The sequence below is a fragment of the Myotis yumanensis genome, unplaced genomic scaffold (assembly GCF_028538775.1).
Source record: "Myotis yumanensis isolate MYYU_CA2020_CCGP unplaced genomic scaffold, mMyoYum1.0.hap1 SCAF_11, whole genome shotgun sequence".
Taxonomy (NCBI): Eukaryota; Metazoa; Chordata; class Mammalia; order Chiroptera; family Vespertilionidae; genus Myotis; species Myotis yumanensis.
In genome coordinates, this window is record NW_027223762.1 from 55488476 (window position 1) to 55560564 (window position 72089).

Here is a 72089-nt window from a genome sequence, read left to right on the forward strand (position 1 = left end):
GATGGCTGTTTGCAGGCCAGCCAAGCCCCCAGTGGGAACCCTCACCCCATGAGAGTGTGGCCAGCCTGGGTGAGGGACTGATGACTGTTTACAGGCTGTCCACAGCCCCTTCAGAATGGGGGTCAGGCCTGGGGTGCCTGGCCAGCCTGGGTGAGGGGCTAATGGCTGTTTGAAGGCTGGCCACACCCCCTTCAGTATGGGGGTCCCCACTGGGGTACCTGGCCGGCCTGGGTGAAGGGCTGTTTTTAGGCTGGCCACAGCCCCTTCAGGGTAGGGGTCCCCCCTAGGGTGCCTGGACAGCCTGGGTGAGGAGCTGATGGCTGTTTGCAGGCTGGCCATGGCCCCCAGCCACCCAAGCTCCCAGTGGAGGCTGGCTGGAAGCAGGTATCTGGGGTTTGTTTATCTTCTATAATTGAAACTTTGTTGCCTTGAGTGGAGCTCAGAGCCGGCCAGGACAGGTGGGAAGCTTGGCTTCCTCCATCTCCAGGGCAACCAAGCCTCCTGCTTGCTCTGGATCCATGGCTGGTGGCCGCCATCTTGGTTGGGTTAATTTGCATATAGTCACTCTGATTGGCTGGTGGGCGTGTCTTGGGTATAGCAAAGGTACAGTCAATTTGCATGTTTCTCTTTTATTAGATTAGATTATAATACAAAGTAATATTTGTATCTTACTTAGAACAGGGACTCATACATAGTAAGCATTAGGTAAGTGTTTATTAAGTGAACTCATGCATCAAACCTGGAGTTCCAGGTGCCATTACTGCCCAATAACCCATCACAAACCAAGTGGCATAAACAACCACCCTTTTAGTATGCTCACATGTTGTGTGGTCAAGATCCAATGGGCATGGCTTGCCTTTGCTCCATAGTGTTGGGGGCCTTGCGAGGAAGACTTGGAATGCTGGGAGGACTCAGGTGGCTGGGGCCAGTCCTTCACTCATGTATCTGAGGCCAGCTGGGACCACGGGCAGAGCACCTGCTCATGCTTTGGTCATGGCCTGGCTTTGCACATCCTGGGAGCTGGGTTTCAAGAGTGTGTTTCAAGAGCATGTGAAAGAGTCAGAAGGAAGCCATGTTGCCCTTTGTTTCTGAGCCCCAGATGTCACAGGGAGTCACCCCCACTACCCTGTACTGGCTGAGGCTGTCACCCAGGCTGATATTCAAGGGGAGGCGATATAGACCTCTCCTCTCCATGGTATTTTATGGGACAGGAGAGCCTCCACAGCCCTGTTTTGGGAGTCCCATGTCCACTGAGAGAGTGGGCAGAGCTGCCACCCAGGGTGCTCCCAGAGGAGCAGAGCCCTGCATTGACTCTGGTCACCCCTGCTAGGTGGGCCTGCCCGAGAGGACTCTAAGACTCATGCCACTTTGCATAGGGACTGTGGTGCAGGACTTTGAAGTGACTGGCAAGGCCACAATGCCAGGATCTGAACCTTGCTCTGCATCTCCTGCCTTTCAGCACCAGGGCTGATATATCCTGGTACCTGAACTAGTGCTGCATTGCTATCTTTAGCCCACTGAGGTTGCCTGTGCTACATGGTTTTAGTTATAGGTTGCTAATTCATTTTTAAAATCAGCCATGGGATTAAGGATACTGTCCTCTTAAAAGCCACACTCCTGGCCTGAAAACTCATCAGCGAATCCGAGGACAAATGTTCCCATGGTGATGGTTAAAAATAAGAGCATTGGGAAAAGTGGCAGAATGAGATGAATGTCATTGAAATATGACTACATTTACTGCAAGTGCGAGCTTGGGGAAGAGTCTGTTCTAGGCAGAGACGCTCTATAGTGCTTGCGACATGGAAAACCCAAATCCTTAGCCGATTGCTGCTTTTGTGTTTTGAATGTTTATAGTGTGTATTGTTATGGATAGTTCTCAGTGTCCTTCTTACCAGGGCTATTTAAAAGGACCCTGCCACTCCAAAGGAAAGTAAGAACCCTATAGTTCAGGCTTTTTTTTTTCTTCTTTCTTTAAACCTCACCTGAGGATATGTTTTTATTGATTTTTTTAGAGAGAGGGGGAGAGAAAAATTGGTCAGGTGCCTTCTGTACACACCCAGACCGGGAATCAAACCTGCAAACTTTTTTAAAAATATATATATATTTTATTGATTTTTTTACAGAGAGGAAGGAAGAGGGATAGAGAGTTAGAAACATCGATGAGAGAGAAATATCGACACTCCCTACTGGGGATGTGCCCGCAACCAAGGTACATGCCCTTGACCAGAATCGAACCTGGAACCCTTCAGTCCGCAGGCCGATGCTCTATCCACTGAGCAAACTGGTTACGGCCAAACCTGCAAACTTTTGGTGCACTGGATAATACTCCAATCAACTGAGCCATCTGGCTGGGCTAGTTTATCTTCAATCTCAGAATGTAGCTTTCCCCTTGTTCTCACTGAGCAACATTTCTATATTTCTATATATGCTGTATATCTTTTAATCTACATATCTATTGTTTCTACATTTCTATATATCTCCTGCCTTAGCAGTCAAGTGCTGAAGTGGACATATTTGAAAGGCAGGGCTTAATGTTTTCTTGTGTGAAAAAAAGTTTGTGTTTTTCTGATTTTAAATCAAAACATTCTTGCCATATAAAAGTTTTAAAAATATACAAAGGAAGTAAACTATCTTAAATCCAGCCACACACAAATAAAGCACTGTTAACTTTTTGATGAATATACTTTCAAATCACAATATTTTTGTGGATTTAGAGATAGTTCTGTTTTATTGCTAATGTTAAATATATTCTGAGACCTATTTTTATGATAATACTTAGTTACATTATCATGTGTAATGGCAAACGCATTCCAAATGATCAGTACCCCATAACTTATTTAATAACACTAAGTGTCATAATGAGCCAAGGAAAATTTGGCCTATAGCTAAAAATTATTCTTTTACATATTGAAAGACGAATGATTTCATATATATATACTAGAGGCCCGGTGCACAAAATTCTTGCACTGGAGGGGGGTGTCCCTCAGCCCAGCCTGTGCCCTCTCACAGTCCAGGATCCCTCTCCTGCTTGCTGCTCCCTACTGCTTGGCTTGCTGCTCCTTAGTGCTGCCACAGAGACTCCTGCCATCGCCACTGCTCTCACCAGCTGTGAGCCTGGCTTCTGGCTGAGTGGTGCTCCCCCTGTGGAAGCGCACTGACCACCAGGGGGCAGCTCCTGCATTGAGTGTCTGCCCCTGGTGGTCAGTTCATAGCGACCAGTCATTCCACTGCTCAGTTGATTTGCATATTAAGGTTTTATTATATAGGATATCGAGGATGCTTTAATGAACATGTTGCGCATTCAGCCTCATGCAGTTGGCTAATTATTTTCTTAGTATATATATTCCTAGAAGTAAAAGATGTATGTGTCCTTGAGTAAAAGATGTATACATTTACTATTTTGAGATTTCGATTACTGAAGTTCCCCTTGGAAATGTACCAGTTTACCCTCCCACAAACACCTTTGTCAGCATTAATAAATAAATAAATCTTGGTATATACCAAGTTTTGTAAACAAACAAATCATATCAATCAAGCTATATAATATCAATCAGTTTTATTATTTTAAAAAAATACATTTTTTTATTAAATCTTTATTGTTCAGATTATTACATTTGTTCCTCTTTTTTCCCCCCCATAACTCCCCTCCTTCCAGCTCCCACCCCACCCTCTGCCCTCACTCCCAACCCACTGTCCTCATCCATAGGTGTATGATTTTTGTCCAGTCTCTTTCCGCATCTCCCACACCCCTTCCCCCCCCAAGAGTAGTCAGTCCATTCCCTTTCTATGTCCCTGATTCTATTATAATCAACAGTTCATTCTGTTCCTCAGATTATTTATTCACTTGATTCTTAGATTCATTTGTTGATAGATGCATATTTGTTGTTCATAATTTGTATCTTTACCTTTTTCTTCTTCCTCTTCTTAAAAGATACCTTTCACCATTTCATATAATACTGGTTTAGTGGTGATGAACTCCTTTAGCTTTTCCTTATCTGTGAAGCTCTTTATCTGACCTTCAATTCTGAATGATAGCTTTGCTGGATAAAGTAATCTTGGTTTTAGGTTCTTGGCATCCATCACTTTGAATAGTTTTTGCCACTCCCTTCTGGCCTGCAAAGTTTCTGTTGAGAAATCAGCTGACAGTCGTATGGGTACTCCCTTATAGGTAACTGAGTTTCTTTCTCTTGCTGCTTTTAAGATTCTCTCTTTGTCTTTTGCTCTTGGCATTTTAATTATGATGTGTTTTGGTGTGGTCCTCTTTGGATTCCTTTTGTTTGGGGTTCTCTGCGCTTCCTGGACCTGTAATTCTATTTCTTTCACCAGGTGTGGGAAGTTTTCTGTCATTATTTCTTCAAATAGGTTTTCTTTTTTTTTTTAATTAAATCTTTATTGTTCAGATTACATTTGTTCCTCTTTTTTCCCCCCCATAACTCCCCTCCTCCCAGTTCCCGCCCCACCCTCCGCCCTCACTCCCCACCCACTATCCTCATCCATAGGTGCACGATTTTTTAAAATATTTTTTATTTATTTTTTCAGCAAGGAAGGGAGAGGGATAGAGAGTTAGAAACATCGATGATAGAGGAACATCGATCAGCTGCCTCCTGCACACCCCCTACTGGGGATATGCCCGCAACCAAGGTACATGCCCTTGACTGGAATCGAACCAGGGACCCTTTGGTCCGCAGGCCGACGCTCTATCCACTGAGCCAAACCAGTCAGGGCTATAGGTGCACGATTTTGTCCAGTCTCTTCCCGCATCTCCCACTCCCCTTTCCCCCCCAAGAATAGACAGTCCATTCCCTTTCTATGTCCCTGATTCATTAGAATCACCAGTTCATTCTGTACATCAGATTATTTATTCACTTGATTCTTAGATTCACTTGTTGATAGATGCATGTTTGTTGTTCACAATTTGTATCTTTACCTTTTTCTTCTTCCTCTTCTTAAAGGATACCTTTCAGCATTTTGTATAATACTGGTGTAGTAGTGATGAACTCCTTTAGCTTTTCCTTATCTGTGAAGCTCTTTATCTGACCTTCAATTCTGAATGATAGCTTTGCTGGATAAAGTATTCTTGGTTGTAGGTTCTTGGTATTCATCACTTTGAATATTTCTTGCCACTCCCTTCTGGCCTGCAAAGTTTCTGTTGAGAAATCAGCTGACAGTAGTATGGGTATTCCCTTGTAGGTAATTGAGTCTCTTTCTCTTGCTGCTTTTAAGATTCTCTCTTTGTCTTTTGCTCTTGGCATTTTAATTATGATGTGTCTTGGTGTGGTCCTCTTTGGATTCCTTTTGTTTGGGGTTCTCTGCGCTTCTTGGACCTGTAAATCCATTTCTTTCACCAGGTGGGGGAAGTTTTCTGCCATTATTTCTTCAAATAGGTTTTCAATATCTTGCTGTCTCTCACCTTCTGGCACCCCTATAATTCTGATGTTTGTACGCTTGAAGCTGTCCCAGAGGCTTCTTACACTATCTTCGTATTTTCAGATTCTTTTTTCATTTTGCTTTTCCAGTTGGGTGTTTTTTGCTTCTTTGCATTTCAAATCTTTGACTTGATTCTTGTGCTCCTCTGGTCTGCTATTGGGTGTCTGTATAATATTCTTTATTTCAGTCCGTGTATGCTTAATTTCTAGTTGGTTCTTTATCACAGCATTGAGGGTCTCATTAGATTTCGTGAGGCTCTCATCAAGTTTATTGGCAGCTTCTAGCACATTATTGCAAGCCCTCAAAATTGCGTTTTTTAGCTCTATATCCTCCATTTCTGTCATGTTTTTTTGTCTCCACATTTTTTATGCTTTCTTGGTGCACCCCCTAGTGGTCTTTGTGCGCAGTCTTATTCTAGTTAAGCCTTGATTGTTGTAGTTAATACTAGAGGGATTTGACCACCAGGCCGCTGGCTGTGAGAATCACCTGTATCTGCAGTGGGAAAACTTCTGTCCTCTGGAGAGGTGCTAATCTAGCCTTTGCCTGAGGCTATCCAGCAAATGGCTCTGCGCAGGGCTTGGGTGGGGTGGGTCACAGGGGATCAACAGGGCGGGCGGAGGAGCAGTTATGGCTGCTCTCAGTCCTGTTCCCAGAGGCTCTGCTTCTCAGAATCCCAGCAACCGCTTTGTATTTTCCATACTGCGCCTCCTCTGAGCCTCGGTATGCTGTTCTCTTTCTTTCTAGTTGAAGAATCTCTCCTCAGCCACCCTTCCTGTCAAAAAATACATTTTTATTGATTTCAGAGAGATGGGGAGGAGGGGAGAGAGAGAAACATCAATGATGAGAGAGAATCATTGATTGGCTGCCTCCTGCACACCCACTACTGGGGATCAAGCCCGCAATCCTGGCATGTGCCCTGACTGGGAATTGAACCAGCGATCTCCTGATTCATAGGTTGATGCTCAACTACTGGTCAATGAGCCACACTGGTAGGGCAAGCAGTTTTATCCTAATAAAGAGGGAATATGCAAATTGACCATCATGCTGTCACAAAGATGGTGGCACCCAGACCCCTCAGCCCTACCAGAGTCCTTCAGTCCTTTCAGCCCCGCCGGAGGGGTGGCAGGTGCACAGTGTGACTGGACCCACCCTTAATCCCCCAGCACAGGCAAGCCTCTGATGGCAGCTGCCCAGCTGATGCCCCAGGTACAGGCCAAACTTAGATGGCAGCTACCCAGCCTCCCAGGGCCGCCCGAGGCTCAGGTAACAAGGGCTGGCTGAGGCTTGCACTTCTGGCAGTGGCAGCAGCAGAGGTGTGATGGGGGTGTCACCTTCCCCTGATCGCTGGGTTGCCTCCTGCCCCTGAGGACTCCCGGACTGTGAGAGGGGGCAGGCTGGGCTGAGGGACACCCCCTCCAGTGCATGAATTTTCATGCACCAGGCCTCTAGTTTTTCATATGATTGGCCATTTGTATGACTGTTTTTTACCCATTTTTATTGAGGTATTTCCTTTTTAAAATTTGTAATTGTCCTTTGCATATTAAGGGTACTAGCATTTTGTCATGTGTTTACTTGTATTTTTTTCCTCTGGTTATCTGCTTTGAAGTTGTTTATTTTTGTTTTATTTCATTTTTGCCATATACAAGTGTTACAGTGTTAAATGTTTCAGTGTTTTTCTTTAAATATCTGGTTGCACAAGTTTTTTTTAAAAAGCCATTTATGTTTTCCCCCCTGGTATTTTAGTCTTTTTATCTCCTTTTATTCTGTTATAATTTTAGTATAAGAAATCCAACTCTATTTTTGCTTCCCGAGTGGCTAGCCCATTAGGATTTATTTTTAAAGCCTTGGTTGGAAAGGTAGAGAAAAAAGAGGCTGGAGAAAACAGAGGCTAAAAAGCAGGGCTGGGTCCTCTCTGAACCTCCCTCCCAGCATCCTCTCTGCTCAGAGGATCAGAAATAAAGGAAGCCAGGATGGCTTCAGGTGTGAGCTTCCCAGGAATAAGTGTATCTTATTTACGAAGTCTTAATAAATTAAGTCTCAGGAATTTATTGTTTCTTTTCTTGCTTAGGCTTTGGATTTTATATCTAAGAATCCATTACCAAATCCAACATTATACAATTTACCCCTTTGTTTTCTTTTAAGAATTTTAACTTCCAGCTCTTAAATTTATGTTTCCTCCACTTTTAGTTTTTGTACATGGTATGACAAAAGGATTCACATTCATTCTTTTGCATGTGTATATCCAGTATTCCCAGCACCATGTGTTAAAGACACTGTTTCGCCCTAACTGGTTTGGCTCAGTGGATAGAGTGTCAGCCTGCGGACGGAAGGGTCCCAGGTTCGATCCCAGTCAAAGGCACGTACCTTGGTTGCGGCACATCCCCAGTGGGTGTGTGCAGGAGGCAGCTGATTGATGTTTTGCTCTCATCGATGTTTCTAACTTTCTATCCCTCTCCCTTCCTCTCTGTAAAAAATCAATAAAATATATTTTTTTAAAAGACACTGTTTCTTCCACATGCAGTGATCTTGACATTCTGTGAAGAAAAAAAACCATCTATTCCATTGATCTATATGTTTATCTTTATATCAAGAAATGCACTGCTTTGTCACAGTTGCTTTGTAGTAAGAAAATTACAAAGTGCTGATCTTCTAGCTTTTTTCTCCTTTTTCAACATTGTTTTGGCAATTCCACATACATTTTTAGAATTAGCTTTTTTGTTTCTGCAGCAACGATTTGTTGCAATTTTATAGTGATTGCATCGAAAGTGTAGATTACTTTAAGGCGTATTTCTGTGTGACCTTATTAAGTCTTTCAATCCATAAGCTTGGGATGTCTTCATTTATGGCCTGTTTAGTATCCTTCAGAAATATTCTGTCATTTACAGAGTGCAAGTCTAGTGTCTCCTAGTTGGATACATTTTTAAGTATTGTTTTTGATGCTTTTACAAATGGAATTGTTTTTCTCAGCTTACTCATTACTATAGAATTATAGCAATTGTTCATCTCTATAGTTGTATTGAATGACAATATTTGAGTGTTGATACAGTATACTAAAGCTTTTCTAAATCCATTAATTAGCTCTAACAATTTCTTTTGGCTTCTATTTTTAATTACTTAATAATTTCTATATATAAAATCATGCCATCTGCAAATAGAAGTAGTTTTACATTAGCTAATGTAATATTGAGGTGGTTTGCATTTATATTAATAAGGGATATTTGCCTGTAGTTTTTTTTTGCTGGTGAATTTTTAGTCTGTTCTTCCATCAGGTGTGAACAAAAACTACCTTTGCTCCACAGAAATGGCTTTGATCTTGGAGTATTTCAACTGAAGAGACCAGTTTTTTAACTAAATAAGTTCCCAACTAACTTATTTATTTCTGGGATGCATTTTTTTCTCAAAAATTTCAGAGCCATGTATCCATAAATTAAAATGTTAATTATTCACTTAGAATTCCACTACCTATTAGTGTCCTTCATTAAACCTCAAAGGTTCTGACACAATGTGCAGATATTTTAAAGCCTTAAATTCCCTTGTAAGCCCTGGTTAAATGATTGTCCTACTCATATTTGTAGCCTCTATGGCAGGGGTAGGGAACCTTTTTTCTGCCAAAGGCCATTTGGATATTTATAACATCATTCACAGGCCATACAAAATTATCAACTTAAAAATTAGCCTGCTGTATTTGCTCACTTAATTAGCTCACCCCTAATGCCTTGGCAGGGCCATATGACTCGCAGGCTGGACATTCCCCACCCCTGCTCCGTGGGAAGATAAGCTCTATATAATTCACACAGAGTGCCTCACATTCAGCCAGCTTCCACAAAGAGCAAGACCAGCCATCTCTGATGTGGGCCATCAGGGCTGGCCACTTGCCCACGTATGCTCCCTCTAGCCATTCTGAAAAACAGACCTGTCTATGTGGATAATTGGCCATTGCCCAGGAGGCAGCCGGGAGGGGCTTTTGCTGAGGCCCAGCATTTTGTGGTAGAACATGCAGTAGCTGCAGTTGTGGACCAGTGTCCTGTGAAGAGGCACAGACCGAGGGCAAACCCCTTTCTTATGAGAAGGTGGCTAAGCAGGAGAGCTCAGAAGTCCCCCAAACAAGAGGTCAAATTCCACACGTCCAGCCCCTAGCTGTAGGTGGGAGCTGGTTGTCCCCAGCTCCCAGCACTGATGTGAGGACACTCACATCTCCTAGCTGTGTGACCTAGTGCTGTAGGTGGAGATGACTGTCCCCACCTCCCAGCACTGAGGTATAAGTTGCTCCATTTCCTGCCCTAGCCAGTTTGGCTCAGTGGATAGAGCGGTGGCCTGCAGACTAAAGGGTCCCAGATTCGATTCCAGGTTGTAGGCTCAATCCCCGGTTGGGGGCCTGCAGGAGGCAGCCGATCAATGGTTCTCTCTCTCTCTCTCTCTCTCTCTCTCCCTTCCTCTCTGAAATCAATAAACATATATATATATATTTTTTTTTTAAAGTTGCTCCACTTCCCAACCAGGCTCTTCCCTAGTGGCAGTAAGAGAGCAGCTTAGCCTCAGGCTCTCTGAGCACCAAATTCAACAGAAAACAAAGCTCTTTCCTTGCAGTTTACAAATGTCCCAGGGCTCATTCTGATTTGGCTGGCCTAGGATGGACCTTGTTCCTGAGGACAATTCAGTGCCCTGAGTGGCCAGGCCTAGGGTCACTTGTCAACCTCGGTGGATGAGGAGGGAGGGAAGGTTCCAGAAAAAGGAAACTGAAGTACTTTTACTAGAGGGAGGGAGGATGGATGCTGAGTGGCTGAAATGCAAATGTTTCCCAGAAATGAAGACTCTGGGCTTGAGGCCATCCTTCATCCTAACCTGCCCCCTCCCCCATAGGGTTAGGCTCCTGTTGGTGTTCCTGACAGAAGTGTGTTTCCAGCCCCATCAGCACACGCATCACAGGGCACTGTCACATTTCCCCCATGTCGTTCTCTTCAAGTTCTTCTCTTCAGTCTTCGTTTACCCAGCTGATACCAGAGTGTCTTCTCTTAGATTTCAACTAGCGAGGGAAGGAGATAAAAGGTAGTTGTCCAAATAATTTAATGTCATAGTAGATATACACCAAAAAAATGCAGTGGGGCCCTAACCGGTTTGGCCGGTGGATAGAGTGTCGGCCTGCGGACTGAAAGGACCTGGGTTCGATTCTGGTCAAGGGCATGTACCTTGGTTGCGGGCACGTCCCCAGTAGGAGTGTGCAGGAGGCAGCTGATCCATGTTTCTCTCTCATTGATGTTTCTAACTCTCTATCCCTGTCCCTTCCTCTCTGTAAAAAAATCAATAAAATATATTTTTTAAAAATGCAGTTGGAACTCAGACAAGGGCAGGACTGAAGGGATCAGGAAAGCGATTCTAGGGTCTCTAGAAACAATGGAGTGGCAGCCAGGGTCCAAAAATGTATTATTGATAGAGAGGCTGGGCTGGAGTACACAGTGTTAGGTTTGTTTGGGCTAATACAAATCCCATGAGGCTGACCCCCCTACCTAGAGAAAGACCCCCAGCTGCTGCCCTGCCCCTGTAGTCATAGAGCCCACCTCAGCAAGAGCAGTGGGATTCTGTACCCTGCAGGCAGCTCACACTCACAAGGAGGAACTGGCCCATGCATGACCAGTTTCCCATCCCCATCACCAGAGCGGTCATCTTTTACTTTTCCTGAGCAGCGAGAGGACAGGAGTATTACCCCTATTAGAGCTCCCTCATGCAGAAGGCAACAGGTGAGGTTTCCAAAGGTTTGTAAAAGGTGGCATTTAAGATGGGTCTACCTAGGTCCTAAGCAGGAAGGATTGAGAGCGTTCAGGCCAACACTCTTAGATGCAGCTTCTTGTCACCCCACTGTGGTCCTACCGTTGTCTCAAGGCTCTAATGACCACCCTCCTATTTGCCTCCCGGCCTGGGCTGCTATATGCAGAACCTCTACACCCTGGTGTTTGGGTTCTGACTTGCTGGCACATGGTTTTGCATCTCTGAACCCTAAGATACTCTCCCAGCTCCAGCTGGCTTGGTTCCTCTGCACCTGCTACCTTGCAATGAGCCAGTCCATCTTCAGGTGTGGCAGCCCCTGCTGTTTGACTTCTTCTCATTGTGCACTGGGCCAGGCTGGAGACAGATAGTAACCAAAGCTGAGCCAGCAAAGTGCTGACTGTAAGGAAGGGAGAGAGGGAGGGGTGGATGAAGGGAGGGAGGGGTAGGAGTCTCATGTAATTCACTCCAAGCTCTAGGCCCTCCACTGTCCACTTGGTAAAATTCTTGCCTACAGGAGGCAGGGAAGCCTTGCTCCCAGAGCAGGGTTGGTGGAGCCTGCCTGAAGATTTTCACTGGGCATTTTCATCTGGTTCTGAGAAGGGTTGACCTATATGCAGCTGCATCCTTGATGACAAACCCGGATGCTTTCATGAATTGTTTTAGATTATGAATCAGGGGGAAATTGCCTGCTATGAAGAGATTCACATACTGATTAGTAACTGGATGGACACTGTAAACCCTTTCCATTCTGAATAATAGAGCTTCGGGTTATATATCACTTTGAAGGAAAGGAAAGGCAATTATTGTTGCCTTGTGGCCTGACAGTTGGAGCCTGGTACTTGGGGAGAAATTTCTACATACAACACTGCTAATTGGTGCGTCTTCACTCTCTGCCAGGTTCCCAAACTGGGAGAGATGATGTCCAGTCATCTCACCTGCAAGCCACGAGGCAGGGCAGGACAGAGGGCAAGGATATCTATTGAGGGACAGTGGAGACGGCTGGCTGCAGAAGGGAGTGTGCAGTGCCCCCAGCATTTCCTGGTCAGAGAGATGGAGAACCCATGACCTAAACCTCAATACAACTTCTCTGAACAGGCACTCTATTGAGCTCAATGACAGTCTGTTGCAGGTTGGGTTCCCTGGACGGCTGACTTTGAGATGGTATTGGGGCTGCTCTCAGGTCCATCACCTATGGAGGAAGGGAAGGAAGCAGCCTTGGGGCAGAGGGAGAAGGTGGGGTATAGTTTCGACAAAGGCCTCAGCTGACCCCATTGAGAGAGTTCTGAAGCAGAACGGCCTTTTGAGGTGTCCTGCGGGACAGTCTTTATACCCCAGCTTCAGCCAGTCTTTGAATGCTTGCTGTCCCCAGAAAGGAGGGATGGCCTTGGGTTATGTAGCTCTCTTCACTTGGGGGACATTCCCGAAGAGGGCTGTTAGCCGGCTTTACACGTCCAGCAACTACCTTTAGTCATGAAGGTGGACCTAAATGGTTTATCACGTTGTCCATTACTCCTTTGCTACTCGTTACTTCTTTGTGTAAGTTCTGGAAGCAGCTCTATTTTTCCTGGAGGAAAGTGATCGTTAATGGGACAAACCACAGTCCCAACCTCTGCAGCTGGTTTTGAAGCCCCAAATGATAATTGTCACCTCCCTCCTCTACTAGCCATTGTAGATCCATTTTTTAAAAAAATGTATTTTTATTGATTTCAGAGAGGGCGAGGGAGAGAGATAGAAACATCAATGATGAGAGAATCATTGACTGGCTGCCTCCTGCATGTTCCCTACTGGGGATCGAGCCCGAAACCCGGGCATGTGCTCTTGACAGGATCCGAACCTGGCACCCTTCAGTCCGCAGGCCAACACTTATCTACTGAGCCAAACTGGCCAGGGCCATTTTAGATTCTTCTCACCCTCAGGAAGGATCTTTGCTAAGCCTCTGGTCACCATGCCATTTTCAGGCCAGGGCTGCTGTACTTGTCTACTTACCATTAAAACTGAGCAAGGGTGTAACAGACACCCAACTGGATCATGTGGGTGCCAAACATCTTTTTTGCTCCATTGTGTAACCAAAGCCCTAGCTCTTCCTGATGAGCAGGGTCAATTGTTTCTTCCAGGACGGTGCCTCACCCTTCTTGTCTGCTAGTCCCTTGACATGAGGAGTTCAAAGTGCCTGGTGGCAAGTGTAAATTAAAGTTCAATAGGGCTTTTGCTCTTATCCTCTAATGGAAATATTTCCTTTTTGGGAACCAGGGCTTCAAACCCCTCAAAGCTCAGAGTTGTGGTGACAGAAATACCTGCAGTGGGATCACTGGGATTAATGGCAAGAGGAGCCACTCCTACTTCCACCCCTTGGTCCCTGGACCTATCCATTCTTCTTATTGGGACATAGCACCATATTGATTGTTGATAGAGTATACACCCGCGGTCACCAACCGGTGGTCCACAAGAAAATTTTGGTGGTCTGTAGAAAAATTTGGACATTATTTGCATTTTTTACATTTTATTAATCCTAATAAGTAATAAAACCAAAAATATTCTAAGAAATTCTTATATTCTGACTGAATGACAATTTTTGCCTTTACATTGTACTAAATTCACGAAATGTACTAGAGTCTAGTACAGAGGTTCTCAACCTGTGGGTCGGGACCCCTTTGGGGGTCGAATGACCCTTTCACAGGGGTTGCCTAAGACCATCGGAAAACACTTATAATTACATATTGTTTTTGTGATTAATCACTATGCTTTCATTATGTTCAATTTGTAACAATGAAAATACATCCTGCATATCAGATATTTACATTACGATTCATAACAGTAGCAAAATTACAGTTATGAAGCCGTCCGCAACGAAAATAATTTTATGGTTGGGGGTCACCACAACATGAGGAACTGTATTAAAGGGTCGCGGCATTAGGAAGGTTGAGAACCACTGGTCTAGTATATTTTGTGAATTCTCCTTTCCAGTAACTAGAGAGGGGGGAAACAAGAGAGGTGCAAGTGGCATCTGTATTGTTTCGACCATTATGGCAGTCACCCGCTCCACGATTACTGGTTCTCATCTGATTGTTTTATTTGTGTATTGTATGTAACTGTGTATTTTCTTTAACTGTTATGTTTAATGGCATAAAATAGTTTGACTTTAATAACTATAATTTCTTGTTTGGTTTTAGATTCAAATGAAATAAACCCATAATGAGTGAAAAAAAGCAAAGGAATATTTTGCATTTCTTTAGTAATACAAAAGATAATGCAACTAATGATAATAGTAACAATAGTAATATGTGTACTTCACTTAACCGTGAGCTGATCAATGAATGAGTCTCCAGAGTCCTTGGCAGGCACCATTAGGAAGAATATTTGAACTGGAGGCGGAGAGAAGAAAAAACTCAAAATATCAAGAAAATATGATTCGAACTACTTGAAATTTGGATTTGTTCAAGAACTTGGTAGTTAGCTGGATCCACGGCCGCTTTGTGTTGTGTGTTCTGAGAGTTTATCCAATGATGTTATGAAACCTTCGAAACTCAAAGACACTTGCAATCAAAACACCTGCATTTAGCTAAAAAACCACTTGAATATTTTCAAAGTGCGTGAAAATATGCAAAAGCAAGTAATTGCTTTAACAAAAAATGACTTTTGGAGATAAATCCTTTTAAAGTCTTCTTATCTGATAGTACTTCAGATTGAGAAAAAAATTGAATACGATTGGAGAAGAATTAATTAAGCCTTGCATGTTACAAGCCTGTGAAGAGGTTTTGGGAAGGCAGGCTGTCCAAAAACTGAAAGCAATTCCTATATCCGCTAACACTGTCAAATGCAGAATTGAAGACATGGCTGAAGATATTGAAAATCAAGTTATAAAAATGGTGAAAAATTTACCATTTTATTCAATTCAACCTGAATGAACGGATGTAAGTAACAAGGCACTTCTCCTTTGCTTTGTGAGGGATGAGTGTAAAGGAGAGTTACAGGAAGAACTACTTTGTTCACTCAACTTGCCAGGTGGAACAACTAGCTCTGAGATTTTTGAAGCACTTAATAGTTATTCCCTGGAACACGGAACTGAATGGGAAAAATGTATTGGGATATGTACAGACGGTGCTGCAAACATGACTGGACATCTTTCAGGAATTGTTGCAAAGGTGAAAAATGTTGGTCACCCAGACATTTTGTCTATACACTGCATTATACATAATGAGCAACTTGCGGGGGGAAAAATGTCCCCAGAATTACACAAAGTATTACCAGATGTCATTAAAATTATAAATGAAATTCGACACAAAGAGCTTAATCCTCGAATATTTGAGGCACTTTGTGAAGAAATGGGTGTCCAGTATACTCACCTTCTTCACGCTGAGGTGAGATGGCTGTCAAGGGGCAAGATATTAACCCGACTGTTCGCTCTACGCGAAGTAAAAATATTTTTCCAGCAGCAAAATAATCCGAAATTACAAGAACTCTTCTCTGACGATGTGTGGGTAGCCAAGCTTGCATACCCGGCAGATATTTTTTTCGCTATTAAATGAACTAAACATATCCTTGCAAGGACAATGTAAGGATGTGTTCACACTACGAGGTAAAATGTATGCTTTTCAAAAGAAAATATTACTGTGGCAAACGCGGTTGCCTGAAGAAGATCTGCAAATGTTTTCAAACTTTGATGAATATATAAGAGAGAAGGATATCAACTGGCAGGTGGTACTAGTAACCCTTGTTCAACAGCACTTACAATCACTCACAGAATCTTTTGGTCGTTATTACCCAAAGAAAGAAGATCCCAGACATGGTAATACATGGATAATAGATCCAGCTGCAGCAAACATTGAAGATAGCAATTTAAGTGTGAATAAAAAAGAAAGCCTCATCGATCTATCATCTGACAACAGTCTCAAAGCTAAATTCCAGTCATCCTTATCAAGACTTCATTTTTGGATCTCCATTAAAAGCGAATACCCATTGCTGAGTGAAAAAGCAATGAAAATTTTGATTCAATTTTCAACAACATATTTGTGCAAAAAAACATTTTCATCTGTCACAGCAATTAAAACTCAGAACTGGTCTCAGCTTGAAATAAATATGGCTCTCTGTCTTGCAGTAACATCATTGCAGCCAAAAATCCATTAACTTATTTCAAACAAACAGGAGCAAATATCACACTGTAAAAATGTGTAATACTTAAATAAGCTTCAATTATTTTGTAAAAATTAAGCTTACTTTAATAAATTTGTTTCGATTAAGCAACCTCTGAAGATTTTGTTATGATTAAGTAAGTATTTATAATGTTGTTATAACAAATAGGTGCATTTCATATTAATAAAATGGAAGGTCTCAGATCATTATTTTACAAATGTATTTATCTTTTTAAAAAATCATATTAGTGGTCCACAGGATTTAAAATTATGAATTTAGTGGTCTGTGAGGTCCAAAAGTTTGTCAACTGCTGGTATACACTGTGTCCTGGAAGATGGTGCCCCATCCTTAGATGGTAGCATTTCTGTGCTGGCATCCCAGCTATGCCGTCACAGGCCATTCCTTCTCTCTGTTCAGGCTGGCATCTTCTGGATGGTACAGAATGACATAGGGCTAGTGGATCCCATGGTCCTGTCCCACTGTCATGACTCCTTTGCTGTGTAAGGGGTCCTTTGGTCTGATATGATGTTATGTGGGATCTACCAATGGGTCAGACATTCAGTAAACACAAGATAGTGGTGCTGGCTGAGGCCCTACAGGCAGAAAAAGCAAACCATATCCAGAATGTGATACCTGCAGTCAAAATAAATTGCTGCCATTTCCAGGACGGAAGGTATCCAATCTAGTCATCTTGTCATTAAGTGGCTGGTTGCTCTCCCAGAGGAAGACAGCTATTTTGGGAGGGGGGAGGGGGGCAGGGGGGCGGGGGGCAGCACTGAATTTGCTGCTGGCAGGTTGGACATTCAGCAATGGCAGTATCTCTTTCAGCCTTTGTGAATGGAGCCCATGCTCTGGGGTCCATGTATGGCTCCCATCTCTGCCACCATGGCTACTCCATGTTCCCATTGTGCCAGTAATGAGATGGCTAGTAGCATCTGACATTAATTGGTGAGTCATTCTCTCTACTTAGTTGTTCAGTGCCTCTTTCATGAAGATGCTATCTGGAGGGATTCCACACATTTCTTTCTCACCTACATAGTCTATCCACCCAGTCCTCGTCTTTGATATTCTAATCTTTCTCCTCCCAGGACCTGGTCAACCAGCCAAGCCAACAGCTGGTGACATGAGTTTGTATATATTCTAACCTTGGCTACATTTCTGTCCATGCCAAGTGAATGACCAGGTACGCCAATGAGAGAATTTATCCATTGGGAGAATTTCCCTTGCCACTGTCTTTCAAGATCACCCCAGAGTGGAGCTATAGTACAGCCATCATTCATTTTTGGCTTGCACCCACATACCATTCAGACATATCAGTAAATCAAACTTTGCTTTTTTTCCCCCCTCCTTGGTCAGCTGGTCATAAAGGGACCCATGTCTTATGCAGTCATATGTGTAAGCTAAGGGAGAGGTGTTGTGCTGTGCCAGAATAGCCAAGGGGTCGGTGAGCCTGAGGGGAGGGAGGGGGGGCACGCAGGATAGCTGGGGCTGGGTAGATTTCCTGTGCCTGGATGAGGCCACAGAGCAGGATCCAGCCAGCAAGCTGAGGTTTTATTTGATGGTCAGAGAAAAACAAGGTAGTGGTCAACATAGTTACAATATTCTTGTGAGTTTCACTTGTTTTGGCAGCACTTGCTGCATCGCCCACAGCCCATTAGCTACTCAGGAAGGATCTAGGGAGCCTATAAGGTTGAGCTTAATTATGCTAAGAGGGCTCTGCCCTCTAAACTGGGACTTGTTTGTGGCTCTGCCACAGGTCAGTCTGAGGCTTAATTCTAGAGCTGCTCCCTACATGTTGGTGCAAAATGGTAGGTGGCATGGATGTCTAGGCGATCTGCAGTGTAGCTTATCAGTACCCTTGGCCCTACTCATGCCCAATTCTGAATGTACCACTTGTCTTACTATGGGTTATTTTTGGGCCTACTTGACTCTATGTTTTGGTGATCTAATAGGCAGAACCTAACTTAAATAAGACGAGCTCATGATGAAGTACTTTGGATCAACTTAAAAATATACAAAGGGAATTAAGTTTTTCAATATTGTTCTGGAATACACAAGCAAGTTTATTGACAATGGATTGGGAGGTTAGGCTAGAGAGTACGGTTAGGGTCTAAACAAAAAAGTGGTTGAGAAAATGGTATAGAAGATATTAATTTTTAAAATTCTAAGGAGGAAGAAGTGACAGGTAGATACAGAAATGGAGACAGCAAATACATTTATGCTATCCTTTTAAAAACAAAACCGTAGCTGTGAAAGGAAAGAGAAGGGGGTGGTATCTGGAAAGAAGAAGTGTTAAAGCCTCATTTTTTTTCCAAAGATATTTGAAGATGGGCTTGTGTTTATGTACTAAGAGAAAGAGGCAGTAGAGATGGAAGAAAATGGAGGGATTAGAGGGGCTCATTTCGATAAACAAAACAAATTAAAAACAGGAACACAACAAAAAGACCAAGCAGAAGTGCCAAGCTTCTTTTAATCATGGGAAGCAGGACAGTAGGAAAGTTCAACCTTTCTGCCAGCTGCCCCCACCTGGCCATCTTACCATCATTGAGAAAAAGCCTGGCTCAACAAAGTGTCAAATACTACTTTCTGTTATATATCCATTTCTCCTTACCTGCTTTCAAGGGAAAATAAACATCAATACCAACGGCCAGAGTAAAATCAGACAGTCTGATAGGATAGATATAAATTCCAGCTCCCAGTAAAGCATGATTTTCTTTTTCTCTTTTTGGAAAAACATGTTTTATCAAAAACATCTAAAATTGCTCCACTAGATAAAGAGAAAAATTTCTAATGCATTGCCTTGGAATGAGCACAGTCCCTTTAACATCAAGATGTCCTTCTCAATATTTTATTTGTCTACAAGGTACTTAATACACGTGGAAAAAAACCCAGGAACGATTTAGTGTAAGGTTTTCCTATTGGACACTCAGCAGCTTCATTTTTATGAGGTTAGGGACCGAGTAGTCATTGAATGCCCTTTGAGGTCATGTAGCCAGGCTTTTCATGAGAGCTGCAAAGTAGGTTTTAGGGAACCTGTTCACCCCTCAAGCTGGTACCTTTGGGTCACAAGGAGAGGGGCAGGTACTCCCCGACCCAGGGTGTATGCAACTAACTCCAAAGGGCTACCGCTGTCCCAGACTTAGCCGGGCCACCTGTCCACGTGGCTCTCCAAAAAGTGTGGGGCTCTAAGGCTGTCTTCCCTGATTTGCAAAGATTGGACGGGTGCGCAGACTCCGACCCCGGGGAACCGTCTCCGCGTCCCAGATATCCGGGGACAGCCAGAGGGGAGGCCGAGAATGGTGTGACGACAACTGCCGCCAGGCCACACTACCGCAACTAACTGAACACCCCCACTAATTGGGCACCCCCGGAGCCTCCACAGAAGCAAGCCAAGTCCCCATCCCCCCCAAACCTCAAATTAGTTAAGTGCGGCCATGCAGCACCGCGCCGGATCCCGAAGGCACCTGGCCACACCCCTTCCTCCGCGGGGCGGGACCGGACAGCCCGAAAATGGCGGCGACGGCGGGGCCCGACGGTCATTCCTGGGGCGCCCTTGACTAGTTCCCATCGCCGCGCCACCTATCTTGCTAGAAAGGAGCCCCGGCGCGTGCGCGAAGGGGCGGGAAGGAACGGTCACGAGCACTTGGGGCGGCCAATCAGTAGCGAGGAGTCCGGGCGGCGCCCAATTAGAGCCCGGGCTGCAGCGAGGCGAGTAGGTTGTAGGTGGGCAGCGTGTGTGGCGGGTGAGGAATGCCTGGGATCTAGCCGTCCGCCTCGCTGCTTCCCGCGCGCTCCGCACTGCGACCCCGGTAGCCGGCGTGAGAACACTGAGGAGGCCGGTGCCGGCTGCCCGCCAGGTTCCCATCCCTGGCCCACGTCCGCTGCCTGCAGCGGTCACAGGCCACCTCCTCAGAGGGGACCCTTCCTCAGCGGCTGCTGCAGAGAGACATGACAGGCTTGGCGTTGACCAACTAGGAGGGTCGGCAGGAGCCCGCCGAGACCGCGAAGACTCGTTCCCCTCTCTGTCTAGGGCGCCCGGCTGGCGGCATGTTCCCGCGGAGGCTGGTGGGAGCCGCGGCCGCGGCGGCAGCGGTGGTGGCGGCCGGCGCGGTGCCGCGGGGCGGTGGCCTGCTCGCCCTGCTGGCCAATCAGTGCCGCTTCGTGACGGGCCTGCGCGTGCGCCGCGCGCAGCAGATCGCGCAGCTCTACGGCCGCCTGTACTCGGAGAGTGCGCGGCTCGTCCTCCTGGGCCGCCTGTGGCGCCGGCTGCGGGGCCGCGCTGGCCATGTCTCGGCCGTGATGGCGGCGGTTGCGGGCTTCGTTTGGGACGAGGAGCGGATCAAGGAGGAGGAGCTGCAGAGGTAGGCCCTGGGGCGAGGTCGCTGCTTTCGGGGCGGGATGTGGGGTGGGGGGGGGGGGTGGCAATGCTCCCGAGGTAGGGCGGGACCTTGAACCTGGGGCCGCACCCGGTAGTCCTGGAAGCGGTGGTGCAGGAGCTGGCTCCTGTTTTAGCAATCCCTGTTGTTGTGGTTGTTGTTGTTGCTTTTAATTTCCTCTGTTAATTTGACTTGTCCGGCTGGAAATAGCAGGTCGTGTAGGTTAATGTAGAGAGAGACTTGGAATGGGGAGCAACAAATAATATGAGATGTTGACGGCACTTACATGCGGCCATCGTTCGCCTAATCGTTAACACCCCCAGAAAGGTGGAAATTCAAGACAAGTTGCAAATCTGACGCAAGGGGACAGACGTGCAGTTCACAGGGTGAATTCATTCAGATGGGACTTGGTCGGAAGGGCCAAGAGAGCTCTCCTCATTGAGAAGGATGAAGCTGGAAGGGATTTTGCCCTCCTGTCACAAGCCATAGCCCAGACACCTCAGCCTATAAGAATTGGGTCAGTGTTTACCGCTGTGACCGGGGCTTGGAGGGTACTGTTTCGTTAGGCTCTGAAATTGTGCTCTTCGTTAAACCTCCGCGGGGAAAGTGCGTGTCATTGACTGAATTTGTCAACCTGCGACTCGAAGTCAGAGTCCTTGTAGTTTTCAAGTAATATCCCAGAGAAGCCTTCGCTTCAGCTCTTGCTTTACATTGTCTCTGTATTTTTAAAAAAATATATTTTATTGATTTTTTTACAGAGAGGAAGGGACAGGGATAGAGAGTTAGAAACATCAATGAGAGAGAAACATGGATCAGCTGCCTCCTGCACACCCCCCACTGGGGATGTGCCCGCAACCAAGGTACATGCCCTTGACCGGAATCGAACCTGGGACCCTTCAGTCCGAAGGCCGATGCTCTATCCACTGAGCCAAACCGGTTACGGCTGGGTTTTTTTTGTTTTTTTTTTAACAGATATTCTTAAACTGTTCTCTCTCTCCACCACACATACACCGTGCCCCTTGAACTATGAAACTGATTTCAGGAACCTAGAACAGTCCCGTCCCCCGCCCCCCCCTTCCCCCGCCGTAAATCCCATACAAGTCTATTTATCCCAGATATTTCTTCTGTTATTTCACATTTTTAGTTTGGTTAAAAATGGAAATACTTAACTAACGTGAATATTGTGACCTGTTTGGAGGTGTAGCACCCAGATGTCAGGCATATTTGTGCAACACTGAGTTGTGGGTATTGCAAGTTTACCTTAAGAATTGGTAATACTTTTCCTAGCAGGAAGGATGACTGTTTTATACCTGCAATTTAAAGTCATAACCACAAATAGTGTTATTCACAAAAAAATTAAGATATCAAAGCAGGATTGATAGTTTGCCTAGTTTTTGTTAGTATTCTTTTGCTACTTGGCCGTTTGTTGTAATGAAGCAATCTCAGGTGTAAGAAATAAAAGGAAACTTTTAAATTGAGAAATTATCCATTAGCTGTTTGAATTTGAATTTTGTTTTTGATGATGAAATACGCTTGTTCTACAGGGGTGAAGTTTGTGGGGAAATTCCCGTTGGATCTCTTTGGGGAAGAGGAGAAAGACCAGAAAGGGGCTACTGGGTACAAAAGAGAGGGAAGATGTTTGGGGGGTGGGAGTTGAATGGTGTTGGAGCCTAGGGGACAGATGACATTCTTTGGCTTACTCCATGTGTTTTTATGGACAAATGGCCTGGAGTCTCTGTAGATCTCCCATTTGCAGGAGTTAGAGGGGAAAATTAGATAGGAAATCGAAGCTGTAAATGTTTGGATTTAGTAGTTAACTGTCCACTGGAGCAGAAAGATCAGATCAGTTGATGACCGGGCCTAGTATTCATTCCATTTCCCTCTCTTCCGGCTGTTTCTGAAAGGGGGAGGTAGTTGAAATAATGTTGGTTCTAATCCAACTCCTAAAAGGGTATTGCTCTGGGTTAACCTGCTTGGGAATTTCTTAAGCTTAGGTGAAGGCCAGTCAGAACACTGAAGGTGCCTGTTGACCTTCTCCAGGGTTGTTATAGTAAAGGGCCTCATCTACACTTTATTGTCCAGTTCATGCTTGAATTCAGTCATACACTTAAAATTTGATCAAGTTATCCATTTTGCAGATTAAAAAGAATATTTGTTATCTTGATAGGGAGGCAAACAGTATGCTATTCAACTATATCTTGGTTGTACAGTAGTTCCATAGATCTTTGTTCTGATAGCTTGTCATATTTATATTTTATTTAATACAATATTCTGGGTACAGGTTAACTTTTCCCTAGTGTTTGCTTTAACAGACACTGCTGAGGTTGTCATAGCTAGCTTAGAACATCTTAGATTTTTGTTCTGGTGAGATGATTTTGGGTAGCTTCCGTGGAACACAATTGAATGTGCCTCAGGACAAGAGCATTTCTTTCATTTTTAATGGAAGAAGAGAACAATTGTCCCATGGCCCTTAAATCACAGCCTTTAGCTCTTCTGTGCTGTTTCTGTACCAACTTGAGCTGGTACAGACTAGCTCAACGACTGCTGTCTTGGTTAAACAGTGATGAAGTGTGCAGGATATCTCTTTGAATGTGTGCTTTAAAGTGGCTTATGTTTTCTTATGTTATTGGAGTTTCTACTCAGAATGAAAAAAAATAAGCTTGCTTTCTATTCTTTTGTGTTTAAGATCATCTTAACAATAAATAGGATCTCATTAATCTAGCAACAGGAAGAAAATTTGAGAAAAGAAGGGCACCAGATGTAGAAATCAAGCCTCTTAATGCTTGGTGTCTAGTATTCTTACCCACTTAGCTTTAATTAAACAAAACAAAATAATTCAGTTACTATTTTTGGTGCTACCTTGAGTTCTGTGAGCCCAGGGCAAATCTTATGGAAAAGCACTAGTAATTTTTTTAAAATATGTTTTTATGAATTTTTAGAAAGAAAGGAAGGGAGAGAGATAGAAACATAGAAATATTGATGAGAGAGAAACATAGATTGCCTACCGCCTGTACTGGGGATTGAGCCTGCAATCCGGGCATATCCCCTGACTGGGAATCGAACCTGAGACCTTTTGGTTCATGGATTGACACTCAACCACTGAGCTATACCGGTCAGGTAGTAGTACATTTTGATTACTTTGAAACATTAAGAAAAAATTGCAGGAACAAAAAGAGGAAGGAAATTAAGAAATATGCAAGGCTAGGGGAAAATCTCCCATTAACCTCCCCTCTTTTTAAAAAGATTACAGTTCATTGCTCTAGAAATTTGAGTAAATAAGTGCCAGTAAAGTTTCATACAGAAAACTGCTCTCATTTTTGCCTTTCAGGGCATTCAGAATACTTTTTAGTATGCTGTTAACTAGATAAATGATTAATAAAATGTCCTTTTGGCTTAAAGGATTTTTTTTTAAACCACTTCACTTGAGGGTATTTTACTGACATACCCTTCTTATAGAACTACATAAAAGCTTACTTGAACTCTTTTATATTGTTTTCACTATTTTATCATTAGCCAGTTGGCCAAGAATTGCAATGAGGTAGTTGATGTCTTTTATTTCTAGGTGAGTGCCGTAACAGTTATACTTAAAAGTCTCTAACTTTGACAATATGGAATTTGAGGAGGGGATTATGTGAAATAAATTAGTTGTTGTAATGAAGGGTTGGCTTCATTTGTGTAATTTTTGAGCCTTGTATCAAACTCTACACTGACGGCAGGACCCCATAGATGAACCAACCATGGTTGTACTTATTCTTCCGTTTTATGCCTTCAATTTTTATAGCTCTCAGTCCAGCCTTTCTCAAATATTGAGCCCACTTTAGTTTTGGAGAAAGGAAAGAAGCATTGACTATCTTTCCTTGATCCTCTTACTGATCTGCTGATTCTGTTACTATTTTTGGAATAATCTTTTTTGTCCTTCTTTCCTTCTTATTACTTGTTTAAGTCTCTTAGATAACAAGGTGTAGACATCCATCCTGCCCAAACAAGATTTGGCACAGCAGGCTACACAGATATGTGGTTGAGAGGTTTTCCTTCCTCTGCATACAGGGTATTGAGTGGCTTGGTGCACCTGGATCTGTCATGTCAGCATTTAGCAATTGAGACCTTTCAGAGATTTTGAACCTGGGGAGGTAATCATTTACCTTTTCCTGATGCAATCTTGCTCCAGCATTCATATTGTGCTATTCAAAGAATAAATGTTATTTCTTCACAGGCTATTTCTTGTCCCCTGTAGGAACTTTAGTCTCATAATTTTAATAAAAAGCCACTTCAATTATATGGGTTAGAGCTCTGTGCCACCTGGAGTCTTAGAAGGCCATTAAGCTTATAGTTCTGTAGTTTAATTTTCTCAAAACCTTATTACTGTGTAATTTAGTGAGCCTCTGATGTACTTTTAATAAGATATTCCTGCTTGTCTTTATTATGTGATAAGAATGACATTTGGGAGTGTTGTTTATTTTAATTAAAGGATGCTTTACTAGTCCTGAACAGTAGCCATGTGATGCCTGACTTGTTCTCTGAGCAAGTCTGGCTGTGGTTTTGTTTTTTTCCTCTGCAAGATCTTATTGCCTACTCTAGAGTTCCTTCCCTGTTTCTATACCTGTTTACAGTGGTAGCAGTCAATCCTATTTTGCAACTTTTAACTCAAACTAAAACTTTTCTAAAATGGTTAAGTCTTTTCTCGGGACATTAGTATAAATAAAAGGTTCTTGTTTGCAAATAAAGAAAGCAATATTGGTTAACTTAAGACAAAAAGGAATTAATCAGAAAGGTATTTGGTCACTCAAAGCATTGGTAAGAATGCCAAAGAACAGGTTGACCAAGAGAACTGCCAAGACCATCTAGCTAGACACAGAACCTAGAGAGAGAACCTAGCGAGAGAACATGGCAAAAGATCCTGGACAGAACCTGGATAGAACCTGGCTGGAGAACCTAGAACCAGAACTTGGCTGGAGTTCCTGACCAGAACTTCACTGGAGGTCCTGACCAGAACTTCGCTGGAGATCCTGGCTAGGCTGCTGATCAACTGAACGCTGTCTCCATGTCATTCATTTTTCGCCGACTCCGTCCACACCTTTGGGGATCCCTGGACCTGCTGGGGTTGGACCCCAACAGTCCTGGGAGCATTTTTGTGTAGCATCCACTTACTCTGCCACCATTTTAATCTCTGGAGACCAATTTTGGATACTTGCTTAGGGCTTGGATGTGGAGGGTGAGGGAAACAGAGGAAGCAGAATAAGTTTTAGTAGGTGTTCAGTGTAGAGAGTCCGTGGGAAGGCACATGGGCATTTCTTTAATAAATTGTCAGCTGAATCCAGAACAGTAGGCAAAGCCACGTCCTGGAATCACATCTTACCAAAAAGGCAGAAGTGTTCTCAGCTTGACCTTCATTTTTGCCCAGGTGCCAGGGAGTGGGTTTTATTATGTAAATCCAGTCAAGCACCAGGAATGAATACAACTTGGGCCCACCCAAGCTCCTTTGTCTTGACCTTTGGTGAAACTTCCTGGTACTTGGGGTACAAAATAAACATGCTATATCGAAAAAAAAAAAAAAAAAAAAAAAAGACCATCTAGCTATAGGAATAATCTTAGGGCATTGTTGCTGATTTTGTTTCCCCTAGACCGATTGCACTACTGCGCTCTCAACTCCCTCAGGATCACTGACAATAATCTCCAAAAGATCCCATACCTTTTAGACTTGAATCACAGAAGATTTAGCTGTAAATGACACGGACAACCAACAAACAATCTTTCTTTGGTGTCTGCTATTTAAAAGTTAAGGGGAAAATACAAGCCATATTTTAAAAAATTATGAAATGCTCCCAGATATATAAAAAGATTTAAAGAGTAACACGAATGTTATAAATATAGTTATTTTTAAGAAATAAAATATTACAAATAAAACCTATCTGTTGTATTTTTTTATTTTGTTTTATTGCTTAAAGTATTACAAAGAGTAGTACATATGTCTCCTTTTTTTCCCCTCTTGATCTTCCCCGGCCTCCCCTACCCCCCCAGTGTCTTGTGTCCATTGGTTATGCTTATATGCATGCATACAAGTCCTTTGGTTTATTCTGTTGTATTTTATATATGATGCATAATTGTTACTGGAAAGGGGACCTGGCCCTTGGCTATTCTGCCTAGGGGCCAGCCTATAGTGTGTGAGTTCTTTACTTTGTGCAGGAAAAATTTTACAAGGTGAGTCCAGATGACTGTGAGGGAACATTTATTAAAGCTGGGGACAGTAAAACAAGAAAGGGCTTATAGGAGAAGCAACAGAAGAGCCTAGGCTGGGCTGCCCAAGCTCTCTGGGAAGTCAGAGAGAAAGGGGGCCTTGGGAAGAGGTTCACGGGTTTAGCCTGCAATAAGCTGCCACTGCCCATTGATCCCTAGGTTGCAAGTCTCATAGAAGATGCATCCCCTTGGGGGAAGAAAAGGGGAAAGGGAATGGGGAGGTGCTCCCCAGAGGGAGAGCACACACTGGCTCCTTTGTCTTGAGGCTTTCTTTCTTTTTCACAGGTGGGAATTTTAGGGGAGACTCAGAGGAGGGTTTCAGCAGAATATTCATGTTTTCTAGGCGTCCTCTTTCAGAGTCATGGTCTTCACTGGTTGGTCAGTGTCAGGGCAGGGGGTTGTCAGTCATCACAACTGGTTTTGCGCTTTTCTGGATCTGGAGCTAAAATACAACTGAGGCCTGGATGTTATTTCTAGCGAGGTGACCTGTATCTGCTATAAATTGCATTGTCAGTTTGTTCAGCACTGTCTCAGTTTCTCTATTCCACTTGTCCTGGCTTACTGGCCTGTCTTAAAATGACACATAGCGTGATATATGGTATTGTTACAGGCAGCCCAGACCCCAGAAAATGTGTTGTCAGACAGCCCCAAGTCAGGGGGAGAGGGCTTGTTCCTACCTCGATTCTAGTACAAAAGAATTTAAATGGGATCCTGATCGTATTGTGATAAATCCAATTTATTAAAGCAAACAAATTTACTAAAGAAATACATCTATCATCCAACATAATGTGCACATGGCTTCTCAGCTAATCTGAAGAGTGAGTTGGGTGGGGGTTTGAGGCTTTCTTTATATATCCTCCTGTCTATAGGTTTCAAATTCCTCTGTTGAATATCTTGGTATAGATTAATTCTCGTGGTCTTTTTTTACTTTGTTGTGGCCTTCCCAGAATTCATGAGAAGTACCTGGCAATTTATCTTACCAAGTCTGGAGACTGCTGGCTTCTCTGTTTAGGAGTTAAAAAGACAAAAAACTGTCCCCTTCCCCTGTCCTTTCCTGCATTCTCTTCTTAAGGAGGCTTTTAACCATTTTCTGTCAAGTGTCCTTGGCTGGGGAAGATAAAGGGCTGTACATTTACAAATTGGCTGCAAAATGCCACACTGTTTGGCCTTGCTTAACTTTCCTGTCTCAGTTTCCCTATTCCACTTGCCATGGAATTTTCCTAGCTTTTCACTGTCCTGTAACAGTATTGTTTTGAATGTTTTAAAGCTTTATGCAGTCCTGTACAAAATAGTAACAAATTGAATTCAGCAGCATATAAAAAAGACTTTATACACATGAACAAGTGGGATTTACTCCAGAAAAGCAAGGTTAATTCATCATAAAAAACACCAAAAACCCGGCTGGCATGGCTCAGTGGTTGAGCCATTGACCTATGAACCAGGAGGTCACAGTTTGATTCCTGGTCAGGGCACATGCCTAGGTTGTGGGCTTGATTCCCAGTGGGGGATTTGCAAGAGGCAGCCTATCAATGATTCTCTTTCATCACTGATGTTTATCTCTCTCTCTCTTCCTCTCTGAAATAAATAAAAATATATTGAAAAAATGAATAACTAAAAATTTTAAAAATCAATTTAATATACTATGTTGATACAATAAAGGAAAATAGAGGGCATCTGTAATATTGTCAACAATAAAAAATAAATTAAAAAATAAAATAAAGGACAAAAACCACATGATCATCTCAATAAATGCTGGAAAAAAATTTGACAAAATCCAGCCTTTCATGTTTTAAAAAAAAATTGACAAAGAATAGAAGGAAACTTCCTCAAGCTGATAAAGAGCATCTGTGGAAAACAGCTAGCTAACTGCATAGTGAATAGTGAAAGACTGAAAGTTTCCCCCCTAAGATCAGGAACAAGACAATGTGTTCTCACAGCTTTTAACACTAGAAGCCCAGTGCACAAATTTGTGCACAGGTGGGGTCCAGCCAGCCTGCTCCAATGGGGACTGATCAGGGCTGGGCTGGTGGGGAGTGAGGGGGCTGTGGGTGGTTGGCCAATCAGGTGTTGGGACTGATCGGGGGTGGGGCTGGCTGGGGGGAGGGGCTGTGGGTTGTTGGCTGTCCAGCCCTGCCCCCAATTGAGGTGGGGATCCGATTGGGGGTGGGGCCGGCCTGGGGGAGGGGCCACGGGAGATTGGGGGGGTGGCCAATCGGGGCCCAGATCAGGCCAGTTGGCCACTGCAGTACACATTATAGCGACCAGTCATTCCAGTTGTTCCGCTGTTCCGGTACTGGGCTTTTATATATATAGATTGTACTGCATGTTTTTGCCAGGGAAATCAGGCAAGACAATGAAATAAAAGGCATTCAGTGGGAACAGAAGTAGTAATACTATCTCTTCTTTGAAGCTGACCTGGTCTTATATATATATAGACAATCCTAAGGAATCCATAGGAACCTATTAGAACTAATAAATGAGTTCACCAAGGTTGCAGGATATGTAACCAGACAACCAATGGGTCTGAGCTGCCTGTCACTACTTGAACCAATTAAGCAGAGACAGGGTTGAATCATATATGATTCCAATATTCTATTTCTGCCCCTAACAGATATATGATCAATATTTTAAAATGGTATTTCTATACACTAGCAATGAACAATCCAAAAATAAATTAAAACAATTCCATTTATAATTAATATAAAAAGAATAAAAGCCAAGGAATAAATTTAACAAAAGTGCATGATACTGAAAACTACAAAAGATCATTGAAAGAGATAAATGGAAAGATTACTATGTTCATGAATTAGAAGACTTAATATTGTTAAGATGGCAGTACTACCCAAATTCAACACAATTCCTATTAAAATCATAGGCTATTTTATGGAAAACTAAAGTACTTTTAGTGATTTCAGAGAGGAAAGGAGAGAGAGAGAGAGAGAGAGAGAGAGAGAGAGAGAGAGAGAAACATCAATGATGAGAGGATGTGGAAAAAGGGAACTCTAGTACCTGCTAGTGGGAATGCAAAAACTCCCATTTGACCCAGTGATCCCACTTCTAGGAATATATCCTAAGAAACCAGAGACGCCAATCAAAAGAATATATGTACCCTATGTTCATAGCAATGCAATTTATGATAGTTAAGATTTGAAACAGCTCAAGTGCGCATCAGCAGATGAGTGGATAAAAAAGCTTTGGTACATTTACACAATGGAATACTATGCAGCAGTAAAAATGAAAGGACTATTACCCTTTGAGACAGCATGGATGGGCGTAGAGCGAAATAAGCCAGTCAGAGAAAGATTATCACATGACCTCATGTGAAATCAAATGAACAAAATAAACTATTGAACAAACTAGATCCAGAGACATAGAAGCATGGAATGAACAAACTAATGAATTTCACAGGGAAAGTATGGGTGGGGAGTGATTAACTGGGGAAAGTATGCTATCTACACTAATAAAAGAGAAACATGGTAATTGGCGTACGACCGCTACCCTTCTGATTGGCTAATCAGCGTATCCTTATGCAAATTAACTGTCAGCCAAGATGGCGGCCGGCAGCCATGCACTGAAGCGAGCAGGGAGGCTTCCTTGCTCCGGTGACTACAGACTGCAACTTTCCCCGCCTAACTTGCCGGCCTCTCAGCTGGCAGTTTGAAACATTCTAACAAATATAGCCGGCTGGGATCTCAGAGCTGAAGTTATACATTGTTTCGATTATAGAACGGCAAACAAACCAGCAGTGGAAGCCTCAGAGCTAGAGCCAGAGCTAAAGCTGGCCCAGAAGAAAAAAAAAAAAAAGAAAAAAGGAGTGGTTGGGAGCTTCCCGCCAGCCTGAAAGCAGTCAAAACCGCCAGCCTGAAAGCAGCCCTCAGCCCCTCACCCAGACTGGCCAGGCACCCCAGTGGGGACCCCCACCCTGAAGGGTGTGTGACCAGCTGCAAACAGCCCTCAGCCCCTCATCCAGGCTGGCCAGGCACCCCAGTGGGGACCCCCACCCTGATCCAGGACACCCTTCAGGGCAAACCAGCCGGCCCCCAGGCCTCTATCCTATATAGTAAAAGGGTAATATGCCTCCCAGCACCGGGATCAGCGGAGCCGCGAGGCCTCCTGGCACCAGATCAGCATGACAGGGGGCAGCGCCCAAACCCCCTGATCGCCCTGCGGCTCTGTGTGTGACAGGGGGTGGAGCCCCAACCTCCTGATCGGCCCTGCTCTGTGTGTGACAGGGTGCGGCGCCCCAACCTCCCCCCCCACTCCACGGGCCCTGCTCTGTGTGTGACAGGGTAGAGCCATAACCTCCCCATCGGCCCTGCCCTGAGTGTGACAGTGGTGGCGCCCAAACCCCCTGATCCGCCCTGCTCTGTGTGTGACAGGGGGCGGTGCCCCAACTCCCCTATTGGCCCTACTCTGTGCGTGACAGGGAGGAGCTCCCCAACCCCCTGATGGGCCCTGCTCTGTGCGTGACGGGGGGGGGCGAGGGGGAGGGCAGTGCCCCAACCCCCTGATTGGCCCTGCTCTGTGAGTGACAGGGGGCAGCGCCCCAACCTCCTGATTGGCCCTGCTCTGTGCGTGACAGGGGGTGGCACCACAACCTCCCCATCGACCCTGCCTTAAGTGTGACAGGGGGCGGTGCCCCAACCCCCCAATCAGCCCTACCCTGAGCGTGACTGAGGGTGGCATCACAACCTCCCAATCCGCCCTGCTCTGTGCATGACAGGGGGCGGTGCCCCAACTCCCCAATCAGCCCTGCTCTGAGCCTGACCAGGGGCTGCACCTAGGGATTGGGCCTGCCCTCTGCCACCCAAGAGCAGGCCTAAGCCAGCAGGTCGTTATCTCCCAAGGGGTCCCAGACTTCGAGAGGGCACAGGCCGGGCTGAGGGACCCCCCCTTCCCCCCCGAGTGCACAAATTTTTGTGCACCGGGCCTCTAGTATAATATAAAAGGCTAATATGCAAATTGTCCGAATGTTGGAACAACTGGTCGTTATGATGTGCACTGACCACCAGGGGGCAGACGCTTAATGCAGGAGCTGCTCCCTGGTGGTCAGTGCGCTCCCACAGAGGGAGCGCTACTCAGCCAGAAGCCCCACAGAGGGAGCGCTGCTGTCAAGTGCAGCGGTGTTGGCAGGAGCCTCTCCCACCTCCATGGCAGCCCTAAGGATGCCACTCCCCATGGGGAGCGGGTCTAAGCTGTCAGTCAGACATCCCCTGAGGGCTACTGGACTACAAGAGGGCTCAGGCCTGGCTGAGGGCCCCCCCCCCCCCCCCACCCAAGTGCATGAATTTCGTGCACCGGGCTTCTAGTATGTATATATGGACACAGGCAGGAGTGGTGAAGGCCTGGGAGAGGTGGGTTGAGGTGGAGGGAGTTGAGGGGATCATTGTGCAGCCACTGTGGAAAACAGTATGGAGTTTCCTCAAAAAATAAAAAATGGAACTCCCATTTGACTCAATAAACAAAGGGGTCATCTGTAACACTTTCAACAATAAAGAAAAAAACAATAAATGAAAATATGTTTAACCAAAAAGAAACCCCAAAACATCAGTGATGAGAGAGAATCATTGATTAGCTGCCTTCTGCATGCCCCCTACTGAGGATCAAGCCTACAACCCAAAATTTTTGGAATAAAAATTGAGTTTGGAAATAAGCCCTTACGTTTATGGTGAATTAATTTTTAGCAAAGGTACCAAGACAATTCAGTGAGGTAAGAATAGTCTTCAACAGATGGTACTGGGACAACTGGAGATACACATGCAAAATAATTAATTTAGACCCCCTTCCTCACATCATACACAAAAATTAACTCAGTGGATCAAAGACCTAAATATAAACTAAAACTCTTAGAAGAAAATATAGGCATAACTCCTTAAGACAGTGTGTTGGGCAAAGGTGTGATGTAATTCCAAAAACATAAGCAATCAGAGAAAAATAGATTAATTGGACTTTATCAAAGTTAAACTTTTGTGCATAAAAGATCACTATCAAGAAAGTGAAAAGACAACCCCCCAGAATGAGAGAAAATATTTATAAGTTGTATATCTGGTAAGGGATTAGTATCCAAAATATATAAAGAACTCTTATAATTCAGCAATAAAAAGATAACTCAATTTTAAATAGGCAAATATTTCAGTAGATATTCTCCAAAAGAGACACAGATGCCCAATAATCACATGAAAATATTCTCATCATTAGTCATTAAGGAAATACAAATTGAAGGCCACTTGAGATACCATTTCACATGCTCTAGGATTGCTGGAATAAAAACGATGGACAATGACAAGTGTTGACAAGGATATGAAGCACTTGGAACGCTCATACATTGTGGTGGGAATATAAAATGATGCAGCTGCTTTGAAAAATAATTTGGCAGTTCCTCAGAAAGTTAAAAATAGAGTTAAACATGACCCAGCAAATCCATTCCTAGGAATCTACACAAGAGCACTAAAAACCTACATTTATACAAAAACATGTACACAGATATTCAAAGCCATATTATAGTAGCCAAAAAGTGGAAACAATTTAAATGTCCATCATCCAATGAATGAATAAATAAAATGTGATGTATCCACACAATGCAATATTATTTATTAGTCATACAAGAATGAAATCATGAATGAACCTTGAAAATAGGTTAAATGCCGAAACCGGTTTGGCTCAGTGGATAGAGCGTCGGCCTGCGGACTGAAGGGTCCCAGGTTCGATTCTGGTCAAGGGCTTGTACCTGAGTTGCGGGCACATCCCCAGTAAGGAGATGTGCAGGAGGCAGCTGGTCGATGTTTCTCTCTCATCGATGTTTCTAACTCTCTATCTCTCTCCCTTCCTCTCTGTAAAAAATCAATAAAATATATTTAAAAAAAAGAAAAAAAAAAAGAAAATAGGTTAAATGTAAAAAAAAAAAAAAAAAAAAAAAGGCACATGAGATCATGGTGTAGAATTCCATATATATGAAATGTCCAGAATAGGCAAGTCCACAGAGAGAGTGGATTAGTGGTTGCCAGGAGCTGGGGAGACAGGAATGGGAAGTGACTGTTGATGGGTATAGATTTCTTCGGGTGTGATGAAAATGTGGAATTAATAGTGATGGTTGCACAACCTTGTGACTATACTAAAAAGCACTAAATTGTATACTGTAAAAGGATGATTCTTGTGGTATATGAATTTTTTTTAAGAGGGGAGGAAATATATATAAATACTCATAACATAATAGGAAGGTAAAGGACCCCCCCCCCCAAAAAAAAAAAAAACAAAAAATGGGCAAAGGGTATTAAATGACCTTTGACAGTCCTAAACCTTAATAGTTAACATTTAAGGGCTAATTATGTGCCAGCTACAAAGCACTTTACATATAAATGTATTTAATTTTTACAATCAACTTTGAGATAGGCACTATTGTTATTCCCACTTTACAGGTTAAGAAATAGGGACAGTAATTCAATATACTAGTTAATGAATATTGGAGTCGGAATCGAACCCACAACCCTTTGGTGCACAGGCCGATGCTTTAACCACTGAACACAGCGGCCAGGGCTGTCTTATTTTTTTAATCCTCATTGGAGGACATGCTTAGAGAGAGAACTCACATTTTTATTCACACTTTATACTGTTTTAAACCCACACCATTCTTCTTTTACAAAAGTCTCTGTGTGGATATGTTATTTCCCAGGGCGACTGCAACCACCTGCAACATAAGTATTGTTTTTCTCCTTTCCAGGTCCATTGATGAGATGAAACGGTTGGAGGAAATGTCAGCTGTGTTTCAGAGCCCTGGGGTTGAGCGTCACCCTCCAGAACCAAAATCCCAAACAGAAGGAAATGAAGATTCAGGGGGCAAAAAGGCACCATGGGAAATGGTGATGGATAAGAAACACTTTAAGCTGTGGCGTCGCCCTATTACAGGCAGCCATCATTACCAGTACAGAGGTGAGTCCAGCGTGGCTGCCTTGTGGGTTCCATGGTTACCCCAGGTGCTCAGGACTTCTGTTCCTCAGACTAAATTGTCTGTTCTGGTTGTTTCTCAGGAAATTTTACATGGTTTGCTGTTTGTTGTTTTTCCTCTCCTAGATGACAAGAGTCTCCCAATGTCTTCTTTGCTGTACTATGCAGTAGGGTGTCTTTGCCACCCCAATATGACTTCTAGTTTCTGAATCTGCCTTTAAGATCTGTCAGTATTATAATTGAAATACAGTAAAATGATAGGAATGTGGTGAGTGATGAGAGTGTGGTAAACATCCCTGATTCTTATCATTCTAGTTTTTGGAACCTACACAGATGTTACACCCCGGCAGTTCTTCAATGTTCAGGTGAGTAATTTTTTCCCCCTAATTTGGAGCCTTTAAGCCTAGAAATTTACCATCCACATGAATAATTTCTCTGACTCAGAAAATATATTATGGCTTCAATACATTCATCTACCTCTGTACCCCTCATCTCACATTGAATAGCATCGGGGTAAACATTGGACTTACTATTTCTTTGTCCAGTGGGGACAGGACCAATTCTACCCCCTCAGTAACTAGTTGGTTATAGCACCCACTGTAATATGCAAGTGCACACATTTCCCTTAATGACTGAACTTTGTGAATTTACATTGAATTTTTATTTGTTTAGATGTGTATGATAGTGTCTTATTTTGCAATTCCTTAGTTACTAGTGATGTTGGAAATTTAAAAAGTACGCTACTTGCATTTCTTTGTATGAGGTGTCTGCTCATCCTTTTGTACTTTTTTTCTGTTTAAAACTTTGAGAATTGTTTTACCCTTACACATCTGTGTCACTGTCTCTTGTATTGTTCTCAGACGTGCGTACCTGTTAGAGTATTTTTTTTTCTTACATTGTTCTTTAGTTTGTATTTTTCTTGTTAAGATTCGCTTTCAAGGTATTGGTATTGGCCTACAAGAAGAGATTTTAAGACTTATATGTAGTAAACACAACTATGTCTTTCACACATTAATGCTGTCTTTTAGGTTGGGTCACAATTTCACAAGAAAGTCCTTAGGTCAGAGGCCCAAGCATCCGGGGAAGGCTTCTGCAGCTTTGTTTTAAATCTCTTGGGTCTTTTCTCTTTCCATAGCTGGATACAGAGTACAGAAAAAAGTGGGATGCCCTGGTAATCAAGCTGGAAGTGATTGAGAGGGATGTCATTAGTGGTTCTGAGGTTCTTCACTGGGTAACACATTTTCCTGTGAGTATTTTTACTTCTGGTTTTACTTTGACCACATACATATGAGGCAGAACAATAATCCTGCTCCTTTTTGTTTTTTAGTATCCAATGTACTCACGGGATTATGTGTATGTTCGGCGGTACAGCGTGGACCAGGAAAACAATGTGATGGTGTTGGTGTCACGGTGTGTATGGTTACCTGGGATTCCTGCTGAGTTCTGTTAGCTGTGTCCTTGACTCATATATGTCTGTAGTGGGTTTGCATGTTCTCAGTACCCTTATATAAGTGAAGCCCAGGCCCATCCATCCCAACTAGAACATGAATTTGAAGGGATATATGCTTTTCATTAAATCATTTCTTCAGTTTCTTTTTTTTTAAAATATATTTTATTGATTTTTTACAGAGAGGAAGGGAGAGAGATAGAGAGTTAGAAACATCGATGAGAGAGAAACCTTGATCAGCTGCCTCCTGCACATCTCCTACTGGGGATGTGCCCGCAACCAAGGTACATGCCCTTGACCGGAATCAAACCTGGGACCTTTCAGTCCACAGGCCAACGCTCTATCCACTGAGCCAAACCGGTTTCGGCTCTTCAGTTTCTTAATATTGATGATTTAAAAAAGAAGTGCTCTGTCTTCAACACAAGACCTAGTGAACTGGGATTTACCATGTAAACTCACTTTATTTTAGAAGTTAGTTTGTATTAATTTGTCTTGGTGACTCATCTGTTATTTATTTATTTATTTATTTTGGGGGGATTAATCCTCACCTGAGGGTATTTTTTCCATTGTTTTTTAGAGAGAGTGGAAGAGAGGCAGGGAGGAGAGAGTTTCATTTTATTTCTTTAATCTTCACCAGAGGGCATGCTTAGAGAGAGGGAGAGAGAGAAAAACATTGATATACGAGAAGAATGTCAATTAGTTGCTTTCTGTACACTCCCCAACTGGGGATTGAACCCACAACCCAGGTATGTGCCCTGACCAGGAATCAAACCTGCAACCTTTCGGTGTATGGGATGACGCTCAAACAACTGAGCCATTGTGGCTGGGCTTCTCTGTTGTATTTTAAATATTAGTGTCAGCTTTTTAGATTTTTCTCATAACTTTAGCTCCTGTGCTATTTTGTATGTTGACATTACTCAGTTTCCTTAATTTTTCTCCTTGTCAGCGCTGTGGAGCACCCTAGTGTGCCAGAATCTCCAGAATTTGTAAGGGTCAAATCATATGAATCCCAAATGGTTATCCGTCCCCACAAGTCATTTGATGAGGTGAGTTTACATCATTCAAGAGGTGATGTGATGTGGCTTTGGAATTTTCTCAAGGAATGCCTGTTATCTGAAATGGAGAGGGCATGGGTGCATTGGTTCTCAGAATCTACTGGAGCCTGAAAAGTTGCATTTTTAAGAAGTTCCCAGATGAGGCTGATGCTACTGGACTGGGGACCACACTTTGGGAACCTCTGCTGTGGGCTGGTAGACCTGGGGGACCCCCCTATGACAAAGTTCCATTTATCTGAGAGAGAAGAGAAGATGACAGCCCCTAACTCAGCCTATGGTTAGCAGCATTCTTTAGGAATCATTAAAATTTCACCACAATCAGCAGATCATATATAACCTTTCTCGACTTCCATTTCCTTGTCTATAAAATGAGAGGGCTAGACCAGTGATATTTAACCTTTTCATCTCATGGCACATTTAAACTAATTACTTAAATTCTGTGGCACACCAAAAAATATAAATTTTGCTGAACTGACAAAAAAAAAATAGGTATAATTGATCATTCACACCAGACAACTATTGTTGTGTGGGCTGTTGTCATTTTTTAATTTAACAGTTTAAAGGAAAGAGGTCGGTGCCCCTGACTAAATAGTCGGGTGTTGCATGTTTTAAAAATTCTTGTGGCACAATGGTTGAAAATCACTGGGTTAGACTAATGCTCTCTGCCTTCCTTAAAATTCTGTAGCCATTTTTTGAAAATATTTTCTTTAACTTAGTGGGTGTTTTGTTTGTTTTTAGCAAAATTTTTGTTGAACGTACATGTTGATTTTAATGTTTGCTGTTTTTAGTTCTACTTCACTTTATATTTTTGTGCTGCCTTTTAAAGCTATATGAACTGTATTCTTTAGTACGGTTTTATTGTTTTCATCAAGTTGTCACCCATAACCTTATAGTGTATGGGATGACGATCCAACCAACTGAGCCACACTGGCCAGGGCTCAAGTTGTTTTATTTATACCACCTGAAGTGGGACTTTAAAAACCACATAGAAATTGTGGTTCACCTCAGGCAATATGGTGTATGCCTCTCTTTTTACTGGGAGATCTGTGTGTTTAATTCAGAACTATTTATAAAGAAGAATTTTTTGTTTTGTTTTGCTAATCCTCATTCAAGGATATTTTTCCACTGATTTTTAGAGAGAGTGGAAGGGAGCGGGGGAGAGAGAGAGAAACATCAATGTGAGAGAGACACATAGACTTGTTGCTTCCTGCACAAGCCCCAACCGGACCCAGGGATTGAACCTGTGACCCTTTGGTAGCACAAGCCGACAATCTAGCCAATGAGCCTCGCCGTCCAGGGCAAGGATTGTATAGTTGTTATTTATATTTATATCTACCCTTTTTCCCTGTGCTGAATCTAAATTCTCACCACCACCCCAAGGTAACCCTCATTTACTTTAACCTAAAACACACAAATCAGCCTCAGACTAGTAATACCAACAAGATTAATAATGTGATGACTGAAAAAAATGTGTCTCCTAAGTCTTATAACTGGCCTCTGTGGTGGGTACTGTTCCCATTCCCGTTGCCTGGGCCTTACCTCTCCTTCCTCTTTACTTCCATAGTATTCCTCTATGGCTCTGTTACGGCACACATTTAGGTACCCAGTTAGCCTACTAATTGGAAGTTCCCAAGGACAAGGACTAGCACATTTTTCTTTTCTTTATAGTGCCTAGCACAATGCCAGACATATAGCCGACATTCAGGTAATATTGAGTACCTGAATAAAGGAATAAACCATTCACTCAGGGAAAAGGATATGGACTTGGTGTAAAGGCACAAGAGAAAGTCTAGGTCTGCCACCTGGATTTGTGGCCGTCTGCCCTACAAAATGCAGACACAGAGTAGTTCCCTCTTACCCCTTTGGATGGAGCATAATTGATTCGGCCCCCTCCTAAGGTCAGGATACCTATAAGTCTCTTAGTCCTCCTCCTCCTCCACACTGTCAGGCAGTGAGAGGGCTGACCTAGAAAACGTGGATACATGGGCCCCATGGTCAGAGTCCTGGGTTCATGTTGGCTCTCGTTGAGTATATGGGGGGTGACCTTGGGCCAAGTTATTTAACCTCTGAGCTGAGTTTCCTCATTTGTAAAACTAGGGCTAATAGGTCCTGTATCCTGGGATTATGTGAAGAATTGAAGCAGTTCCTGACACATAGTTAAGCACTATGTAAATGTTTGCTGTCAGTAGTAGAGTTAGTACCATTCTGGCAAAGATTAAGATCTTTAAACATGGTGGGTATGTGTTGGGGTACTCAAGACCACCCCACATTAGAAAATTCACTAGAAGGACTCACGGGACTCAGCATGTAGTTGTCCTCACAGCTAAGATTCATCAAAGCGACATATCAGACTGCACAGCTGGACCATAGGGAAAAGGCAGAGTCCACCTCAGAAGACAAAAGGCACGCACATGCTTCCCGTGCCCTCTTCCTGTGTGAGAGTCACAGAGAGCCCATTCTTCTGCCAGCAACAACAGTGCAGCAACATGGATGTAATGTTCCTGCCCAGGTCCATTAGAGACCTGGCACCTGATACTGTTATTGGGGATGGTTACCTAGGCACCCTCTGTCTAGCACATAACAAAATTGCAGAGCCCCAGGAGGAAAGCAAGTGCTCAGTATAAATTGCTTGGTTTGTACTAATAGACACACAGGGGGTCACCCTTAGCAGTTGACTGGGGACACTCTGGGAGCCAAGCTCCCAGACTCCAGCCAGGGCCAGCCTCGCAAGCAGGCCTTCTATGGATGCCAACCTCCCAGTCTTCAGTGTTAATGAACTCCTCTGCTTAGTGTAAAAAAAATGGCACTCTAACCCACACTCATGGTTATCCTGAGGGCCTGGTTATTGGAGGCTGTGGTGGGTAATTCTGGTACCTTCATCTTGGCTGTTTTTCTTTTCCAGAATGGCTTTGACTACTTGCTGACATACAGTGACAATCCCCAGACTGTGTTTCCTCGCTACTGTGTTAGTTGGATGGTTTCCAGTGGTAAGTGGGCACTTGTGTGCAGGGTCTGGAACCTGTGTTGAGCGTTTTGTTTTTCTCTAGCTTCTTATTGACAGCAGCAAGATTAGTACTTATGTCACTGGAGCCCTGTTGCAGAAATTAAATGTCCTTCCAAACTTGTGCTTGAATATTATAAAGCTGTGGAAGCCTCCAGCTGGATTTGGAGGGATAAGAAATATGAAGCCCCAGAAAGGACCTGTGCTCAGGGGAGTTTTAAGAAGAGCATTTGTTTGAAGCCTTAAATATGGATTGTGGGCATTAATGCACTTGAAATTTTTCTTCTTGGATAATATTGGGGACTTATACTGGCAGAGAAAATGTCGTGGTTATAGGACAGTCACCTGGAAAAGGGGCAGCAGCTGTCCTAACAGAGGCTACACATCATGGCTGTGCCTACACCTTTCCCTTTCAGCGTCTTGCCTTATAAAGCACCCTGATGTGATTTTCTTCTGGAATCTTGTACCGCAGGGGAAGAATGCAGAGGATATTTACCGAAATAAAATAGGCAGATTTATAGGCTGGGCCACTGAAAAGTGATGTCGTTACCACCTGAAAGAGCTATTTAGGATTTAAGTGGCCTGATTCACATGCCTTCTTAAAGGATTTCAGAGGTCATGAGTTGTTTTTACTCCCTTTTACATTAAGGAAGGATAGGCTCCACCATGAAGGAATTTTGAGCCCACTGCTGGTTTGTCAGCCTATTCACATTCCCCTCTCCCCCAACAGGCATGCCAGATTTCCTGGAAAAGCTGCACATGGCCACTCTGAAAGCCAAGAACATGGAGATCAAAGTAAAGGACTATATCTCATCTAAGCCTGTGGAAATGGGTAGTGAAGCCAAGGCCACCACCCCGTCTTCTGAGCGCAAGAACGAGAGTAGTTGTGGCCCTGCCCGGATCGAGTATGCTTGAAGGGCTTTGGGATAAGAAGGGACAGGCTGCTGCTAGCCCTGTCTCGGTCCCTATCACTCTGATACAGAACGGGGACATGTACTAGAAGGCGTCTGCTGTAACCACCAGTGCAAGATAATTCAACAACTGGTGTCTGATTTCATTCAGAACCGCCTTTTCTCTTTATCAAAACAGAGAAGAAGGAGGCATCCATGGGGGCGTTGTCATATTCTCAGGCCAAGCATTTTGCAATTCAGTATTCCATTGAGCTAATCTGGAACAAACCGCACCTCGGGCCAGAAGAGGATAACTTGTTTTGCTTCCTCTGAATAGTTTCCTCTGCCAACATTCCAGTTTCTACCATCAGTCCTGCAGCATTTCGACTTCCTTTAGTCAGAAGGTGCAACTGGAAAGTGAAGGTGGCCATTTGGTGGTTCTCTGAGGGATCATTGGGAGTCCCTTGGTACTAGGTAGTCCTGTTGTTGAATGGATGTGAACTGTTGCTTGGCAGTGTAAGTGCCTTGTCCTCACCTTGCTTCTATCTTTAGGAACATCAAGTTTGTACCAGGAAATTTCTTCGCCTCCCAAATACCACCCACTGACTACCCAAAGCCTTTTCTTTTGGACTGGCTATATTCAAACACTATGTTAATTTGGCTTGGCTCCTTCTTTCTTGGCCCATTTACCAAGAACACTGGGAAATGAATCCTTTCAGACAGTAGCTTCCTGTATTATTACTGTTTTGATAGGATCAGTGGAGATGCTCAAAACATCCCACATTAATATATATATTTTTGATGTTAAAAGTTTATTAGTTCAGTGTTTCACTTATTGAATTTGAAGTATATATATATTTTTAATCTTTGTGTCAATAAGTAGGGATTGGGGAGTTGAACAGAATTTCTCTAGTCCATTGTCTAGAAAACATTTTGATTTAGGCATTATTTTTCACACTCACGGTTGGATCCTGAGGACTTGTCCACCTCAGAAGCCTAAAGGCAGAGGAGTGGGGTTGGGCCACTCCCTGGAGCTCTCAGAGCTATAGACAAGCTCTGTGAGCCATTAGATGAAATCTTGCCCCAAACACTAATGTAATGGGTTTATGTGACTCTCTTATTCCTCTGAAAGTTTTTCCTCTTCTCTTCAGAGCTAAAATAAAAGCAAACTATGCTGTTTGGATGAAGTCACAGTCACATGGTATGCATCAGTTTGGCCTCGCTGATTCTGCTTATGGTCATGCTGCCATCTGCTGGAAGAAAGGGATCAAGTTTTAAATTCCTCCTCCCCCCCTTTAAAAAAATAATCGAAATGATCAGATTTTTCTCCCCCCACCCCCCCCTTTTTTTTTTACTTGGTTCTAAAACTAAAACTAACTTAAGCCCCTCAACCTTTTTGTTGCCTGTGAAGTTTTGTGCCAAGGAAATAACTGCCTGGTGTTTCCTGTCTTGCCTTCTTTGAGCACCAAACAGCCCCAGCTTTTATTGATCAGTTCTCTCTTCTCATCCCTAGAACCTGACAAGCCAGGAAGAGGTCCTGGGTCATGTCTGCACTTAGCGCCTGTGATTGCCAGGTGTGGGTGGATATGGGCAGAAGTGTGAGTGCAGAGGTGTTAAGGAGCTGGGTGTTGCTCATGTTCTGATTTTGGGGAATTTGACTGCATTGGGGTAGGTCTGTATAGTTACTTATGTCATAATGATTTCACTCCTGATCTTTTTTTCAAATGTGTGAATAAATACATAAAGATTGGTATAAAAGAGTGTTTGTTTTTGGACAGATGGTGGTGGGGAAATCCTGCATATTAGGCTTATTATTTCTTCCTGACTGTAAAGTTTGAGAAGAATAGTGTTTCTACTCATAGATTGACATGTGGAAGTAGTCGTGATCTTTCCTGCTGGTGGCTGGCACAGCTAACCACTTTGTCTAGACACTGAGCCCTTTCCAGGTGACCAGTTGGCAGCTGAAAACAAGCCAGCTATTTCCACTTTGTGCTGGTCTACTAACCCATGTCCTTTGTTCTTTAAAGTAGGGTTAACTTGGAGGAAACAGAGATAGAACTTTGCTGATAAAGACTTGAGGAAATGAGGAGAGGAGGGGACTTGAGCAAGCCCAGGTCTAGATTGTGGAGGGGTGAATCAGGGCCCTGTTGGAGAGGGAGGGTGGTGAGCTCAGAACGCACATGGCCTGTGGAAAGTTGTGTCACACAGGCAATTGTGCTAGAGTGCAGATTTGTTCCAAGGCAATTTGATGGAGACACTGGGAACATAATGTGAAACTCGAATTGATACGTGATTTTGCTCATGGGAAACACTAGGTCAACACAAATGCACACCCAGACTCTTAACTCTTTTCTCCCAAATTTCTCCAAGATGACTGGAGAGACACGTCAGGGAGTGTATGCTTGCAGGTGCTGTTCCGGTCTCCCCGCTGCAGAGGCCCCTGCACATGTCCCTGCTGTGGTCTCCAGGCTGAATTGAATGCTGATCCTCAGAGCTGAGCTCTGGCTGAGAGCAACATGTCCCGGGTTGGACAGCTCTGGCTCCCAGGAAGTTCTTTATGTCCTTGGATTGGCAGGAAAAATGCTGCCATTCTTGGAGACAGTGTTCATGGGATTCAGCTTTTCTCAGGTTTCATGTCTCCAGCAGGTTCAAAAATCTTCCAAGTTGAAAGAGTAACAATACAGGGTGGGGCAGAAGTACGTTTATAGTTTGAATGGAAAAAGACAGGCCGGTTGTGATTATTACAATAGCTTCATTAACTTTTGCAACTTGTCCTCACAGCTGTAAACCTACTTTTGCCCCATCCTGTAATAAACCTTGTAGACTCCTCCCCCTCCCCTACCTTTGCAGATAGTTAACAGCTTGCTGTGGTGGGTGCTTTTTCTCTCTACATGTACTGCTGTGGACTGAACTGTGTCCCTGTAAAATTCATGTGCCAGGGCCCATGTGATGGCATTCTAGGCGGAGCCTTTGGGGGGTGATTAGTATTAGATGAGGTCAGAGTATGTGGCCCCATGACAGGATTAGTGCCCTTGCTTGTTCTACCTTCTCGCCATGTGAGGACAGGAGGTGGCCATTGGCAAGCTTTACCAGGGAGACAGCTCTCGCCAGGAACAGAATTGGCCAGCACATCAGTCCTGGACTTAGCCACTAGAACTGTCAGAAATTCTATTGTTCATAGGATTTTGTTATGGCAACCAAAGTAGATTGATACACTTTCATCACTATTTGAAAGTAAGTTGTAAACAGCACCATATTTCACTCGGAAACATGTGAGTGTGCTCTTTTATAATGGTCTGTGTAACCACACTACCATTCGCACATAGATAACTAATCTATCTAATAATGTCCATATTAAAAGTTCCCCAGTTGTGTCCCCAAAGGACTTTCCTAGCACCCACCCCAAATCCAGGCTCCAGTTAAGTGTCCCGTGTTGTAATAGCAGCCAAGTAACTAAGGCAGCCGCAGCCTGTCCTTCAGGTGGAATTAGCTTCGCGGGTGCTTTTGGGTAGCACAGTTTACTGCAAGGGTTCTTCAACTCGGCTGTGCCTGGGCCCCACCTGCAAAGGCAAATCACAGAATTGCTGGGGTCCAAAGTGGAATGTTTATGCAGCCAAAAGGATCCAAAAGAGGCAGCGCCTCCCTTGATCTGGAACTACCAATATAAGCTGAGCTGTCAATTCGTCACACTGTTGGCTCTCGTTGGGATTACTGAGCGCTCGCTGTGCCGGACACTGCTTCAACCTCCTGGTGAGGATGTAGCTATCCTGTTTTACAGGGAGGAAACGGTACCAGAGAAATCATTCCGTTGCTCAAGGTCACAAGAAGTGACAGAGCCTTAACACAGACCTGGCTGTGACCTTTCCAGACACTTTTAGCAGCATGGCTCGGTTAGTTTCTCATAAATGCTGCGTTGCAAATTTCTTCCTGGGGCCATTGACTTACTTCAGAACCTGGATCATATGCTTTCTTTTATCTTTGTTAACTTTTTGTGCTTTAAATCCCTACTTCCACTCCTCTTGGAGGATCAAAGCATAAATATCTCTTTCCTGAAACTTTCAGGGTGTACAACACTTAGTATAAAGGGAGGGGCAGTATTCTTGGGGACATCTTGAGGTCTCATGTTCTAAAAATGTTTATTACAAGATGACCTGTCTCTGTACCCAGTGTGGTAGGACAGGGGCCTGAAAATAATCTTCATAAAATTTAACAACTCTGATTTCTAATGAATAAACTTGAAAGTGTCTAAAAAAACTATAGCACGTGGATGGAAGTGATTGTAATGTAAAATATGCTTGTTTCTACTAACTTCAGTGATTACTTGATAGAGCGTCATTCTAAAAGAATCCTCAGGCCATACACTGTCGTCACAATTGCTCTTAGAGCCTCATGGTTGATTATGCTCCACAAATACACTTAAAATTTTTTCAAACAACTTACAAAATGACCTAACTTGATCTACTTTTAAAAAGCCTAACCATGCCCAAAAATGTAGGGTGAATGTTTGAAAGTAGTAATATTTAGGTGTTTTTATGGTGAGTGCATTTTTTCATATCTTAAAACTCTGCTGTGTGTGTATATGAGTTAGGATTATGTCCTCCCAGACCCCTGCTACTGCTGTCTTGAACCCCCTTCCATCACATGGCATTGTGTTCTATTTCTTGATAAACGATAATTTGTTAGTGCTTTTCCCAAAATGTGGAATCCAGGACTGGACCCTAGTGCTCCCTGGTGGGTAAGGACCCGGAGGACAAAGGCTGTGTCTGCTCATTGCCGGCTTGCCGAGTCCTCGGTGCCTCGGGTGGGAAGAAAATGTCCCTCCCCTTGAGGACACTCCCCAGAATGGCACGCCATTCCTGCTTACATCCCAGTGGCCAGAACTTAGTCAAAAGGCCACACCCAACTGCTGAGATAGAATCTGTGCTTCAGGCAGCCAGAATGGAAATGGGGGTAACTACAGGCTTTGCCAAATTATTGCTAAAACGTATTTACCTACAACTTTAAAGGCATCGCTTCAAAGACTGGATTCACTTAGAAATGTCACCAGAAAGGGGCCAAGCCCCTGGCAGGGCAATGCTCTATTCACTGAGCAAACCAGCTAGGGCTGTGGGTTCTTGACTTGTGCAGACAACATGTCAAGACAGGAATCCAGGTGAAAGTATATTAAAGCTTGGGACAGGATTGAGGAAGCAAAGTCAGGAACGGGATTGAGCTGAGAGAGCTGCTTTGGACCTGAGAAAAGTGAGGCAAGAGGAGGGTCCTTGAGTTTAGAAAGTCAAGTACATGGGAGGAAAGGGAGGCTCAAGGGAGCGAGAGCAGGGCAAGTGCTGGGTCCTTTGTCTTGAGGGTTTTACCTGTTTTCCTAGGCGGGGATTTTAGGGGAGGTCCCTGGTGAGGATCTTAATATTTAGCTCTCCAGGTGTGTCCTTGAGTATGTCGATTTATCAAAATGTGCTTGGTCACTTTCAGCTCTATCTTGGGGATTACTCTTGATCTAATTGGTTTTCTGGGTTTGGGTTTTTGTTACGTGTTCCCCTGAGAAGGGTGACTTAAGCCATTTACTCTTAGATATCTTTGGTTGGGGAGAGAGATTTAAACCATCCGCTCCTAGGCGTCTTTGGTTAGGGAGGACAGGGCCCTGTGGTGTATTAGCTGGCTGGTGATGCTCAGCCACTCGGGCCGTTTGTTTCCTCCTTCTGATACCACTGTAATTAGCTAATCCTATATAATAAAGAGCTAATATGCAAATGGTCATCACGCCCTCACACCCACAGCGCTGGGGCCAGGGGACCTGAGGCTGCGCCCCCTGCCCTGCAGGGCTAGATGGGGGTGGGGCCAGCTGGGTCTGGGTCTCGCACAATTTCGAGGCGTACGTGGGTGGGCTGGGACTTGACTCTGGGTCCCATGGTGTGCCCCAGACTCTGAGAGGAGGGAGATTTTCATATACATTTTACTAATTTTCTTTCATCTCTGACACTTCTATTATAGAGAAAGGGCAAATAGCAATATTAGAATATTTCCTCTAATTAATTCCCTTTTAATATGCATGAATTTCATGCACCGGGCCACTAGTTATTAATAACAGTAAAGGAGCAAAAGGAAGGCTAGACATAGGCACATTCCCTGGAAAACATTGGGGCAAGGAGATTGGACAAACGGAAGATAAACACATGCCCAGTTAAGTTGGGGAGACAGGGTAGATAGTTGCCTGTCAGTCACACCTGCGGACAGGTGGTTGGCTAGAATGGGCGTGGCCACTGCAAACTCATGAAGATTTGGGATACTTAATACCCTGAACAAAGACACTCGCTCTCTTGGTTCCTCTTGGCACGCTAGCTCGTGGTTCATGCTTGGCTTCCTGGCGCACTGCCATGCGGACCCCCACACACAGTGGACTGATGGACTGCATCTAGTGTGATGCTGTACTGGACCTGCTACAACATGGAACAGACACTGGACACTGGCTTCTAGCTCTACTGAAACCCCAGCTACACTCCTCTGACTGGACTAAGGGAAATGGGACTTTAGAAACACAGGGATTTGATTGCAAGCAAATAAAAATCACTCGTTCTCCCATGTGAGTCTTAGAAAATTCTTTTTCTGGGGATATCGTAAGAAGTCCACCCTCAGCAGCACCCAGTGGAGAAGAGGACCCCTCAATTCGTCTGATATCTTTTCCACTTGCCAGGGAATTTTCCCAGTTTCTTACTAACCTACTCCAGAAAGGCAAAAAACTCCCAGCAAATTTGCTGGGGCCACTGTGACAAAGAACCACAAACTGAGTGACTTGCACAGAAGTCTGAGATTGAGGTGAGGCACGGTGGGTTCCTTGTGAGGCGTGAGCGTCATGGAGCTCCTGAAGGCTGGTGGCCTCCTCGACTTGTGGATACATCACCCCGATCTCCGCTTTCTTGTCTACACGGCCTTCTCCCTGTGTGCATGCCTCTGTCCAAATGTCCCCTTTTTGTCAGGACACCAGTCACGTGGGATTAGAGGCCCACTTTATTCCCGTATCATCTTAAACCACCTAATTACATCTGCACCAGTACTAGTTCCAGTTAAGTCACATTCTGTGGGCCTGGGGGCTAGGACTGCAGCATATGAATTCTGAGGGGACACAATTCAATTCACAACAAAGGGAGACTGCAGAGAATGCAGTTGAAGGATAGCTTTTCAAAAGAAAAGGCCCCTTACGGAGTCCCGAGAGACTTCCCTGCCTGGCGGATCCCCTGTCCTGTAGTGTCCATGTGTTGGCAGCAGAGGGCAGGGCTGCACCTCCTACCAGGAGCCTCTCAGGCTGCCCTGGGCTGCAGAGGATCTTAGCCCATAAAAACCCATGGTTCAATGTGAGTCTATTTGGGCACCGCCACCCCACCTGCAAAGCCTTGACTGTCCTCGAAGCCTATGAATAAACGAGAGGAAGTGGGTCAGACGACCACAACCTGTGTGCGTACATGTAGGCTGGGGGCGGGGGGTGGGGAGAAGGGGAGTTGGAGGCTGAGGGCCAGTGGAAGACTCCCAGTTCCTAGCCCTGAACCATGCACTCGGCAGGGACAGAGGTGAAGAGAAGGAGGCAGAAGCCCTGATTTGCTGCCTCCTCCCTCTCAGCCTTCTTGCTCCTGGTGGCCCATCCAATTCTCAGTCTAGGGAGGTGGGGTACCCTGAGGTCCAGGCAGGACTGGTAGGCCAAGTGGGGGACCCAGCCCTGTGAGGTTCCAATCCTTCTTCTTTGCCTGCTGTGTTCTTTGATATTCAGAAGAAATTGATGAAGGCCCACTATGTGCCCGAGGGCTTTCAGAAGCCCTAGGGAGATGACGCTAAAGTAGACGATATGAAGGAGTATGATTTCTGAGTGGTGAGGAGCGGGCAGGCAGTCAGGAGAGCCAAATAGCCTGGAACATGCGGAGACCACTGTCTGCTGATTGATTCTTCACTGAGAACATTCTTTAAACTCTTTTGGATTTGCCTTCCTATTTTTGTTTTCCAAAGTAATTGTGTGATTGAAAGGGTGAAACATTTTATGCATAAAAATATAAAGAAAAATGAACTATAATCCTTACAAACCAAAGAAATCAGTCCTTTTCTACCTCTATCTGTACATAACGTTTTTGTAGTTTTATCTAAACATTTGTGCACACAGTTTAAAAAGTCAACTTGTTCTTGTAACAAACCGCCACTTCCCCTTCCCAGGGATGGCCTGCTTCATCTCTCAAAGGGATTTTATTAGTATTTTCCTCCAGGTCAGTAGAGAATGTCCTACATTACCACTCCCTGACTTGTCATTTTAGGCATTATATGAAAACTAGAGTCCCAGAACACGAAATTCGTGCACGGGTAGGGTTCCTAGCAGCTGCCGGGCCACCAGCCAGAGCCTCCTTTCCCCAGCTGCCAGCTGCCGGCTGCCACCCGGGGCCTTCCGTCTTTTAGCGCCACCCCCTAGTGGCAGCCCACATCATAGCAAGTGACCGAACTCTCAGTCAGTTGAATTCCTGAGGGGACACTGCATATTAGGCTTTTATCTATATAGATTAGAGACCCAATGCACGAAATTCATGCAAGAGTAGGCCTTCCTTCCTCCAGCTGCTGGCACCGGCTTCCCTCTGGCATCCAGGCGGGACTAGGGCTTCCCTCACACCCTCAGATTCATCCAGAAGGATTCCAGTCTAATTAGCATATTATGCTTTTATTAGATAGGATTCCTCTCTTCCTCTGTCCCTCCCATCCCCTTATCCTCTCTAAGTTACCTTGAATTTCAGTCCCAGTATTATTGCACATTTATGTTGAGATGAGCATGGAAATGTTATTCACAGACAAGACAAGGCACTACGGTGACTTCTTTCTTGCACACCTTTTCATTTCTGAGAGTGAGTGCTTGGTGTTTCTTTTGCTTCCTTTGTTGTGTTATCACAAATTCAACTCTATCCTCTGTAGCCCTTATGAACCCTTGATGCTCAGTCAACCAGGTATTAAGTTTCCCCTCCCTCAGGAGGTCTGGGCAGATGGTGCCTAGCTTGGTGCCCATTTGGCACCTAAGACCTCCCTTTCCTTTCACCTGGGACCCTTCCACATCCACCCGGGTGATCTGTATCCCATTCTCCCTCTGTTTTCCTTGATGGTCATAGGAGAACGGGTCCACAGAAGGTAGAATTTTTCAGCTTCTTATGGGCTGGCTAATTCAGCGAGTCCTGGTATGTCATGAGAAGTATCAGCTGGAAATAGTTTGCCTTTAGAATTTGGGTGAAGTCTGACAATGCTTTGGTTCCTGATCCTTTATCCGTGATGTGTAGCTCCCCCAACCAAGTTGTGAGTTCTGCTCTTCTGCTCACCCCCATTGATTTTTTTTTTTGAGAAAAACAATCTTAAATATAATACTACATGCAATAAAAATTAATATCTCAAGAAAAGCGATTTTAAATATAATAATGTTACATGCAGTAAAAACCAGTTATTCAAGAAAAACAATCTTAAATATAATAATATTACATGCAATAAACATTAATATTTCAAGAAAAAAAGGATTTTAAGTATAATAATATTACCAAAACTGTATTAACATAGTATGATATCACAAAAGCTATGTAAATATTAAAAATCTGCAAGTAACAGGATTACTTCTACTATATTCTAAAATATTATTTTTTTCCCCTCTGGCTCTATTTTTGTTCATCAGTTTATGTTGATCATTATATCCCACATATGAGTGAGATCATGTGATATTTATCTTTCTCCATTTGGCTTATTTTGCTTAGCATGATGCTCCCCAGGTCCATCCATGCTGTTGCAAATGGTAGAAGTTCCTTCTTTTTTACTGCAGCGTAGTATTCCATTGTGTAGATGTACCATAGTTTTCTAATCCACTCATCTGCTGATGAGCACTTAGGCTAAGTCTTAGGCTGTTTCCAAATCTTATTGTAAATTGTGCTGCCATGAACATAGGGGTGCACATCTTTCTGATTGGTGTTTCTAATTTCTTTGGATATATTTCTAGAAGTGGGATTATTGGGTCAAATGGGAGTTCCATTTTGAATTTTTTGAGGAAACTCCATACTGTTTTCCACAGTGGCTGCACCAGTCTGCATTCCCAGTGCAAGAGGGTTTCTCTTTCTCCGAATCCTCACCAGCACTTGTCGTTTGTTGATTTGTTGATGATAGCCATTCTGACAGGTGTGAGATGGTACCTCATTGTCATTTTGATTTACATCTTTCCTATGATTAGTGACTTTGAGCATGTTTTCATATGTCTCTTGGCCTTCCTTATGTCTTCTTTCAAAGAGTATCTATTTAGATCCATTGCCCATTTTTTGATTGGGTTGTTTATCTTCCTTTTGTTAAGTTGTATGAGTTCCCTGTAAATGATGGATATTAAATCCTTATTGGAGATAACATTGGCAAATATGTTCTCCCATGCAGTGGACTTTCTTATTGTTTTGTTGATGGTTTCTTTTTCTGTGCAAAAGCTTTTTATTTTGATGTAGTCCCATTTGTTTATTTTCTCTTCAGTTTCCATTGCCCTAGGAGCTGTATCAGAAAAGATATTGCTATGACATATGTCTGCAATTTTGCTGCCTATAGATTCTTCTAAGATTTTTATGGTTTCCTGTCTTATGTTTAAGTCCTTTATCCATTTTGAGTTTATTTTTGTGTATGGTGTAAGTTGGTGGTCTAGTTTCATTTTTTTGCATGTATCTGTCCAACTTTCCCAACATCCCTCACTGAAAAGACTGTCTTGACTCCATTGTATGCTCTTGCCTCCTTTGTCAAATATTAATTGAACACAATGGCTTGGGTCAATTTCTGGGTTCTCTGTTCTGTTCCATTGGTCTATATGTGCAAATACCAGGAAGTTTTGAGAACAGCGGCCTTGGAATATAGCTTGATATCTGGTATTGTGATCCCTCCAATTTTGTTCTTCTTTCTCAGGATTCCTGCAGCTATTCGGGGTCTTCTTCCATTACAGGTGAACTTTTGGAGAGTTTGTTCTAGTTCTGTGAAATATGCTGTTGGTATCTTAATGAGGATTGCATTGAATCTATAGATTGCTTTGAATAGTATGGACATTTTAATGATGTTGATTCTATCCATCCAAGAACACTGTATATTCTTCCATTTGTTTATGTCTTCCTCTGTCTCTTTTTTCAATGTCCTGTAGTTTTCCGAGTATAGGTCTTTTAACTCCTTAGTTAAGTTTATTCCTAGGTATCTTAATTTTTTCAGTACAATGGTAAATGGGATTGATTTTTTAGTCTCTCTTTCTGTGAGTTCATTATTGGTGTATAAAAAAGCCATAGAGCCCTAACTGGTTTGGCTCAGTGGATAGAGCGTCGGCCTGCAGACTGAAGGGTCCCAGATTCAATTCCAGTCAAGGGCATGTACCTTGGTTGTGGGTACAACCCTAGTGGGGAGTGTGCAAGAGGCAGCTGATCGATATTTCTCTCTCATCAAAGTTTCTAACTCTCTATCCCTCACTCTTCCTCTCTCTAAAACATCAATAAAATATATTTTTTTAAAAAGCCATAGATTTCTGGGTGTTAATTTTGTATCCTGCTACATTGCCGAATTCATTTATTAAGTCTAGTAGTTTTTTGATGGAGTCTTTGGGGTTTTCTATGTACAATATCATGTCATCTTCGAATACTATCAATTTTACTTCTTCTTTTCCAATTTGGATGCCTTTTATTTCTTCTTCTTGTCTGATTGTTATGGCTAGCACTTCCAGTACTATGTTGAACAGAAGTGGTGAAAGTGGGCATCCCTGTTCTGTTCCTGTTCTTAGGGGAAATGGTCTTAGTTTTTGCCCATTGAGTATGATGTTGGCTGTAGGTTTGTCATATATGGCCTTTATCATGTTGAGATATACTCCCTCTATTCCAACTTTGCTGATAATTTTTATCAAAAATGGGTGTTGGATTTTGTCAAATGCTTTTTCTGCTTCTATTGATATGATCATGTAAGTTTTGTCTTTCAATTTGTTTATGTGATGTATCACGCTTATTGATTTATGAATATTGTGCCAGCCTTGCGTCCCTGAAATAAATCCCACTTGATGATGGTGTATAATCTTTTTAATATATTGCTGGATACGATTTCCTAATATTTTGTTGAGGATTTTAGCATCTATGTTTATCAGGGATATTGGCCTGTAATTCTCTTTCTTGGTAGTATCTTTATCTGGTTTTGGAATTAGGATAATGATGGCCTCATAAAAAGAGCTTAGAAGTGTTCCTTCCTCTTGGATTTTCTGAAATAGTTTGAGGAGTATAGGTGTTAGTTCTTTGAATGTTTGGAAAAACTCCCCTGTGGAGCTGTCCAGACCTGGGCTTTGTTTGGTGGGAGTTTCTTTTTATTACTGCTTCTGTTTCATCAGTTGTTTTTGGCCTATTCAGGTTTTTTATTCTTCCTGATTCAGTTTTGGGAGATTGTATTTTTCTAGGAATTTGTCTATTTCATCCACATTGTCCAGCTTGTTGGCATATAGTTGTTCATAGTATTTTCTTACAATCCTTTGTATTTCTATGGTATCCATGGTTACTTCTCCATTTTCGTTTCTGATTTTATTTTTTTTAAATAATTTTTTATTGCTTAAATTATTACAAAGAGTATTACACATGTCTCCTTTTTTTTCCCCCACCCTTGACAATCCCCCAGCCTCCCCTACCCCCCCAGTGTCTTATGTCCATTGGTTATGCTTATATGCATGCATATAAGTCCTTTGGTTGATCTCTTAACCCCCCTCATGCCCCCGCACCCTCCCCGGCCTTCCTGCTGTAGTTTAACAGTCTGTTCGAGGCAACTCTGCCTCTGTATCTATTATTGTTCAAAAGTTTATAATGGACTCTATTATCCATGAATGAGTGAGATCATGTGGTATTTTTCCTTCATTGACTGGCTTATTTCACTTAGCATAATGCTCTCCAGTTCCATCCATGCTGTTGCAAATGGTAAAAGTTCCTTCTTTTTTACAGCAGCATAGTATTCCATCGTGTAGATGTACCAATTTTCTAATCCATTCATCTACTGATGGGCACTTAGGCTGTTTCCAGATCTTAGCTATGGTGAATTGTGCTGCTATGAACATAGGGGTGCATATATCCTTTCTGATGGGTGTTTCTGGTTTCTTGGGATATATTCCTAGAAGTGGGATCACAGGGTCAAATGGGAGTTCTATTTTTAGTTTTTTGAGGAAACTCCATACTATCTTCCATAGTGGCTGCACCAGTCTGCATTCCCACCAGCAGTGCACAAGTGTTCCTTTTTCTCCACATCCTCTCCAGCACTTGTCGTTTGTTGATTTGTTGATGATAGGCATTCTGACAGGTGTGAGATGGTACCTCATTGTTGTTTTGATTTGCATCTCTCTGATGATTAGCGACTTTGAGCATGTTTTCATATGTTTCTTGGCTTTCTGAATGTCCTCTTTTAAAAGGTGTCTATTTAGGTCCTTTGCCCATTTTTTTATTGGATTGTTAAGTTGTATGAATTCCCTATAAATGTTGGAGATTAGGCCCTTATCAGATATAATATTGGCTAATATGTTCTCCCATGTAGTGGGCTTTCTTGTTGTTTTGTTGATGGTTTCTTTTGCTGTGTAGAAACTCTTTATTTTGATGTAGTCCCATTTGTTTATTTTCTCTTTAGTTTCCAATGCCCTAGGATCAGTATCGGTGAAGAAATTGCTTCGGCATATGTCTGAGATTTTGTTGCCTTTGGATTCTTCTAGTATTTTTATGGTTTCCAGTCGTATATTTAAGTCCTTTTTCCATTTTGAGTTTATTTTTGTGTATGGTGTAAGTTGGTGGTCTAGTTTCATTTTTTTGCATGTATCTGTCCAATTTTCCCAACACCATTTATTGAAGAGACTATCTTGACTCCATTGTATGTTCTTGCCTCCTTTGTCAAATATTAATTGAGCGTATTGGTTGGGGCTGATTTCTTTGCTCTCTATTCTATTCCATTGATCTATATGTCTGTTCTTGTGCCAGTACCAGGCAGTTTTGAGAACAGTGGCTTTGTAATACAGCTTGATATCTGGTATTGAGATCCCACCTACTTTGTTCTTTCTCAGGATCGCTGCAGCTATTCGGGGTCTTTTTTTATTCCAGATGAATTTTTGGAGAGTTCGTTCTAGATCCGTGAAGTAGGCCATTGGTATTTTAATGGGAAGTGCGTTGAATTTATAGATTGCTTTGGGCAGTATGGACATTTTAATGATGTTGATTCTACCAATCCAAGAACATGGTATGTTCTTCCATCTCTTTATGTCTTCCTCTATCTCTTTTTTCAACGTCCTATAGTTTTCTGAGAAGAGGTCTTTTACCTCTTTAGTTAAGTTTATTCCTAGGTAGCTTAATTTTTTTGGTGCGATGGTAAATGGGATTGCTTTTTTAGTCTCTCTTTCTGCAAGTTCACTATTGGTGTATAGAAATGCCATAGATTTCTTGGCATTAATTCTGTATCCTGCTACATTGCCGAATTCTTTTATTAAGTCTAATAGTTTTTTGATGGAGTCTTTAGGGTTTTTTAAGTATAATATCATGTAATCTGCAAATAAGGACAGTTTTACTTCTTTTCCAATTTGGATGCCTTTTTTTTAAAAATATATTTTATTGATTTTTTACAGAGAGGAAGGGAGAGAGATAGAGAGTTAGAAACATCGATGAGAGAGAAACATCGATCAGCTGCCTCCTGCACATCTCCCACTGGGAATGTGCCTGCAACCAAGGTACATGCCCTTGACCGGAATCGAACCTGGGACCTTTCAGTCCGCAGGCTGATGCTCTATCCACTGAGCCAAACTGGTTTCGGCAATTTGGATGCCTTTTATTTCTTCTTCTTCTCTAATTGCAATGGCTAATACTTCCAGTACTATGTCGAACAGGAGTGGTGAGAGTGGGCATCCCTGTCTTGTTCCTGTTCTTAGGGGAAATGGTGTTAGTTTATGTCCATTGAGTATGATGTTGGCTGTGGGTTTGTCATATATGGCTTTTATTATGTTGAGGTATGATCCTTCTATTCCCACCTTGCTGAGAGTTTTTATCAAAAATGGGTGTTGAATTTTGTCAAACGCTTTTTCTGCATCAATTGATATGACTATGTGGTTTTTTTCCTTCAATTTGTTTATGTAATGTATCACGTTTATTGATTTGCGGATATTGTACCATCCTTGCATCCCTGGGATAAATCCTACTTGGTCATGGTGTATGATCTTTCTAATGTACTGCTGGATCCGATTTGCTAAGATTTTGTTGAGGATTTTGGCATCTATGTTCATGAGGGATATTGGCCTGTAATTCTCTTTCATTGTGTTGTCTTTACCTGGTTTTGGTATTAGGGTGATGCTGGCTTCATAGAATGAGCATGGAAGTGTTCCTTCCTCTTGAATTTTTTGTAGTAGTCTGAGGAGGATAGGTTTTAGTTCTTCCTTGAATGTTTGGTAAAACTCCCCTGTGAAGCCGTCTGATCCTGGGCTTTTGTTTGCTGGAAGCTTTTTGATGACTGCTTTAATTTCTTCCATAGTTATTGGCCTGTTGAGTTTTTTAGATTCTTCCTGATTAAGTTTTGGAATGTTGTATTTTTCTAGAAACATGTCCATTTCCTCCAGGTTGTCTAGTTTGTTGGAGTAAAGTTGTTCATAGTATTTTTTAACAATCATTTGTATTTCTGTGGGGTCTGTTGTTATTTTGCCTCTATCATTTCTGACTTTGTTTATTTGGGTCCTCTCTCTTTGCTTCTTGGTGAGCCTGGCTAGAGGTTTGTCAATCTTGTTTATCCTTTCAAAGAACCAGCTCTTGGTTTCATTGATTTTATGCATTGTTTTTTTGGTCTCTATGTCATTTATTTCTGCTCTAATCTTTATTATCTCCTTCCTTCTGCTCACTCTGGGCTTTTCTTGTTGCTCTCTTTCTAATTCTTTGAGCTGTAGATTTAGATGATTTACTACCATTTTTTCTTGTTTGTTGAGGTAGGCCTGTAGAGCTATAAACTTCCCTCTCAGGACTGCTTTCATTGTGTCCCAAAGGTTTTGGATTTTGTGTTTTCATTGTCATTAGATTCCAGGATGTTTTTAATTTCTTCTTTGATCTCATTGGTAACCCAATCAATATTTAATAACATGCTATTCAGCTTCCAAGTGTTTGAGTATTTTGAGTTGTTTTTATTGTGGTTTATTTCTAATATTATGCCATCGTGGTCTGAGAAGATGCTTGGTATGATTTCAATCTTCTTGAATTTGGGGAGACTTTGTTTGTGACCCAATATGTGGTCTATTTTTGAATATGTCCCATGAGCACTTGAGAAGAACGTATATTTTGTGGCTTTGGGGTGAAGTGTTCTGAAGATATCAATTAAGTCCATCTGATCTAGTGAGTCATTTAGGATTGCTGTTTCTTTGCTGATTTTTTGTCTAGCGGATTTATCCAGTGATGTCAGTGGTGTATTAAAGTCCCCTACTATGATTGTATTGTTGTCGATCTCTCCTTTGATATCTTCCAGGAGTTTTCTTATGTATGTGGGTGCTCCTGCATTGGGTGCATATATGTTTATCAGGGTTATATCCTCTTGTTGTATTGATCCCTTTAGTATTATGAAGTGGCCTTCCTTATCTCTTGTTATGGCCTTCACTTTGAGGTCTATTTTGTCAGATATAAGTATTGCTACCCCAGCTTTTTTTTCATTTCCATTTGCGTGAAAGATATTTTTCCATCCCTTCACTTTCAGTCTGTGTGAGTCCCTTCTAATGAGGTGGGTCTCTTGTAGACAGCAAATGTATGGGTCATGTTTTTTATCCATTCAGCCACTTGATGTCTTTTGATTGGGCCATTTAGTCCATTTAGGTTTAGTTATTATTGAAAGGTACTTGTTTGTAGCCATTTCTATTTTTTTGTGGCTGTTTTCTTTCTGGGCTTTTTATTTCTTCTTTTTACACTGGTCCCTTTAGCATTTCTTGCATTGCTGGCTTGGTGGTGATAAACTCCCTTAGCCTTTTTTTGTCTGTGAAGCTTCTTATTTCCCCTTCAATTTTGAATGATAGCCTTGCTGGGTAGAGTATTCTTGGATTCAGTCCTTTGCTTTGCATCACTTTGTAAATTTCTGTCCATTCTTTTCTGGCCGGATGTGTTTCTGTTGAGAAATCGTTTGATAATCTGATGGGGGATCCTTTGTAGGTAACTCTGTTTCTCTCTTGAAGCCTTTAAGATTCTCTCTTTGTCTTGTACATTTGCCATCGTTATTATGACGTGTCTTGGTGTGGGTCTTTTGGGGTTCATCTTGCCTGGGACTCTCTGTACTTGTGTAACTTTTTTCTTCCCCATATCTGGGAAGTTTTCTGTCATTATTTCTTCAAATAGATTTTCTAATCCTTGCTGCTCTTCTTGTCCTTCTTGCAGCCCTATTATGCATATGTTACTTCGTTTCATGTTGTCCTGAAGCTCCCTTAGGCTCTCCTCCTGTTTTTTAATTTTTTTCTCCAGTTGCTGTTCAGATTGAGCTTGTTACTCTGCCTTATCTTCTAACTCACTAATTCGGTCCTCTGCTTCTTCTAGTCTGCTGTTGAAACTTTCCATGGTGTTTTTGATTGTAGCTATATCACTTTTCATTTCTTCCTGATTCTTGCATAGGTTGTTGATTTTCTCATCCATCCGGTGAATGAATTGTACAACCATTATTCTGAATTCTTTTTCTGTCATATTGCATGCTTCAACTTCATTAATTTCCTTTCTTGGTGATTCCTCATTGTCTTTCCTCTGGGTGTTGTGTCGTCTCTTCATTCTGATTATCTCCTGATGGTTCAAACGTCGAGTTGCATGGGCCTGGGCCGTGTGCAGTGGGAGCCTCCCACCACCCTAGTGTCACTGAAGAGCTCTGACACTAAGATGCGTGGTTGTTGTTGGTTGGTGGGAACCAGGCTCACTCTGAGTCAGTGTTGCCAGCGCTCAATGTGGCCTCGTACGTGCCCTTAGAATCAGGGACCCTGCCTGCACCGTGTTGAAAACCAGGGCCCCCTAGCATGCGCCAGGAGTCAGAGTTCCCCAAGAGACCAGTATCAGAGTCTCTGTTGCTTCGCGCGACCTTGCCTTGAGAATTAAGGTCCCTGTGTGCCCTTGCACCAGGAATTGGATTCACTGGCTCTTAGTATGAATGCACAGGGAATCAGGATCTCAGGCGCAGGTGATAAGAAACACAGTCAAGTCACTGGTGCTTGGTGCTGCCTCCTGCCCCGAGGAACGGGGTCCCTGGGCCTGTGCTAGGTGGACAAATTCCCGTTCGTGCGTTTGCTCCCAGCCCAGGGCTCCGCAGTGTGTGTAGGATTAGTTCCTGGTGCTCCTGCGTTTGGTTTGCTCCCAGCCCAGGGCTCCAAAGCCGGCAGTGTGCGAAGGATCAGTACCAAGGTGCTCGCGCACTTCCAGGCCAAGTTCCTGCAGCACTGAGGCCCAGGCAAGGGGTGGGCCTATCAGTTACTCTGGTGCTGCCGGTGAGCCTGCGGGTAGGGGGGATGGGCTCTGTTACTCACGGATCTGCCGCAGGGATCTCTGAACTTTTGATGTCCGCAGGTCTGTAGCTGTGGTCGCAGGTCTCTGTCCCCAGTAGCTGCAGGGTCCTGGTATGCTTCTGAGATCAGACTGGGTGATGCTGAGGCCAGGATCCTAGTCTCAAGCAGCTCTGTTTCCCAAGATGGTGTGGTTGCTGTGCCTGTGCTGGCGGCCCAGGAGTGTCCACGCTGGGAGCGGGACTCCGCAGCCTAAGACTGCCGGGTCTAGCAGCCCCTTAGAGGTCCTGCAGAATCTAACTGTCCCTAGCTCATACACACAGACCACACATGTCCACACACTCCTCTATCACTTCCTTGCGCTCTCACACTCTCTTCCTCCCTACCTTCCTGCTGGTCGCCATTTTCCTGTTTCTGATTTTATTTATTGGGGTCCTCTCTTTTTGTTTCTTGATGAGTATGGCTAATGGTTTATCAATTTTGTTTATCCTTTCAAAGAACCAGCTCTTGATTTCATTGATTTTTTGTATTGTATTTCTAGTCACTATGTTATTTATTTCTGCTCTAATCTTTATTATTTCATTTTTTCCATTACTCTGGGCTTTTCTTGTTCTTGTTTTAGTTGTTTAAGTTGTAGGGTTAAATAGTTTATTGATTTTTCTTGTTTTATTGAGGTATGCCTGTAGTGCTATGAACTTCCCTCTCAGGACTGCTTTTGCTATGTCCCAGAGATTTTGGGTTGTTGTGTGTTCATTTTCATTTGTTTCCAGGAAGTTTTTGATTTCTTTCTTGATCTCGTTGGTAACCCATTCATTGTTTAATAACATACTACTTAGCCTCCATGTACTTGAATGTTTTTGGGTGTTTTTACTGTAGTTGATTTCTAATTTCATTCCACTGTGATCTGAGAAGATGCTTGACATGATTTCAATCTTCTTGAACTTGTAGGGACTTGTTTTGTGTCCTAACATGTGGTCTATCTTTGTGAATGACCCATGTACACCTGAGAAGAATGTATAGTCTGCTGCGTTGGGGTGAGATGTTCTATAAATGTCAATTAAATCCATCTGCTCCAGTGTGTCCTTTAGAGTCTCTGTTTCCTTGTTAAGTTTTTGTCTGGAAGATCTATCCAGTAAAGTCATTGGGGTGTAAAAGTCCCCTACTGTGACTGTATTGTTGTCAATCTCTCTGTTAAAGTCTTCTAGAAGTATATATATATGGTGCATATATGTTTACCAGGGCAATATCCTCTTGTTGGATCAATCCCTTCAGTATTCCATAGTGACCTTTGTTGTCTCTTGTGATGGCCTTTATTTTAAAGTCTATTTTGTTGGATATGAATATTGCTACTCCAGTTTTTTTTCTTTTCCATTGCATGGAAAATTTATTTCCATCCCTTCACTTTCATCCTGTATGTTTCTTTTTTTGAGATGGGTCGCTTGTATATAACATATAGTTGGGTCATGCTTTTGTATCCAGTCAGCTACCCTATGTCTTTTGATTGGAGCATTTAATCTATTTACATTTAGGGTTATTATTGAGAGGTACTTATTTTTAAAAAATTTATTTTTATTGATTTCAGAGAGGAAGTGAGAGGGAAAAAGAGATAGAAACCACAATGATGAGAGAGAATCATTGATTGGTTGCCTCCTGCATACCCCACACTGGGGATCGAGCCTGTAACCCAGGCATATGCCCTAACTAGGAATTGAACAGTGACATCTTGGTTCATCGGTCAATGCTCAACCTCTGAGCCATACCAGTCAGGCTTGAGAGGTACTTATTTATAGCAGTTTTAATTCTGTATGGCTACGTTTCTCTCTCTGTTTCTTCTCAGCAATCCCTTTAGCATTTCTTGTAATGCTGGCTTAGCCTTTTTTTCGTCTGGGAAGCTCTTTATTTGACTATCTATTTTGAATGATAGCCTTGCTGGATATACTAATAATTTGGTCTCCAATCCTTGCTTTCCGTTACCTTGAGTACTTCATGCTATTCCTTTCCGGCCTGTAGAGTTTCTGATGAGAAATCAGGTGTCAGCCTTATGGGAACTCCTTTATAATTAACAGGTTTGTTTTTGTGTGTTTGTTTTCCCTCTTGCTGCCTTTAAGATTCTCTCTTTGTCTTTAATTGTTGGCATTTTAGTTGTTTTGTGTCCTAACATGTGGTCTGGGCATGGGTCTGTTTGGGCTCTTCTTGTTTGGGGTTCTCTGTGCCTCTTGAACTTGTGTGACTTTTTCCTTTACCAGATCAGGGAAGTTTGCTACCATTATTTCTTCAAACACTTTCTCTATTCCTTTCTCCCTTTCTGCTTCTTCTGGCACACTTGCTATTCTAATATTGTTACGTTTCACATTGTCCCCAGCTCCCTTAAGCTGTCCTCCTGTTTTTTAATTGTTTTTTCTTTTTAGTTCTCTAATTGTGTGATATTTTCAACTCTGTCTTCTAATTCACTGGTTTGATCCTTAGCTTCCCCTTATCTGCTATGTATTCCTTCCAATGTGTTCTTTATTTGTATTATGTCATTCTTTATCTCAGACTGTTCTTTCTTCATAGTTACTATATCTTTTTTCATACTGTTGAGCATTTTTACCATCATTACTCTGAACTCTGTTTCAGATAAATTTCTTATCTCTGTTTCATTTATTTCTTCTTCTGGAGAATTCTCTAGTTCTTTCATTTGGGGGTTGTTTCTTTGTCTCCTCATTTTGGTTATCTGTTTGGGTTTGTGACTATGTTTTAGGTACATCCTCTTCACCTCTCAATCTCTAGTGCAGGACAGTGTTAAAGACAGTTTCTAACAAATTGGATCAGGCAAAGCCTCCGAAGACCACCTCTGCCTACAGACTGATAGGATTCCAACTTGAATTGCCCCCAGGCAATCGTCCTCAGGTGTGGCGAGAGTTTTTTCTTTCTTTCTTTTTTTTCAAATTCTTTTTTTTTAAATTAAATCTTTATTGTTCAGATTATTTCATTGGTTCCTCTTTTTTCCCACCATAACTCCCCTCCACCCAGTTCCCACCCCATCCTCCACCCTCACTCCCCACCCACCCACTGTCCTCATCCATAGGTGCATGATTATTGTCCAATCTCTTCCCGCACCCGCCACACCCCTTTCTCCCCCCAAGAATAGTCAGTCCATTCCCTTTCTATGTCCCTGATTCTATTACAATCACCAGTTCATACTGTTCATCAGATTATTTATTCACTTGATTTTTAGATTCACTTGTTGATAGATGTGTATTTGTTGTTCATAATTTGTATCTTTACCTTTTTCTTCTTCTTCCTCTTCTTAAAGGATACCTTTCAGCATTTCATATAATACTGGTTTGGTGGTGATGAACTCCTTTAGCTTTTCCTTATCTGTGAAGCTCTTTATCTGACCTTCAATTCTGAATGATAGCTTTGCTGGATAAAGTAATCTTGGTTGTAGGTTCTTGGTATTCATCACTTTGAATATTTCTTGCCACTCCCTTCTGGCCTGCAAAGTTTCTGTTGAGAAATCAGCTGACAGTCGTATGGGTACTCCCTTGTAGGTAACTGATTTTCTTTCTCTTGCTGCTTTTAAGATTCTCTCTTTGTCTTTTGCTCTTGTCATTTTAATTATGATGTGTCTTGGTGTGGTCCTCTTTGGATTCCTTTTGTTTGGGGTTCTATGCACTTCCTGGACTTGTAAGTCTATTTCTTTCACCAGGTAGGGGAAGTTTTCTGTCATTATTTCTTCAAATAGGTTTTCAATATCTTGCTCTCTCTCTTCTTCTGGCACCCCTAAAATTTGGATGTTGGTACGCTTGAAGCTGTCCCAGAGGCTCCTTACACTATCTTCGTATTTTTGGATTCTTTTTTCATTTTGCTTTTCTGGTTGGGTGTTTTTTGCTTCTTCGTATTTCAAATCTTTGACTTGATTCTTGCACTCTTCTGGTCTGCTGTTGGGAGTCTGTATAATATTCTTTATTTCAGTCAGTGTATGCTTAATTTCTAGTTGGTTCTTTATCACAACATCGAGGGTCTCACTAGATTTCTTGTAGATCTCACTACATTTATCGGCGGTCTCACCAGTCTTTTCGAGGGCCTTACTAAATTTATCGGCAGCTTCTAGACAGTTCTTTAAAGACCTTAAAAGTGTGGGTTTGAACTCTATATCCAGCAGTTTGCCTTCCTCCATTTCTGTCATTTGTGTCCTGCTTCTTTGTCTCGGCATTTTTTATGCTTCGCTGTGTCGATAGAGTGGCTTTCTGTGCTAAGTGTCCCAATTACCTGAGGTAGACACTCTTTGTGCACCCCCTTGTGGGCTTTGTGCACAGTCTTGTTGTAGTTAAGCCTTGATTATTGTAGTTATCACTGGGAGGAATTGACCTCCAGGCCAATTGGCTGTGAGAATCAGCTGTGTCTGCAGTAGGAGAACTTCTGTGCTGGAGACACCCCTCTGGGGCAAGACTTGCTTTAGTGGGGCTTTGGTGCTCACTGAGTCTTCCCTCTGAGTGTGTCTTTTATGGTTCCATGGAGCTGCAAACTGGATGGTCCCACTCTGACCTCTGGGCTTCCTGGCTCCTGGATCTCTAGGGAGGTGCTAATCTAGCCTTTGCCTGTGGCTATCCAGCAAAAGCCTCCCTGCAGGGCTTGGGCGGGGCACGTCCCAGGGGATCAACAGGGTGGGGCTAGCAGTTATGGCTGCTCTCAGTCTTGCCCTCAGAGGCTCTGCTTCTCAGTGTCCCGGTAATCACTGCAAGCCCCTCGGAGAGAAAGCTGCCTTCAGGTTCTGACCGATGCCAGACAGTCCTGCTTCTCCCATATGAGTCTGGGTCCCTAGAGACTTGCCCGGAACTGGAGCTCAGTGCCTGAGACTCCCTCCCGATTGAAAACAACAACCACCCCCTCAGCCGCCAACCCGCTCCACATGCACCCCGAACCTTAGTATTTTACTTTCGCACTGCGCCTCCTCTGAGTCTCGGTATGCTTTTCTCTTTACTTCTAGTTGTAGAATTTCCACTCAGCCAGCCTTCCTGTGGTTCTGGATGATGTCCTTTCCGTCTTTTAGTTGTATTTTTGAAGTGGTTGTTCGAGGCAGCAAACTCCTGTGTTTACCTATGCCGCCATCTTGGCTTTCTCTGAGAGTTCTTTCAATAGGTTGGGGCAGTTGCTTCTGGCTGGAGGCTAATTGTTACTTTCAATCTCTTAATTGGCCTCAGGGCAAGGTGTTCTCCAATAGGGTGTATAGACTGTCTTCCCCCCAGGCAAGGCAGATGTCTATGTGGGGAAGATGCCCTGTGCTGCGTGAGGGAATGACTCAGTCCAGGAAACTTGGGGTGTATGCCTTCTAAGCTTTATCCCTCTGAGTCTCCAGTTCTGTTTTCTGCTCTCACAGCTCCAGTCCACTTCACCCTTCCTCTGCCAGAGCAAGGTGGGTGGCTCCACAGGGAATTTTTCTGCGTTAGCCCTTCAAGAGGGTGCTCGAACTGTCAGCTGCCACTCCCTGGCAGACAGTACCCCACTGCTTTTCACAGCTAGATGTTATGTGGGTACCCGCCTCAGATTTGGTCTCTACTGGGGAGCCCAGCTTGGGGATTAGATCCCAGAGTTCTCAGTGGCACCCCCCATACCCCTCTCCTCCCCCACTGCTGAGATATCTCTCCAGGACTTCAGTTGCTGTCTGTGGGTGCCGGGCCAACCCTTTTGCGCCTCTGCCTCTTCTACCAGTCTCTATGTGGTCTCCACCTTTGATCCTCAAGTATCAGGGTTCTCTCCTGTGAGTTTTCCATTGATTATTCAGGAAGCCTTTCCATATTTTAACCTCTTCCCCCCCTTCTCCCCGCCCCCGCCCCCCCCCCCCCCCCCCCCCCGTGTCTCACATATCCTGAGCCTTTTAGGGATTCTGCTGTGTAAATTGGATTGGCTCTTGTCCCCACTCCTGGCTAGGAATTCAATTTTTTGTTTCTCCTAAGCCCCTTACCATTTTGTGCACTGTTTTCCAGTTTCCAGAACATTTTCCTGTTTTCCCTCTCCTTAATCATGAGGGGTTTGCCTTAAACTCTGCCTCCTTTACTCTTGTTGAAGTGGGGTTGCAAGAGTGAGCAAAAGTAAACCTGTGTTTTCAACCTGACATCTTTACTTGGGTCTGTTTTGTTTATTTATTTATATACTTTATTACATCAACTCTATTAATGTTTAATCAAAGTACAGTTAACTACATGTATTTAAATTGAACAATCTATTCCATTTTGATATGTGTATACACCCGTGACATCATCATCACAATTAAGATAATGAATATTTCATCACCCACAAAGCTTTCCTTGAACCCCTTTGACATTCTTCCCAGCCCCATCCCCAGGCAACCACTCATCCACTTTCTTTTTCATACTTTTTATTTATTTATTTATTTATTTATTTATTTATTTATTTATTTTGTTCATGATTATATATATATATATATATATATATATATATTCTTTAATTCTTTATTGTTTGAAGTATTACATATGACTCCCCTCCCCCCCCCCCCCATTGACCTCTCTCTGGCACTCCCACCCCCCAGTAAATGCCCTCAGCCCCCTAGTGTCTGTGTGTTGGGGTCCAACCCCAGCGGGTCCAGGGGTCCCCAGAGGTGTGGATGGAGTCGGCGAAGAAGGAATGACACAGAGACAGCCTTCAGTTGATCAGCAGCCTAGCCAGGATCTCTAGCCAGGAACTCCAGCCAAGTTCTGGTCAGGATCTCCAGCGAAGTTCTGGCCAAGTTCTGGTTAGGATCCAGCCACGTTCTGTAGCCAGGTTCTGTCCAGGATCTTTTGCCATCTTCTCTCACTAGGTTCTCCATCCAGCTTCTCCAGGTTCTCCTGCCATGTTCTGTCTAGGTTCTCCAGCCAAGATCTGGTTAGGATTTCCAGTGAAGTTCTGGTTAAGAGCTCCGGCCAAGTTCTGGTCTCTTTTTTATACTTTTTAAAAATCCTCACGTAAGAATATGTTTTAATCCTCCCCTGAGGATTTTTTTTATTGATTTGAAAGAGAGAGAGAAGAGAGAGAGAGAGAGAGAGAGAGAGAGAATGAACATCGATCAGTTCTCTCCTGTACATTCTCCAGCCAGGGATTGAACCTGCAACCCAGGTATGTGCCCTGACCAGGAATCAAACCCACCACCTTCTGGTGTCTGGGACGACTCTCCAACCAACTGAGTCACCCAGTCAGGGCAATACTTTTTTTTTTTATTGATTTTTTTAGAGAGGAAGGGGGAGAGAAAGAGAAACATCAATTTATTGTTCCACTTATTTATGCATTCACTGGTTGATCCTTGTATGTGCCCTGACCCAGGATGGAACTCTCAATCTTGGCATATCAGGACGATGCTCTAACCAACTGAGCCACCTAGCCAGGGTGATCTGCTTTCTGTCTCCATAAAATAGTCTATATTTTCTAGAATTTTATATAAATGAAATTACACAGTATATACTAATTTTTTCTTTTACACATTTTAATTGATTGATTTTAGAGAGAGAGGTAAGGAGAGGGAAATCTCGATTTGTTGTTTCGATTATTTATGAATTCATTGGTTGATTCTTTTTTATTTTTATTTTTGTAAGAGTTTATTTGAGCCAAACTGATGACATTTGCTGGGGAACGATCTCAAATGTTGCCCAGCCGATGTTGCTCAGTGGTTGAGCATTGACCTATGGTTGTTTTTATTATTGATTTTAGAGAGGGAGAGAAATAGAAACATCAATAATGAGAGAGAATCGTCGATGGGCTACTTCCTGCACACTCCCTCCTGGGGATCGAGCCCAAAACCCGGGCATGTGCCTTTGACCAGAATCAAACCTGGGACCCTTCAGTCCACAGGCCAACACTCTATCCACTGAGCCAAACCAGCTATGGCAGCATTGACCTATGAACCAGGCAGGCAGGGCACATGCCCAGGTTGTGGGCTCGATCCCCTGGGGCATGCAGGAGGCAGCTGATCAATGACTCTCATCATTCATGTTTCTATCTCTCTCCCCCTCCCCCTTCCTCTCTGAAATAAATAAAAAAATATATTTTTAAAAAATATCTCAAATGTTCCCTATTGGTTGATTCTTGTATGTGCCCTGACCACGGATCAAACCTGAAACCTTGGTGAATCAGGATGACACTCTAACCAACTGAGCTACCTGACCAGGGCTATACCAAATGTTTTCTATGGCTTTTTTTTTTTTTTCATTCAGCCCAATGATTCTGAGATTGTTCATGTTGCATTATCAATAGTTCATTCCTTTATATGGCTAAGTATTACCTATTGAATGGGTATACCAATTTGTTTATTCATTCACTATTGAGGGACATGTTGCATTATTTCTAGATTTGTCTATTATAAGTAGAGCTAACATTTATGTACAAGTCTTTGTGTGAATATGCTTTTGAGGGTTTTTTTTAAGGTAACTGCCTACAAGTGGAGTGGATGAGTCATGTGGTAGGTGTATGTTTAAACGTTTTTGAGTAACCACCCGACTGTTTTCCAAAGTGGTTATAACATTTTATATTCCCACTAGTAGTATATGAGAGTTCCAGTTGCTCCACCTTCTTGCCCCAACTTGTTATGATCAGTCTTCTCATCATAACTTTAATTTGCATTTCCAAAATGACTAATGATGTTTAGCATCTTTTTATGTGCTTATTGGCACCCATAAATCTTCTGTAAAGTGTCATTTTAAATCTTTTGTTCATTTTTACTGGCTTGTTTGTCTAATTACACTGTAAGAGTTTTTACAACATAATAATTTTAATTTTTTTCTCCTTTAAAAAATGAGTTATAGTTCACATACCATAAAATTCACCCTTTTAAAGAGTACAGTTCAGTGGGTTTTAAAGCATATTCACAAAGTTGTGCAATCATCACCACTATCTAACCCTAAACATACCCCCCTCAATAATCCCCAGACCCTTAGCAATCACACCTCCAACCCCCTCCCCCTAGTCCTTGGCAACCACAAATCGACTTTCTGTCTCTATGGGAGATTTGATACAAATGGAATTAACACAATATGTGATCTTTTGTGCCTGGCTTCTTTCACTCAGCATAATGTTTTCAAGGCTCATCCATGCTGTAGTATGAATCTGTACTTCATTCCAGTTTATGACCAAATAATATCTCACTGTAGTGAGGACATATCGCATTCTGTTTATCCATCCATCAGTTGCTGGACATTTGAGTTTTTCTTACTTTGGCTATTATGAATAATAATACCATTGTGAAAAAAGTGTGTACGCGTTTTTGTATGGACACATGCTTACAATTCTCTTGAGTAAACACCTAGGAGTGGAATTGCTGGGTCACAGGGTAAGCCTGTGTTTAACTTTTTAGGAACTGCCCGACTGTTTTCCAAAGCAGCTGCACCATTTTGCATCCCACCAGCAACTTACGAGGGTTCGGTTTCTGCACATCCTCACCAACAGTTGTTATTGTTTTTTTTTTCGAGTGGGTGTGACGTGGTATCTTCAACGTGGTTTTGACTTACATTTCCCTGATGACTAATGATATCTGGTGTAATGTCTGCTATAAACCTTGGCCTATTTTTAATTGGGTCATTTGTCATTTTATTGTGGAGTTGTATACTTATATATTTCAGATGCAAGTCCTGTGTTTGATAATGTGTTGGGGATATTTTCTCCCTGATAGTGGCTTGCCGTTTTTTTTTTAAAAAATTAGATCTTTCAAAGAGCACAAGTATATAATTTTGATAAAGTCCACTTTATCAATTTTTTATTTTATGTTTTGTGTTCTAAGAAACGTTTGCCTAACTCAAAGATGCAAAAATTTCGAGGAGACCAAGATGGCGGCGTAGGTAAACACCAGAGACCACTGCCGCAAACAACCATTTCATAAATACAACTAAAAGACTGAACGGACATCACCCAGAACCACAGGAAGGCTGGCTGAAGAGAGACTCTACAACTAGAAGGAAAGAGAACAGCAAATCGAGGCTCAGAGGCGGCGCAGTGTGGAAAATACAAAGGTACCGAGGTGCGTGCGCAAAGCGGGCTGGTGGCTGAGGGCGCGGTTGTCGTTTTCTGTCGGGAGTGAGTCTCAGACTCTGGGCTCCAGATCCGGGCGAGTATCTAGGGACCCAGACTCAAACGGGAGAAGCGGGATTATCCGGCATCAGTTGGGACCTGAGGGCAGCTTTCTCTCCGAGGTTTGCAGCGGCTGCCGGGGTTCTGAGAAGCAGAGCCTCTGGGAACGGGACTGAGCGTGGCCATAACTGCTCCCTCCGCCCGCCCTGTTGAGCCCGCCCCGCCCAAACCCTGCGCACAGCCATTTGCCGATTGCCTCAGGCAAAGGCTGGATTAGCGCCTCCCCAGAAGGCAGACGTTTTCCATACAGCTGATTCCTATAGCCAGTCAGCCTGGGGGTCAAATCCCTCTAGTGTTAACTACAACAATTAAGGCTTGGCTAGAACAAGACTGCGCACAGAGACCACAAGGGGGTGCACCAAGAAAGCATAAAAGATGCGGAGACAAAAAAACTTGACAGAAATGGAGGATATGGAGCTAAGAATCGCAATTTTGAGGGCTTGCCATAAATTTGTGCAGAGCCTCACGAAAACTAATGAGACCCTCGATGCTACGATAAAGAAATTAGAAAGTAAGCATACACGGACTGAAATAAAGAATATTATACCCAATAGCAGACCAGAGGAGTACAATAATCAAACCAAAGATTCGACAAAAAACACCCAATTGGAAAAGCAAAATGAAAAAAGAATCCGAAAGTGTGAAGATAGTGTAAGGAGCCTCTGGGACAGCTTTAAGCGGTCTAATATCAGAGTCATTGGAGTGCCAGAAGATGAGAGACAGCAAGATATTGAAAACCTATTTCAAGAAATAATGGCAGAAAACTTCCCCCATCTGGAGAAAGAAATGGACTTACAGGTCCAAGAAGCGCAGAGAACCCCAAACAAAAGGAATCCAAAGAGGACCACACCAAGACACATCATCATTAAAATGCCAAGAGCAAAAGACAAAGAGAAAATCTTAAAAGCAGCAAGAGAAAGAGGCTCAATTACCTACAAGGGAATACCCATACGACTGTCAGCTGATTTCTCAACAGAAACTTTGCAGGCCAGAAGGGAATGGCAAGAAATATTCAAAGTGCTGAATACCAAGAACCTACAACCAAGATTACTTTATCCAGCAAAGCTATCATTCAGAATTGAAGGTCAGATAAAGAGCTTCACAGATAAGGAAAAGCTAAAGGAGTTCATCACCGCCAAACCAGTATTATATGAAATGCTGAAAGGTATCCTTTAAGAAGAGGAAGAAGAAGGTAAAGATACAAATTATGAACAACAAACATGCATCTATCAACAAATGAATCTAAGAATCAAGTGAATAAATAACCTGATGTACAGAATGAACTGGTGATTATAATAGAATCAGGGACATAGAAAGGGAATAGACTGACTATTCTTGGGGGAAAAAGGGGTGTGGGAGATGCGGGAAGTGACTGGACAAAAATCATGCACCTATGGATGAACACAGTGGGTGGGGAGTGAGGGTGGAGGGTGGGGTGGGAGCTGGAAGGAGGGGAGTTATGGGGGGAAAAAAGGGGAACAAATGTAATAATCTGAACAATAAAGATTTAATTTAAAAAAAAAAAAAGTAAAAAAAAAAAAAAAAAAAAAAAAAAAAAATTTCCCCCTATGTTCTCTTTTAGACATTTACAGTTTTAGGTTTTACATTTAGGTTTGTGATCTGTTCAAATATTTCTGAATATGATGTGAGGTAAGCGTCATGTTTGACTGAGGATATTTCCAATTATTTCTTTTAAAAACTATTTTTATTTATTTTAGGAAGGAAGGGAAAGGGAGAGAGATAGACACATCAATGAAGAGAATCATTGATTGGCTTCCTCCTGCGTGCCCCCTACTGGGGATTGATCCTGCAACCATGATCTCCTGGTTCATAGGTCGACACTCAACCACTGAGCCACACCAGCCAGGCCAATTATTTCTTGTTCTATGTTATTACATATATGTTGCCATTGCATTTTATTTTATATCTCACATGAAGCAAAATGGGAGTATCATTCTTCTTCTTAGCCTATTCCACCCATCCCACACCCCTTATAGGGAAGGTTTTTCTTGGTTATGTTTTTCGTGCTTGTCTTTTTTTAACAGTAAAGATACAGAGATATTTTGCCAATATGTAGCATACTTTTTTGATTCAATACTGTCACTTTTCTCTCCATCTTTGACAACACTTGGTATTATAGTACTTTTGATTTTTTTTCTGGATGGTGTAAAGGGATATCTCACAGTTTTATTGTTGATTTCTCTAGTTGCTAGGAAGTTTAAGTATTTATTAAACTTATTAACTTATTA

At 42.9% G+C, this 72089-nt stretch overlaps 1 protein-coding gene across 1 annotated transcript; it reads left to right on the forward strand.

Moving 5' to 3' along the window:
• Positions 1-20034: 20034 nt before the first annotated feature.
• STARD7 (StAR related lipid transfer domain containing 7) lies at positions 20035-43022 on the forward strand. The gene is made up of 8 exons (XM_070429679.1): positions 20035-20681; positions 34648-34856; positions 35187-35236; positions 36007-36117; positions 36199-36281; positions 37265-37364; positions 40276-40360; positions 41105-43022. The coding sequence occupies exons 1-8, from the start codon at positions 20368-20370 to the stop codon at positions 41287-41289; spliced, it is 1137 nt and encodes a 378-aa protein (XP_070285780.1). The 5' UTR covers positions 20035-20367; the 3' UTR covers positions 41290-43022.
• Positions 43023-72089: the final 29067 nt, after the last annotated feature.

What these genes read in the sequence shown, in the direction of transcription:
- STARD7 (XM_070429679.1), top strand. Translation starts at nt 20,368, where the DNA reads ATGTTCCCGCGGAGGCTGGTGGGAGCCGCGGCCGCGGCGGCAGCGGTG. An exon ending in CCATCATTACCAGTACAGAG is followed by an intron (nt 34,857 to 35,186) that starts GTGAGTCCAGCG and finishes TTATCATTCTAG; the next exon opens with TTTTTGGAACCTACACAGAT. An exon ending in GGCAGTTCTTCAATGTTCAG is followed by an intron (nt 35,237 to 36,006) that starts GTGAGTAATTTT and finishes CTCTTTCCATAG; the next exon opens with CTGGATACAGAGTACAGAAA.